We start from the raw sequence: 67,613 nt of genomic DNA on the forward strand, positions 1-67,613 counted from the left end.
TGAGCTGTGATTGCACCACTGCACTCCAGCCTGGGGGACAGAGTGACACCCCATCTCAAAACAAGTAAAAAATAAAAGGCAGACAAGTGGGATTTTCACTAATCTTTTATGTTCAGGCAAAACTAGATGCTTTCTTAATTGACTTCCTCAGTAAAAATTATAAAATCATATGGTAGGAAGGAGAGAAAGATGAAAACAAGTCCAGGTTTCTCTACATGGATTTAGCCTCCTAGAAATAAAGACAGATAGCACATTATGGTCAAGTCAAAAGGCAGGAGATTGCTTATAATTTTTTTAACTTGTACGAATAAGTATTGTAGAAACCATTAGGCAGATATACTGTAGAAGTATTTATACAGTAGATAAGCACACCACTATGTACAATAGTTGCATTAGTTAGGGCTATTTGTAAGCAATAGATAGCACTCTTTAACTATCTTAAAATAAATGTATCAGAAGGATGTGAGGTTCACAGAGGCAATGAAAGGCTAGAAACAGGAACAACAACAATGGCTTGTAGCAAGAACAGTATGATCAAGGAGCCCTGCTAGGATGGGATGGGAATCCAATTATTTTCAACATCATTGTTCTTCTGCTCAATATTTGAATTCCAAGGAGGGAACAGCAGATTGGCTTAGCTTGTATCATTTCCAACCACTGGGGAGGAGTAAACAGGACCCCTGATTATAGTCCCAACTGACAATACCCAGTGGGAAAGAGAAAATTCCTTAAAAGGAAGTCAGATAAGAAGGAAGGAAGGAAGGAAGGAAGGAAGGAAGGAAGGAAGGAAGGAAGGAAGGAAGGAAGGAAGGAAGGGAGGGAAGTGGGGAGGGAGGGAGGTGGGGAGGGAGGGAAGGAGATGGGGAGGGAGGGAGAGAGGGAGGAAGGGAGGAGGGAGGAAAAATGACTGTTGGACAGCCAAATAACTTCAGCTATTTAATAGCTTAGGTTACATTTCCCAGTTTTTTTTTTTTTTTTTGAGATGGAGTCTTGCTCTGTCACCCAGGCTGGAGTGCAGTGTCGCAATCTCAGCTCATTGCAACCTCCACCTCCTGGGTTCAAGCGATTCTTCTGCCTTAGCCTTCCACATAGCTGGGACTACAGGCGTGTGCCACCACATCTGGCTAATTTTTGTATTTTTAGTAGAGACTGGGTTTCACAATGTTGGCCAGGCTAGTCTTGAACTCCTGACCTCAGGTGATCTGCCCACCTCAGCCTCCCAAAGTGCTGGGATTACAGGGGTGAGCCACCATGCCTGGCCTCCCAATTATTACTAGTAAGCAAATTCAGTAAGATGCATATGATTTCTCCATGTGCCTCTCTCTCTCTGCCCCTCTCAAGGCTAATCAGCCTTTGACAGAAGGCATACAACGGGAATAAAAACTTTCTTAGTACTATTGAATCAGTTCTTCGAAAGAGATATAGATAAACCAGAGTAACTTTTGAAGAGGGGACCAGTATGGTGAGAGAATCTAAACATCATAATATCTAAAGAAGAGCTTAAGAAACTAAGAATATGTAATCAGAAGGAAAAAGTCTCAGAAGGCATAGAAAGTATAGATTAGCTGTTGTCACATGTTTGTCATGTTTTGATGACCTTAGAGTTACCATCTTCCCAAATTGTTGATTTGGAACCTATGGGATTCGGAACCAATGGACAGATTCAGAAAAAAAATGAGAGAGGGTTGGCTTTGTCTTCACTGGGTATCAAATGCTGAATTGATTCCTGTTGGAAAGAAATAAAACAATATGGGAAAACTAAGAGGCAGTGTTAGCAAATTGTATCAAAAGAGAATTGAGCTAGATATGACAATGGCAACAATAATGGCTTTATTTTGAACACATAATACTAGGCACTATGTCATACTTTTAAAATATCACTGCCTCTCAAACCTTCTCACTCTAGGATCCTTAATGACAGAAGAAAAAGAATTATTACTTCCAGATCCCTGGAGACAAAAGAATTCATGGCAATAGTAAGATTGTTGGGAGTTCTTAGATTTTACATTAAAAAATCATGACACTTTTAAATTCTGCTTCATAAGACAGTAGTGTTTATTTTAGGTTTTATATTTATCTGCCTTTTGAGATAGACAGATATAGATAGGATATAGATATAGATTCTTAAAAAATATAGATAGGGTCTCGCTCTGTTGCCCAGGCTTGAGTGCAGTGGCACAATCATGATTTGCTGAAGCCTCAAACTCCTGGGCTCAAGTGATCCTCCCACCTCAGCTTCCTGAGTAGCTGGGAGGGTGGGTGGCGCATGCCACCACACCTGGCTAATTTTTTAATTTTTTTGTGTTTTGAGACAGTTTCTTGCTTTGTTCCCCAAGCTGGTCTCAAACTCCTGGCTTTAAGCAATCCTCCGGCCTCAGCCTCTCAAAGTTCTGGGATTACAGGCATTGAGTATCATTTCCGACCCTTGAGGAGGTGTAAACATGACCCCTGATTATAGTCAGGTGTGGTGGCATGCACCTGTAGTCCCAGCTACTAAGGAAGCTGAGGTGGGAGGATCACTTGAGCCCAGGAGTTTGAGGCTTCAGTGAACCATGATTGTGCCATGGCATTCCATAAGTAAATACAAATATATATGTATATATATTTTTTATTATATATCATATTTTGTAATATATAAATATACATTTATATTTACATAAAATTTTTTGAAACTCTGGGACCTGCCCTTCAAGAGCTGTATTTATCATATAACTTGTTTGAGGGGGCCTCTTGAAGTACCATTGCATAACTCTGTGGGCATACATACTCCAGTTCCTGAATGACAGCCAAATATTTAGGAAGAGGGTGTTTTTAATATAGTACTCTTCAAATAATATAGAACTCTTTGAAGATGGAAACTTGTACACAGAGTGACTACTAGGTTCCCAAGGATGATTTCAAACCAAGGATGATTTCAAAATCAATTGGATTTAAGTCTACTCCTTCAATTTCCCCAGCAGAGGCAATCTCCACCTCTATCCCTCAGAATTATCCCAACTCCTAGGATGTGAGGAGTGAACACTCAACTGCTATAGGGTAGGGCAAAAGGTAGCAAAAGGTCAAGGACAGGTAGATGCTTTAAATAGACAACCATTTAAATGTCTATCCAAATGGACAACCCAACAGATAGAAGAAATTAACTAGTTTGCTGCTGAATTAAATAAGCTCTAAGTCCTAAGCTCTAAGTCTCCTATTCTTACAGTAGACACTAATATATTCAATGTACTTTTGTCAGTGAGCCTGGCAAAAATATGGCACTTATTAAATTATTCAGTTTTGAGCTGGAAGAAATCTTAAGGCTAATTTAGTGCAGCCTCCCTCATTCTACAGTTGAAAGAACTGAATCTCTATAAAGGTAAGTTGCTTGCTGAAGATAACATGGATTTAGAACTGGGCTGGACCCTTTTATTCCCAATTGAATGTTCTTTTTACAGTGACAAGGCAAGCTGTCATGGAAAGAGAAGCTTTAAAATGGTACACACAAGTGCATCACTTTCCTGGCCTTGTGACCTTGGGCAAGTTTCTAATCCCTTTTGAGCACCAGTTGCCTCATCTGTAGAGTGCGAATGATCATAATCTTCAATGGATTCTTCCAGGGACTTAAAGAAGTAATGCTTGCAAAGGAACTAGCACAATGCCCAGCATATGGAATTTGCCTGTGAAAATACTTTTGTTCTCCAATTTCCAGCCCTTCTTGTTGGGTTGTTTGCCAAGTCCTCCCGCTGATACTGCACCCATGGTATTAGGAACAAGAGTGGACTTTCCCCTCCTCTTTATAAATTTTACAACAGAGAAAGGGGGAGGGGAATGCAGTGAAATATTAACAGTTGAGGAACTGGATGAGAGGAGCCTGGGAGATCTTTGTACTTGCAAATGTTCTGTTTAAGCTTGAAACCATTTCAAAATGAATTATTTTTCCATGGAAAAATAAAATGGACACCTCCACATGTTGCTTTCTTCCATTCCAAAACCCAATTGCATAGCAACTGGACTGAGGTTTTTAACCCCAACGTGTAATGTAAACTACATATTAGTAAGCTCACCCTTCCAATCCTCTGTTCTAGAGGAAGTCGAGCTTGTGATTCCCCTTTCATTTGTTGAACACATAACACAAAGAGGAACTGTTCTCAGGCTCAAGTCACGGGCTGGAACTCAGAAGTGCTTTGGTTTAAATGATGAATGCATGGTCACCCATGTTTAACCACCGATTGAGAGGAGGTCACATGCTAAATCAGAAAAGTCCCAATGAAGGGGAAAGTAATTGAGAGTCTTTTGTACCCAAAATAGTACAAATAGGTTCCAGCTGAGAAGGAACTCAAATTAGTTTTCCTTTCACAGAGCCTTAATGCTGTATTTTTCAACATGATTTGGAAGACACCTATACCAACAAGTGTTATCATATACACATTCTTCTTTATCTGATAAAGCACCAAGATCCTGGTCAAACCATAAGTTTGGTAAGCAGAAATGGCCCCTACCTACATTGTCTTTAACTACACGGAAAGCCCTTCATGTTTTGAGGTGTAAATAATCTGTAGACAGTTTCTACAAGGAAAAGAGGAATAATAATAATATTGTCTTAACAAGGATCTTTTCAGATCAGAGTAGAAATGCTAGCATAAATCCAAAGCAACTTCCCCTCACCTAAATCTCAGCATAAAACTCATTCATTCACTCGCTTATTTAGTATTTCTTGAATTCCTCTTCATTGCCATTTACGCTAGGTGGTGATTAGGGGATATTATGGAGAGTAAACCAGATGTGGTCTCTGCTCTCACTGACCACAACCTAGTGGGGAAGACAGGCATGAACAAGCAATCATAATGAGTGGTATGAGTTCTCAGGCAGATGATGTGGGGAAACACACAGGAGGGGCACTCAGCTCAGTCTAGTGGGGCAGGGGGGCTTCCCAGAGGTAGTTACATCAAAGCTGAGATCCAGCGTTCAAGTTAGAAGTAATCAGCCAAGAATGTTTCCCAAGCAGAAGAATGACATGTGTCATTATCTGAAGATTAGAAATTCCAAAAGGCTGAAGTGTGGAGTGCAGGAAGGTTGAGGTAAGGAGGAAAAATGAGACCAGGAGGAGGTTTCACATGGCACATGTTGAATGTTAAACAGCACATACTCCCTCCGAGGGAAGACCTTTACCATGGAGTTTGCAGGGCTGTTTCCCTGGCCTTCTTTCTGAGACCCAATTTTCCCTTGAGAGATAAGATGACCTGGGTAAAGTGGACTTTGGACAAACGTGTTCTGTAGGCATGTTTTCTTTTGTGTCTTCTCTCTCCCTTATTCCAGTCCCTTTCTTCAATTCTGGTGTTATAGCAGAAATAATTAACATTTATGGTATGTGCCTGGTACCACCAACTCTCAAAATAACCCTAAGGGATATTATTATTATTCCTATTTTACGATAAGGAAACTTGGGCTCATGTACTAACTTTCCCAAGGTCATAGTACTAACAAATGGCAGCACTGATATGAGAACCCAGTGTTACCTGAATTCAAAGCTCATCCTCCTAATTATCCTGGTACCCAACCTCAAGTCATGTAGTTGGCATCCCATTCCTTGCAAAGCCTTTCTCTCAGTTATCTATCAGCTAGTTAATTAAATGAAGTCATTATGGGCTGGGCACACAAAAGATATTCAAAGTGCTGATGACTGCAGTATCAACTGATAGAGTTAGCTACATTAACCATGGTGTTTAAATAGGGACCTCTCTAAGACTAAAAATACCTTTAGGGCTGAAAGCCATGAAACTCTTCCTATGAGAAGATGAGTGGCGTTGATAGATGGAGTTGTAACCATGGCAGCCCCTTAAGTCATACCATGGAAACAACTGAGTGCTTTCCTGCTTGTTGCTATACTACTTGCTCTTAGGTGATGCATCTGAGGTCTTAACAGAAACCCATCCCACACCACCCCTTTCTTCCCCTATCTCATGAATCAGAGTGTTACACAGAGGAGAAAAATTAGGCCCTTTCCTAAACTGCACCTATAATAGCAACTACAGAAGTAGGAATTTCCACCACGGTCAAAAGGGAAATTTAGAACACTCTCATGCCAAAAGCGTTCTTCCTACTCTCCAATCCATGGAACGTATATATTTTTTAAACCAACAACATGACTAGCTGTGTGTTCTTGGGAAAAAAAAAATTCACCTTTTGGAACCTATTATCTTTTTTCTATTTTTTTAAAGCTTCAGAAAAATTATCTCTAAAGATCACTCCAGGTAAACAACTCTAAGAAACAAGCTGCATCGAAGACTTTTCTCAGGTGGTATCTTAATGCATCTAGATACAGCGTGAAGTTGAAAGGGACTTGAGGGACCTTCTAAGCTAACCCTGCTAGACTGCTTCACTAATCTTTGCTTTCCTTATCTCTAGCATAAAAAAATACTCAAATGTTTGCTATTGTTGAGCGACCCCCTAATCTGATGTGAGAACCCCATATGATATTATCTCTCACACATGGCCACTGTCCATTGCGTGTTCATTATACACCTCGAAGGCTGAGAAGCTCACTAATTCTGGAGACAACTCATTTATTTTTCGGGCATCTATAACTGCTATTGACTTGTCTTTAGAGTGAGCCAAAATCCACTTCCTGTCATTGTACTCTTCAGAGAAAAACACTCTGGGCCACATGAGAGGTGGCCCAGACAAAGGACAAAGCTGCATGGGCTTTAATAAGCCATAAAGTTATGAGGGCCCTTAAAGGTCATCTTTGAGCTTCCTTTCCACTGGATGTGTAAAAAATAATCTATGCGAGGAGAAAAGACAAAAATACTGACCTTGTGAACAAAAGGAAATGGGGTGAAAGCGAACCAGGCCTCCCTGTGAACAGGGAGCGTGTTCATGCTTTTTTTATAAATAAAGGATGAGAGGGGCCCAATCCAAACTATAAATGACCCACAGGTTCTTCTAGTCATGAAAGAGAGAATGTGAGAAACTCAAATGAATCACTTTCTTAATTCAGGCTACTAGGCAGACATGACAGTGAAAAATGTGTCCCAGGAGAAAGGGTCGTGCCTATTAAGACAAGTGTAGTGTCGTTTCAAACACAACTTCCCTGCACTCTGATAAAAAGCCTTGCTGGGCTGCTCAGTCTCTAGAGAAAGCGCCCCATTCACTGCCTCACACCCTGGGAGAAGGAGTAGAGGCCATTTCTGAAAAGACAAGTTGTTAAGTAAAGTGCAATAGAGAGGGGCCACCTGCCAAAGGTCAAGGGTGGGATTTAGGGGCATTCTCTTGTGGATCCCTTTTTGTCCTGTGAGGGCATAAAATAGTTTGGGTTGTACAGAAGGAATGAAGTTTCATGGAGAGAAGAGAGTAAGGCTTCCCCTCTGATTAGCTGCAACCTTAAGCAAGATCCTTAACCTCTCTGTAGTTTAGTGTGCCAGTCTCTGACCAAAAGGTGGAAGAGTGCCACACAGGCCTTCTGTTGGGGTCTTGAATTTACTTATATTATTTCCTCTGTTATGGGTGCTCTGATTCCCAAATTCTAAGAAGGAAATATGTAAACTTCCCTACCCCAATCATTTCCCCTAGCAAATGGCCATGGGAATGGTCAACACTGCTGAGGAGCTGCTGGGAACCCCACATTTGTTGAAGTCCCGTTCTAGGTTCTTTCATTGTTCTGAGCCAAAACCTGATCCAGAGCTACCAAGGAGTGACTTTTTTTCCAGGATTATGAGTCACTCACAAAGTACCAACTCCCCCCTCCCCAGGACCCTTGGAGCTTCCTAAATAAGCCCAAAGCCATGGCTCACGTTCTCCATATTTTAGGGTAACCTTACCCAGAGTCTACACTGAACCTGACATGAAAACCTAACAAGAGTTCCCAGGAGCCTTAGAGGCAGACTGTAGATCAGTGTACTGTGGGGTCTAAACTTGGCCACTGAACAAGCCACTTAGCTTATTAGAGTGAGAGGGTGGGCAGACACTGCTGCTAACTATCCTAAATCTCAAATCAAAGACTTTTCATGATACCTTTCTTAATTTCAGTCATGCCAACAGGGACCAAAAGTAATATTTGGGTGAAACAAGACAACCGTTTAGTTTGTGGCCAATGATCCCATCTTTTCCCCACCCTCCTTCATGTGATTCACCAGGAAAACATCAAAAGGACTTCCCCTCTCACCAACAGCAACCTAAAGGGTCTATGAGTGGAACTTACAAGGACCTTGCTGCTGTCTGGATTGATGACACTAGGCAGACTGGATACATGGGTGTTCATCTGTCACTCAAAATTGGCTGGACTCTCAATGATAGTAGCAAGGTATTTTAGCTTTTATAAACCTGTTTTGATCATTGTCAAATCTTCCAACTATATAAGATCTTAGGATTTGCTTTTAGAGCCAGAGAATGAACAATGTTCATAAGAGACTTTCCAACTTTAAATGCTACAATGTTGTGAATGTGACTATGATAAATTTTTTAAAAATTCTTCCTGTAATACAGGCCTCAGAAAGAAACTACTTCTTTCCTTCCTGAATGTTGGTATTCACATTAGTTTTTGTAAGCCACATGGTCTATAGCTCTGTCTCATTGCTAGTAGAACTATCAATGACAACTCACTTGCCCTAAGCACCTACACGTTGTTAAGAATATATTAATTACAGTAACAGAAAACAACTCCTTCCTTGTGGCTTTCATGAATTACACAAACTGTGTTTTAATTTTTCTGATTTTTCAAATAAGTTCAACCATGTGCTACACCACTAAAGTTACTTAATAATGTTTTAAGTCTAATTCTGTAAAGACATTATTATTCAACATTCTTGGTCAAGTATTCCAAAGGCCCTGATGTATTGCAAAGTATACCCTTAAAAGAGTTATTATTTTTTCCACTTTTGTGTATAATTTTCCCACTAACCTGAACTTCACCTGTTTTTTTCTTTTCCATTCATTCTCTCGTCTTTGATTCGTGCTCTATTTTGTGCCTTTCTGTTCCTTTTACAATATTCTTATCTTTTCTTTGTTTCTGATAGTTTCAGCTCCATTCCATTCATCAGCATTTTCGTATTCTTCCTCACTGACATCTGCTGCTATGGGTTTCTGTTTTTGTTCTCTGGATTCAATGCACGGCTTCCCTTCCATTTTCCTCCCTCTCTGTCCTCCATGCCTGTGAGCTTCTTTGTCTTTTTGTGCTGCTGATCGGACTCTGGACAGGCTTTGAGAAGGCTGTAAGGAGTTGGCATTCTGGCCACAGCTAATGATGATCCAACAGCTATTTAAGCAGCAGGAAACTTACAATATTCAAGCAAGAAAGAAAAGCACAGAGAGCACACTCAGCCACATACTTTTCAGAAATGTCAGTGTTCTACAAACGCAATGGAGGCTGGCTCTATTTAGTGTTCAAATTGGCTTGCCTCATTCAACAAATAGATCTTATGCTCAGCCTCTGGGAGTGAGTGCTGAAGACCTTTTCCCTTCTAATGGAGATTGGATTCTGTTTGTGCTGTGGTGTTTTGTTCCTGTTTCCTTGCATGCATCTATTTACCAAGGAAGTAATTTCACTTCTTTGTGCTTTGCTTTGCCCACCTGACTTGCTGGGAGGTTTTCTGGTGCTTATTTCATCTCCCATAGTGGAGACAATGCTTTATGCCTGCCTAGGTGGCACCACCATGAAAGGGGGTGTGCCAGATATGGGGGTCACAAACACAGTGTGGCAAAATGGTCTCATGGGGCATTTCCCAAACTGCATTACCCTATCAATCAGCATGTGTTTCTGAGCACTTTATAGTTCTCTGTTAGATTTTGAAGGTGGTACAGAGATTTATTAAGCATGTTCACTGCCCTCCTGAAGGCAGCAAGCTAGCTGTGGAGACAAGACTAATACACACCAAAGAGATAAAGTCCCCAAGCAAAGCTCCATGTGTGATTAAATGCCACAGTGAGGGAGACAGATTGGAACAGCAGCTGGGATTGAGATAAAGACAAAATCAGTGTTGACTGGGACAAATAGAGAGAGCCCCTGCTTTGATGTGGACCAAGAATGTGGGTAGCATTAGAGAGCAAGCCCAGGAGGTGCAGAGGGTTCCAGGCCACGATTGTGACACATGTCACTCTACCTGTTGGGCTGCCCCAGGTCTCTGTCCTTGGACTTTTTTTTCTTCCCCATCCAAATTCTTTCCCATGGCTTTAATACTGTCTAATAGGCCAATGATTCTTAAATGTATGACTCAAGCCAGGATCTCTCTGAGTTCCAGACTTGCACATCTATTGTTTACTTGATCTTTCCAATTGGTCATGACATAAGCATTTTCAACTTAACATGACCAAAACAAAATTATTTTTTTCTTCTCCAAAACCCACTCCTCTTAAAGTCTTTCTCATCTAATTAAATGACACCGCAAGTTACCAGTTGCTTAGCCTGAGAATCTAGGAGTCATTCTTAATTCCATTTTTTTTTTTTTTTTCGAGACAGAGTCTCTGTCACCCACGCTGGAGTGCAGCGGCGCCATCTGAGCTCACTGCAACTTCCGCCTCCCGTGTTCAAGTGATTCTCCTGCCTCAGCCTCCCAAGTAGCTGAGATTACAGGCATGTTACAGGCACCACCCCTGGCTAATTTTTGTATTTTTAATAGAGACAAGTTTTCGCCATATTGGCCAGCCTGCTCTCAAAGTCCTGACCCCAAGTGGTCCACCCACCTTGGCCCCCCATAGTGCTGGGATTACAGGCCTGAGCCACTGTGCCCAGCCCATTCTTGATTCTTCTTGTTCCCTTACATCCACATTTAGTTAGGAAGTTCTGCTGTTCAACTCTAACATATTGCACACATCCTGCCAGTCCCTACTATCTCCATTGCTATAACTCTAACCCAGATGACCATTATCTCTCATAAACTACTATGACGACCTCCCACTAGTCGGCCCAACTCCACTGTTGTCCCTCTATGTGCCGTTACCCACACAGTAGTCAGAACCATCTTTCTAAAGTGAAAATCAGGGCATTTGCTCTCTGGGTGAAAGTTCTTCAGTGGCTTTTCATTCCAATAGAATAAAATCCAACTCCTTACCATGGCCCTGCATGATCTAACTCCTGCTTCCTTCTCTGACCTCATCTCTCCCCACGCAGCTCCAGTCACACAGGCCTTCTTTCACTCCTTCAAACATCCCAAGTTCACTCTAGCCCCGGCCTCTGCAACAGCTGTTGCCTCCGCCTGAAAAGCATGTGACTCCCATTTCTTTATTCTCCTCAGTTGGAATATCTCCTCTACAAAAATAAAAAAATCACTGTCTATCCAATGGCTGTGTTTTATTTTCCTCCCAAGATTTATCTAAAATTGGCCAGCATGGTGGCTTATGCATGTAATCCCAGCACTTTGGGAGGCCGAGGCGGGTGGATCACCTGAGGTCAGGAGTTCAAGACCAGCCTGGCAAACATGGTGAAATACAAAAATTAGCCAGGTGTGGTGGTGTGCACCTGCAATCCCAGCTACTTAGGAGGCTGAGCCAGGAGAATCGCTTGAACCCGGGAGGCAGAGGTTGCAGTGAGCCGGGATCGCACCACTGCACTCCACCCTGGGTGACAGAGCAAGACTCTATCTCAAAAAAAAAAAAAAGACTTATCTAAAATTACTCTAGATATTTACTTGTTTTTGAGTTTGCTCTCTGTCACTTCCCTGAGGATAAAATCCATGAGTACAAGTATTGTGTTCATTGCACTGTTTCTCCAGTGTGTAGAATAATGCTAACGAGTGCTCAATAAATGACTGTTTAATGAAACAAGCTGACGTGGAACGAGTCCCTATAGGGATGGGAGGAAAATACAGTCTGAATGGGAGTGTGCAAACTTGGCAGGAGGACAGAACTCAGGGATGAGGTGGAGATCACAGGATACATCTCATGCATAGACACTGCTCTCATCTCATCTAGGCAATTTGGGTTTTAGACTTTGGAGAAGCCCTCAGAGAGAAGAAATCAAATAACAACGTATATGCCAGTATTTCTGTGTACATACTGAGGGCACGAGGCAGACTATCCCATTGGCAGGAGAAGGTTACTGTTAACAGCAGTTTGACAGGAAGATGTTTGGAGCCTAAAGCAGAAGTGCCTCCTGTGTGCCAGGTCTTTTCCCTAAGCACTATGCATTCATTAGCTTATTTCATCCTTACAACAATTTCACTCTAAAATAGGTATTATTATTCTCATTTTATAGATGAGAAAAATCAAGGCTCAGAAAGGAGGTTATGGAGTGATATTATGGCAGCATGTAAATAACCAATTCCTTTCACCTCATGCAATGGTTTGTAACCTGGCCGCTCATTAGAAATCACTGGGAGCTCCTGAGTATCTTGATGCCCAGAAACCATTTCAGACCAATTTCATCAGACTCTCTGGTGGTAGGATATAGGTGTCAATAGTTTGCAAAGCTTCTCAGTAATTGCAGTGAGCAGCCAACCTTCACAACCACTGATCTAATGGGTTTTGTGACCACTGATGATTCTGCTTGATCCATGCCTCCATTTTTTAAATTAGGGGTTGAAAATTAGTGATATGCTAACCCTGTAATTATTTCTGCCTGTATTAAAAAAAAAAAAAAAGAGCTTTCCCTCATCAGTTGGGTTACCTGACTGTTCTGAAATACAATTCTACTGAAAAGGCGGGACAAATTCTTAATTCTTTTCTCATATTTTTTTTTTTTTTTGAGATGGAGTTTTCATCTTGTTGCCCAAGCTGGAGTAAAATGGCATGATCTTGGCTCACTGCAACCTCCGCCTCCCAGGTTCAAGGGATTCTCTTGCCTCAGCCTCCTGAGTAGCTGGGATTACAGGTGCATACCACCACGCCTGGCTAATTTTTTGTATTTTTAGTAGAGATGGGGTTTCACCATATTGGCCAGGCTGGTCTCGAACTCCTGACCTCAGGTGATCCACCCACCTCAGCCACCCAAAGTGCTGGGATTACAGGTGTAAGCCACCGCACCTGGCCTCTCATATACTTCTTATTCCATGCGGGAAACCCACATGGTTACACTAGTCAGATGTCAAAGAGGCTAATAGAAGGGGAGCCCACCAGGATCCTGACTCTCAAAACCCTCATTCAAAAATTATCTTGTGTATAATCTTTGATACCCTCGCTGTGTGATTATCTGGGCTGATTTTCTGTTTGGTCTCCGTATTAGTTTCCCATGGCCACTGGAACAAATTAACACAAAACTTGGAGGCTTAAAACAACAGAAAATTTCTCTTCTCACAGTTCTGGAGGCAGGATGCCTGAAATCAGTTTCAGTGGATTGAAATCAAGGTGTCAGCAGGGCCATGCTTCCTCCAAGTTCTAGCAGAGATATTCCAGCATCTGGTGCTTGCTGGCATTCCTTGACTTGTGGTTGTGCCCATCCAGTCTCTGTCTCTGTGGTCACATTGCCTCTTCTGGGTGTGTCAAATCTCCTTCGGCCTCTCTCTTATAAAACACCTGTGATTGCATTTAGGGCAAATCTGGGATAATTTAGGATCATCTCCTCATCTCAAAATATTTAGCTCAATCACATCTGCAAAAGGCATTCCCCCCCACCCCCCACCCTCTGTTAGTTAGGAGGTTCTAGAGATAAGGAGGTGGATCTCCTTGGGAAGCCATTTTTCAACCTACCATAGTGTGACGGTTAATTTTATGCTGACACACTTCCCTGGGCCACAGGGGGCTTAGAGATTTGGTCAAACGTGATTCTGGGTATTTCTGTGAGGGAGGTTTTGGATGAGATTAACATTTAAGTCGGTGGACTGGGTAAAGCAGATTGCCCTACATAATGTGGGTGGGGTTTATGCAATCAGTTGAAGGTCTGAGTAGAACAAACAACTGACCCTCTTCCTAAGAGCATTTTCCTGCCTGATGGCCTTCAAACTGGAACATCTTCCTGCCACCTACCAGCCTTCAGACTCCAACTGGGACATCAGCTCCAAAGATTTTGAACTTGCCAGCCTCCATAATCATATTAGCCAATTCCTTAAAATAAATCTCTTTCTCTGTATGTACACATCCTATTGGTTCTTTTCTCTGGAGAACCCTGACTAGTATAACAGTCTCAGGAGAAGACAAGCCTTATGAGGAATCAGTCAAGATGTGGTTTTCCTCTTTTCACTCCCTCCCTCCTCCTAAATCCTATCAATATTACCTCTTCTCCTAAATCCTATCAGAGGAGGAAAATATATATGTATAGAGGTTGAGTATCCCTTATCCAAAATGCATTTCAGTAGTGTTTCACGTTTTGGATTTTTTTAGATTTGGGAATATTTGCATATATATAATGAGAAATCCTGGGGATGGAACCCAAATCACAAAATTCACTCATGTTTCATATATACCTTATACACGTAGACTGAAGGTAGTTTTATACAAGATTTTAAATAATTTTGTGCATGAAACAAAGTTTGTGTACATTGAAACATCAGAAAGCAAAGGTGTTACTATCTCATGCCAGTGTTCAAAAGGTTTTAGATTTTGGAGCATTGTGAATTTCAGATTTTTAGATTAGGGAAGCTCAATCTGTGTGTGTGTGTGTGTGTGTGTGTGTGTGCGCGCGCGCACGTGTGTGTGTGTGCGCGTGCGTGCAACCTAGCAATCACCTAATATGAGAAATGCCCATCTCCCTGCAAGTATTAACAACTCAGTCTCCTCTCCCTCTCCTTCTCTGTAATTTCACTTCCTTTGTATTACAAAAACCTAAAAATTATCTTTGTTCTTGCTCTTCTCGTTCTGTCTCCTTTTAATTTATATATATTAACTTCTATTCCTCAACTTTATGATAGTTAAACATTTTTCATCTTCTTTCAAGATTTGCTCCACAGTTAATCTCAGAATGTGTTTCCATAGCTTCCTGTGCTTCTTAATAAAGTTAGGCAATGCTAGATTTCAACAGAAAAGAAGGATGTAAATCTCTCAGATAATATCCCACTTCATTCCAGACCTGTGGTTTTGTTGTTGTTGTTGCTGTTTTTGTTTTGTTTTGTTTTGTTTTGTTTTTTGCAGGACAGTTTAACCTTGTCTTTCTACAGTTTGGTGAGGCTCATCAGATCTCAATTGGTTCCACACTCTTTTCCCCTACTTGAGTTCTCAAATAGCTCTATTTAACATCAATATTTCTTTCTGTGTTCATGGCAGGTGGTAATTCATTTGTAAGTGTTCACTTGGCCTTGAATGTCTTTCACAGTATTCTGTCACCAACCGAGGGAAGGAAAGTGCAGTGCAGAGGCACCAACCAGCATGCCAAAAAACAATTATATCCTTATGCTGGGCATCCTATCCAAGAAACTTCACACCGGGTTTTTTTTTTTTAATCCCTTGCTTTCCAATTTCTCAGGGAGGTACATAAGTGTCCTCACATTTTACAGGGAAACAAGATAGTACTTGATATTAAATTATGACAATCAAGGCACTGCATTACAGGAACATGACTTTTTTAGTTCTGTTTATTTGTAATAGCTAAAATACTTCCTACCATGTCAAATAAAGTGTATTTTCTATTAACTCGCATATACTTCTCATCAAGCCGATACTCCTACTATGTGACTCTGTTGCTAGACCTCAATTATTCAGAAAAGTTTAAAAATTGGGTGTGTGGATAATTTACTTTTCTGGTAACTCAAAAGAAAATCATTTTTATTCTCAATCTTTATTACTAAGTAACCTTTCTTGGCCAGGCATGGTGGCTGACACCTGTAATCCCAGCACTTTGGGAGGCCAAGGCAGGCAGATCACCTGAGGTCAGGAGTTCAAGACCAGCCTGGCCAACATGGTGAAACCACATCTCTACTAAAAATACAAAAATGAGTTGGGTGTGATGGCGGACACCTGTAGTCCCAGCTACTTGGGAGGCTGAGGCAGGAGAATTGCTTAAACCTGGGAGGCGGAGGTTGCAGTGAGCCGATATCACGCCACAGCATTCCAGCCTGGGTAACATAGTGAGACTCTGTCTCAAATAAATAAATAAATAAATAACCTTTCTAAAATGTGAGTCCATTCCTCAGTCTCAGTAAGCATGGAATAATAGACATAATTGACTTAGTTCTAGATGACTAGGGACCTTGCAATATGGTGGGATGAATATTCTAAAAAAAAGAAATTATAACCAGAGCAAATGTTCTTCATCTGGGGCTCAGATAGAGCTCCATGGTTTATGAACAGCCTGAAGTTATATACAAAATATAGTACATTTTTCTGTGAGAAAATTGATAATTTTTATGAAATTTTTAAAGGAGCTGAGATGAAAATAGACCACCTTTTTAGAATATGCAATGTATGTAGAACATGATACTAATTATAAAAGTTTTTTTTAACTACAAAAAAAAAACACCTACATATTCCTGTTCACGGCTCTACATAAATATAGTAAAGTATAAATCCTCCTTGGAGTTGATAAACACCAAATTCAGAATAGGGCTGACCTCTGTGCCTTAGTTTGCTCAGGCTGCCATAAGAAAATACTACAGACTTGGTGGTTTAAGCAGCACAAATATATTTCCTTATAGTTCTGGAAGCTGGAAAGTTCAAGATCAAGGTTTCTGCTGATACAGTTCCTGGTGAGGGCTCTCTCCCTGGCTTGCAGACAGTCACCTTCTCACTGTATTCTCACATGGCAAAGAGAGCTCTGGTGTTTCTTCCTCTTCTTATAGGACAACCAGCCGTATCACATTAGGGACCCATTCTTATGACCTCATTTAACCTGAATTTCCTCCTTAGAGGCCTCATCTCCAAATACAGTCACATTGGTGGTTAGGCTTCCACCTATGAATTTTCCAGGGGAAACACTATGCAGACCATAGCACTCTGAGAAAGGGAAATGAAAAAGGAATGGGATTGGAAGATACATGGAGAGTTTTGAGACTATATACAATGTTTTTCTTTTAAATAAATAAATAAATAAATACTTGAAGCCAGTGTGGCAAAATTTGAAATCTAACAGGGTAAGATATATATGAGTTCTCGTTATATAATTCTCTATGATCAAAATATTTTTAAAAACAAGAAAAAACCAGGCACGAACTTGTTTAGATTTTACTAGAGTGTAAGCTCCACATGGGCAAGGATTTGTTCCCTACTATACCCACATTCCTTAAAGCAATGCCTGGTCCAGAATTGGCATTCATTATACATTTGTTGAACTGAATGAAAAGCAATGGATAGGAAATTAACTTGTATCATTCCCGAGCCAAAAATGTTCAACAACCTTAAGGTAATGTTGTATTCATTGTCTAGGATTTATTTCCATAAATGAATATTAAAAATAACCTTAACATACAGGAAATAAGGGCCTAAGTATCAAACTGATAATAGTAGTGAACCCAGGTGTGAATGCAATATCTTAATTTATCATAGAATTGATGTGTCAGAGGTTTGGGATTAAACTTGACTTTTAAAATATTATTCATGCCAATTACATTCCCTTCTAAGGAAATACGACTTCCCCCCAGCGCTGCTAAGGGATGGCAGCAACGATATCTAATGTAGTGCCTGTCTCTCCCTGACTGTAACTGATGGAATCAATGTGGGCACCTGAGCTTGGAGTGCCTCATCTTTTAGCTCGCCAGCAAGCTATGAACTGGGTGAACTGTTTCAAAAGGATAAGCTGAGCCAATCAGATTCCTCTCCAGTAAAAGAGTTCATGGAAACTGACAGATGGAGCAATTGACAGCAAAGGCAGAAACTGAAAATTAAGAACTGTCATAAAGTAGAGGAAGTTGAGGCAATCATGGTGGACCAGGTAAAGGCCAAAGTTATAAGAAAAATGAAAAGTTTGCATATAAAAATGCAGATGAAGGCAAATGGTAAGGGGAGGAGCATAGAACAGACAGAAAAAGAGATGTTGAGAGAGACGGAAAGAAAAAGGAAGGCTGAGATCATTCCTAAATCAACCTAAGTAAAAATCATCTCATCAACCTCCTTATTTTATAAGCCTAAAAATTGATAAGTTGGTGACTTGCCCAAGGTCAAGAGTGATGGGGAAAGGACCCTTGCTTCAGTCTTTTAATCTTACTTCGTGCTTCTCAAATTCTATAATGACTCGAGTGATGAGGGCTCAGAAGGCACAATCTAAATATGAAATTCCTCTGAAGTTGCAGCCTATTCCATGGCACCTCTGCTTTAATATATGATGATATTTAAATGCATGGTATATGAAAGTGTATCACATTTGATCTTGTGGTTCTCTACTCTACTCAGCACACTGCATATCCTCCCAGTTTGAGAAGAAGGCTCTATCACAATCCAGGACTCTCTTCATTCCCACATCTGGCAGTTTCAGGTGGAATTCTTTGAATGTGAACTCTCTCCGAGAGTGTAATAGACATTCATTTGGACAAGATCAGATAGATGGACTTCAGGTGGACTCTTGCATGCAGAGTTATCACCTATACTTATGAGTCCCTAAAGCCTCCAGCCTTCTGGAGTCAATCTTCCCTTTAACAGCTTGTTTCAGCAGCCTGACCATCATCATTTCATATGCTGTGAGATGGCCAGTGTCCTCCCCAGGAGGCGGTGCCTATGTTGTCATTGGCTCCCTTCACCTCAGTGAGCTCTTCCTACCAAATTCTGAATCTGCAAGTCGAACACTAAGTGCACCCCTAGAAGACAGCTGCATTGCTACAATGTCCAGCAAATAACTGGAGCACCAGACACCTTTGTTCTTAAATGTTCCCAGATCACCTCTGGAATCCTGTTTATATCTTATCCTGCTACTTGCCCCCAGAGGCCTCACCCCTTCCCTGGGGAGGTTTCTAAGCAAACTTTAAACTCCCCTCTCTTTCTTGAACAGAGCAGCTCAGATCTCTTTTGGTTCTGCTCTTCCTTTTAGGCCCATGTCCTGTGGGCATCAGTTCCCATTGCCAAACAGGTCCATTTATGCATTTTGCAGAAAGAAAAAAATATTTACCCAAGTTAAGGGAAGTTTACAATATTACATTGTAAGGTCAGGGTAGGCCTCACGGAAAATATGAGATTTCAACAAAGACCTTAAGGGCATGGAGCAGCTGGCTAAGTCATTTTCTGGAGATAGAACATTCACAGGGGGAAGAGCAAAAGTCCTCTGGCAGGAGGGGAGCTGGTGTGGGCAAGGAGAGAGAGTAGAGAAGGAGATGGGAAAGGCAAAGAGGGTATGATCCGGTCACAATATGCTTGCAGCATATTGCGTGGACTAATGGGAACCATTCTGAGGTTTTGAGCCAGAGAAGTGACATGATCTGACTTTGGTTCAAAGGACTCTGCCTGAGCAGCTTGAGAAGGCATCTTTGTGTGGGGTCAGCCTGGCACGGGATGTCAAAGCCCATGCAAGGAAAGGGTATCATCCTAGGCAGTAACAACCTGGTGAAGATAATCAGAACCCTGAGAGAAATGATGTCTGTGTAGGGGAGGGGTTGCAATGAAAAAGAACCAGCATGCCTTGGAGAAATGCCTGATTCCAAGGCTCAGACAGGGAAAGTATAGGATGGGCCTGGAACATCTCACTGTGCCAGAAGCCAGAAAGTGTTCAAAGAATGATGGGGACAGGGCAAAAGGACACAGATGCCAGCTTTAAATAGTTTCCTCTAGCCAAATTAAGATCCATTCAAACATCAAAATAATGATAGCAATTAGTAAAGTAGGAATAAAATAATAAAATGAATAACATTAGATAACATTAAATGAAAAGTGGAATAAAATAAACCTTGAGTCCATACAAATTTAAATAAATACAAGGATAAATTAACATATGATGAGAAATGAAATAGTTACATAGTTTCCAAGTAACTTCATGCAAAATATTCATTAATTACAAAGAAGAAAATAGTAACTTTATAGTGGAGAAAATAGGCAGAAACCAAGATATCAAATTGAACCTCATCAGGAATAGAACAAATTAAAGTTTTGTGCCACCTTATAGGATAGAACAAGAAAAACATGGCTAACTTATGTAATGTTTCTGCCACTGAAGCATAATCTGGATCTATTTATGAGGAAACGTGAGACAGATCCACATTGGGAAACATTTTACAAAATAACTGGTCTGTGATATTCAAAAGTATCAAGGTCTTAAGAGTCAAGGAAAGATTGGTCTAAAAAGACATGACAACTAAGTGCAACCCACGATGTAGAACTGATCCTGTTGTTATAAAAGGCATTATTGGGACCAAATTGGTGAAACTTGAATGTGGTTTGAGGATTAAGTAATGGAGATGCATCGTTGTTAGTTTCCTGATTTCAGTGTTGTATGGTGGTTACACAGGACAATGTCCTTGTTTGTAGGAAATATACACTAAAATATTCAGGAGGAGAGGAGTGATGAGAATTGGGTCAGCAATTTATGCTTAAATGGTTCCAGAAACATAAGTTATTTGTACTGAACTTGCAACTTTTTCTGTAACTTTGCATTTATTTCAAAGTAAAATGATAATAAAAGGAAACTTTAAGCTGCAGTATTGAGACTACCAATAGGGGTAGAGAGGGACTATTTAAGAGGCAATGACAGCCTCCCAAAGGTGGGAGATGAGGGTGGTTTGAAACAGACGGTAGCTCTGGCAGGGGCAGGAAGGGAATCCGATTATGGATATACAGCATACCGAAGATGCTGCATGATTTTCTGATGGATTAGATGACAGATATGAAGGAAGGAAAGAAAGAAAAAAAGGAAGGAAGGAAGGAAGGAAGGAAGGAAGGAAGGAAGGAAGGAAGGAAGGAAGGAAGAAAGAAAGAAAAGAAAGAAAGAAAGGAAAGAAAGAAAGAAAGAAAGAAAGAAAGAAAGAAAGAAAGAAAGAAAGAAAGAAAGAAAGAAAGAAAGAAAGGCAGATATTCAAGGATTCCAGTGTTTGGGGCCTGAGCAACTAGAAAGATGGAGTTAACATCAATGACCCAGAAAAGGTTATAGTTCCACCCTCTGCCTCCTTCCATTCCTCCCCCCTTGCTTTCTTTCTGTGTCCTGACTGAAAATCACAGAGTGCCTTGACCATTCTGTGACCCAGCCAGCTGCAGGTTTTTCCCAGCAGATGTGAGCCCAATCCAAGGCATTAAACATTCCCAGGCGCTGATAAAGGTATCTAGGCTGTTCCCCAAAACACTGAAAGAAACTGGCCTCAGCTGAGTCAAATTCCTTAAACCCTCATATAAAGCCCATGCTCTGAGCCCCTTGCAGCAGACACACCTACGTAGAACACCCGTCTCCCCTTGCTCTCCGCACCAAGGATTGCTGCAGCACTCTGTATAAGTTTCCTTAGTAAATGCTTTGAACTGGTCACCTGGCCTTCAGTGCTTCTTTCTTTAGAAACCTAACCAGTTCCATCTCCAGATGGGTTGAGAGACTCCCTTGTGGGAATTCCCCTGCCTCTACTTCCGGGATGATTCTAGCAACAGATTTGGCAGTATGAAACAGTACGGCGGACTGAAAGCAGGGTATGGATGGGAAGATCAAGAGTTCAGCTTTTAACTAGTGAGTTCAATATGTCTATTGGATATCCAAGTAGATCAATTAGACTTTGGAATATATGAGTACAGAGTTCAGAAGAGAGGAGTTTGGGATGAGATATAAATTTGAGAGTAGTCACCATATGTAAGTTGGAAAACTAGATGAAATCATTAAGGATATGACTATACATAGAAGAGAGAAGAAGACCATATCCAAGGATCCAGATATATATATATATATATATAAAATCTCCAAACATTTATTACTTTAAAAGAAATATATCAGCCGGGCACAGTGGCTCACACCTATAATCCCATACTTTGGGAAGCCAAGGCAGGCAGATCATTTGAGGTCAGGAGTTTGAAACCAGCCTGGCCAACATGGTGAAACCTCATCTCTACCAAAAATATAAAAACTTAGCTGGTGTGGTGGCACGTGCCTGTAATCCTACCTACTCGGGAGGCTAAGGCAGGAGAATCACTTGAACCCAGGAGGCAAAGGTTACAGGGAACCAAGATCGTGCCACTGCACTTCAGCCTGGGTGACAAAGTGAGACTCCATCTCAAGAAAAAAAAAAAAAAAAAAAAAGAAAAGAAAAAGAAAAAAAAAAAGAAAAGGAAAAGAAATATATCAGCTTTATTCATAATTGCCAAAACTTGGAAGCAACCAAGATGTCCTTCATTGGATAACTGGATAAATCAACTATAGTGCATCCATACGATGAAATACCATTCAGCACTAAAAAGAATTGAGCTATCATATAATGTAAAGACATGGAAGAGACTTAAATACATGTTGCTGAGAGAAAGAAGGCAATCTGAAAAAGCTATATACTATATGATTCCAACTACATGACATTCTGGAAAAGGCAAAACTATGGAGACAGTAAAAAGTTCAGCGCTTGCCAGAGGTTAATGGAGACAGACAGATGAATAGGTGGAACATAGAGGATCTTTAGAGTCAAATACTCTGTATGGCACTGTAACAGTGGATACATGTCATTATACATTTGCCCAACCCATAGGATATACAATACCAAGAGAAACCCTGGTTATAACTAAGGCAGCTGGGTGATGATAATGTGTCAATGTAGGTTCATAAGTTGTAACAAAGGTAACTCTGGTGGGGGATGTTGGAGTGTGAAGTATATGGGAACTCTCTGTATTTCTATTTTCAATTTTGCTGGGAACCTAAAATTACTCTTAAAAATAGACTTTTTAAAAAGAGATACTTATAATAACATTTAAAAATTTGTCTCTTTGATTTGCCACATCAAACTTATAGTTCTGATAAGCTGAACAATCTTATACAAAATTAAAAATATATATACTTGTCTCCTAAAGATATCTAGAGAAAAAGAGAGGAAGATTAGTTATGCTGAATATAGCTTTTGCTTTAAAATTAAATTCATCTTTTTAAAATGCCACTTGTTTATAATAAAATGACCAGTGACTTGTATTGGCCTGAACAGTTCTGTATTCTACCTTCTTGTCTCAGTGGCTCTCTGTCTTAGATTCTATACCAGATCATTGTCTTAAGGGCCCTGCCAAAGGCTACCTAACTCTAGGACACAAATGTCAGTCTCATCTCATGAGTGGGGATCTGAAGTCAGAAACAGACAGAAAGGAAGGGAATGATTTTGCAGATTTTCATGTAGTAGACACAGTAGATTATAGTAGACAAGTAATCAATATTTGCTAAGAGAATATAGACATATAATTGATACTAATTGATGATAGAAAGAATGAATGTGTTTATTAATTTGCAAAGTGATTGCAATGCTCAGCTTATACTCAGGACTTTTTTCTCATTAAATTTTAGACTTGGAGGTTGTACCCCTCTGGGCTTATTTAATTTCCTACATAAAATAACATTTTGCCTTGAATATTTATCAAAAATTTAAAATATCTTAAACATCCTTAAACCAATTCTGCTTTTCCATTTCCCCATTATTGTCAATAATGTCATCCTTTTGTTCTCATGGCATAATATGCATGGAGCTGCTCTATGTGCCCTGACAGTGCAGCGACTCCACTCCATGTTAAGCTCAAGAGACACTTGAGCCATAAAGGACAAAGTTGTGGCCTTAGCCAACAGAGCCCTTGCTCCCCAAACAGTACAATCTATGACATAATCCACCAGGAAGTCCCAAGCCATTAGTTAAAATGTGGAACTTCAGAGAAAGGGAGTGTTTGTTTTCACAAAGAAATCTTGATGATTCTTCCTGACTTCAGCCTGTCCTCTGTCCCTTTACTTTCTCAGTACCTCCACTCTGGCCAGAGTTTGCCCCCATCTGCCTGCCTGCCTCCTGCTTCTTTCAGCTGCCACAATTCCATACCGTACTTTGCCCACTGGGACTTTCCACACTGGTAAGGAAGCAAAGTAGAACCCAAAGCAAAATGTGCTGAACAGACCAAACACACATTTCATATGGATAAGGGTATAATCCAAGCTATAAAACTCTTAGAAGAAAACAGGGGAAAAAGCTTCATGACATTAAATTTAGCAATGATTTCTTGGAGATGATACCAACAGTATAGACCAAAAAAAAAAAAAAAAGAAAAGAAAAATAGATAACTGGACTTCATCAAAATTAAAAACTTTAGGCCGGGCATGGTGGCTTATGCCTGTAATTCCAACACTTTGGGAGGCCGAGGCGTACAGATCACTTGAGGCCAGGAGTTTGAGACCAGCCTGGGCAACATGGTAAAACCCTGTCGCCACTAAAAATGCAAAAATTAGCCAGATGTAGTGGTGCATGCCTATGGTCCCAGCTACTCAGGAGGCCGAGGGAGGAGAATTGCCTTAACCTGGGAGGCGGAGGTTGCAGTGAGCCAAGATTGCACCACTGCATTCCAACCTGGGAGACAAGAGTGAAAAACTCAATCTCAAAAATATAAATAAATAAATAAAAACTTTTGTGCATCAAAGGACACTATCAACAGAGTGAAAAGGCAACACACAGAATGGGAGAAAATCATACCTGATAAAGGATTAATATCCAGGATACATTTAAAATCCTACAACTCAAGAAAAACAACAACAACAAAAAAAATCTGATGAAAAAATGGGTCAAGGACATGAACAGACATTTATCGAAGGATATACAAATGACCAAATAAGCACATGAAGAAGTGCTCAACATCACTACGCATTGGGGAAATGCAAATCAAACCACAGTGAGATACCACTTCATACCCTTAGGATGGCTAGTATAAAAACAAAACTAAACAAAAATTAACCAGTGTTGGCAAGGATGTGGAGAAATTGCTGTATGTTGCTGGTAGGAATGTAAAATGGTGCAGCCACTGTGGAAAGTGGAATGGAAGTTCCCCGAAAATTACATATAAAATTACATAATCCAGCAATTCCATTTCTTGGGTATATACCCAAAGGAAAGAGATATTTGTTCACCAGTGTTCATAGCAGCATTATTTACAATAACTAAAAGACAGAAACAACACAAGTGTCCATCAATAAGTGAATGGATAAACAAAATGTACTATATACATTTAATGGAATTACGCAGCCTTTTGGAACAAAATTCTGTGACATGCTACAACATGGGTGAACCTTAAAGGCATTATGTTTAAATGAAAGAAGCCAGTCACAAAAGGACAAATATTGTATAATTCTACTTATTTGAGGAACCTAGAGTAGTCAAATTCCTAGAGACAGAAAGTAAAATACTGACTCCCTTGGGCTGGATGAGGGGTGAAATGAGGAGTTAGTGTTTATCAGGTGCAGGGTTTCAGCTGGGGAAGGTGAAAAGGCTTTGGAGATGGATGGTGGTAACAGTTGCACAGTAATGTGAATGTAGTTAATGCCACAAAACTATACACTTAAAAGTGGTTAAACTAATACATTTTGTTATATATATTTGCCACAATATAAAATATAATCTGGCTGGGCGCAGTGGCTCATGCCTGTAATCCCAGCACTTTGGAAGTCCAAGGCAGGGTGCATCACTTGAGGTCAGGAGTTTGAGACCATCCTGGCCAACACAGTGAAACCCCGTCTCTACTAAAAACACAAAAATTGGCCAGGCATGGTGGCACATGCCTATAATCCCAGCTACTTAGGAGGCTGAGGAGGGGAAATGCTTGAACCCAGGAGACGGAGGTTGCAGCGAGTCAAGATGGTGCACTGCACTACAGCCTGGGTGACAGAGCGAGACTCAGTCTCAAAAAGAAAAAGAAAAGGCAAAGAAAAATATAATCTAACTTTAAGACATAATATAAGACACACCAGTCTTGAATTGTATTAATCTCAAAACATAAAATAAAATAGAAAAAAAGTTATAAAAAAATAAAAGAAAGGGAAGTCCTAGCCAATGTAATAAAGCAAGAACATAAGATAAAATGCGTAAGTATTGGAAAGGAAGAAGCAAAACTATTGTTATTTATAGACAGTATGATTATTAAAATCCTATTGAATCTACCCAAAACAAACACTAGAATTAATAAGTGACATTAGAATTCTTGGAGCATATAAAAAGTCTAATTGTTGTCTTATTTGCCACCAGCAAACAACTGGAAAATAAAGCTTTTTAAAAATGCCATTAAAAAATATCAAATCCCTAAAAAGGCATCCAGTGAAAAATATGCAAGATTTTAGGGCGGCCGTGGACGACAAGGAGGAGATGTACCGGCTCTGGAAAATCCGCAAGACCATCATGCAGCTGTGCCATGACTGTGGCTACCTAGTGACCTAGGACGAGCTTAACCAGACACTGAAGGAGTTCAAAGCCCAGTTTGGGGACAAGCCAAGTGAGGGGCAGCGGCGGCGCACGGACCTCACCACGCTGGTGGCCCACAACGATGACCCCACCGACAAGATGTTTGTGTTCTTTCCAGAGGAGCCCAAGGTGGGCATCAAGACCCTCAACGTGTACTGCCGGCGCATGCAGCAGGAGAACATCACGCGGGTCCTCATCATGGTGCAGCAGGAGAACATCACGCGGGTCCTCATCATGGTGCAGCAGGGCATGACGCCCTCCGCCAAGTAGTGCCTGGTCGACATGGCTCCCAAGTACATCCTGGAGCAGTTTCTGCAGCAGAAATTGCTCATCAACATCACAGAGCACGAGCTAGTCCCTAAGTACGTTGTCATGACCAAGGAGGAGGTGACAGTGCTGTTGGCCCGATATAAGCTCCGAGAGAACCAGCTGCCCAGGATCCAGGTGGGGGACGCTGTGGTGCGCTACTTTGGGATAAAGCATGGGCAGGTAGTGAAGATCATCCGGCCCAGCGAGATGGCAGGCAGGTACCTCACCTACCGGCTCATGCAGTAGCGACCTCCCTGACAGCCCCTAGAGGCAGACACACGGACAATGACCCCCGTCACCTGCAGGATGGATGCCCCTGCCCTGCCGGAGTCTAGCCCCCAGCTCTCTCCCGGCTGCTCCTCCTCTGGGCTCCCCAAGGCAGGCAGCCTCCACTCAAGAGCTCCCATCCTGGGATGAGTCTTCCCATGGCCCAGCCCGTCCCATTCACCTGTGTATTTATGCGAGATCCGGCCTTAGGAGGTACAAGACCCCCACAGGGAGGTCACCTGGGGGCAGCTGGTGCCTGGCGTCCTCGCCCAGACTGCACTGGGTCCCCTGTGTTGGGGGTTTGGGGCCCGTGTCTCCCACCAGCCACTGCTTCCTCCCGGGCTCTCAGCCTCCCACCCCTCATCTTCCCTCCCTCAGTGGCCCTGATGCGTGGTGGCCCCCACTCAGTCTTGGCTCCTTACTCCATTCACAACTGCGCAGGCTCTCAAGCCACCACGGTGCGAGATTCCAACTCAGCAGAGTTTTCGGTTGTTGTAGGAGGTTGGGTGTTTTCAAACATTAAAGACATTTTGAGTAAATAAATTTGCTTGATATAAACACCAAAATATATATATATGTAAGATTTTATCCAGGCACAGTGGTGCATACCTGAAATCCCAACCTCCTAGAGGACTACTTGAGCACAGGAGTTTGAGGTCAGCCTTGACAACACAGTGAGTGCCTCTCTCTCTCTCTGTGCTCCCTCCCTGCTCCCTCTCTATCTCTCCTGCTCTCTCTCTGATTTCTAACTGAAAGCTGCAAAATATTGCTAAAGGAAATTAATGAAGAACAAATAAATGTTTATGGACAATTCTCTGAAAGCTGGAATGTTAAGATGTCCATTATTTTAAAATTGATATATAAATTCAATACAATCCCTATTAAAATTACAGTCAATTTTTTTTTTAAATTGACAAGATGAGTCTAAAATTTATATAGAAATGCAAAGGAACTACAAACAACTTTGAGAAATTACTTAATTTTAAGATTTACTAAAAAGCTACAATAGGCAGGGTGCTGTGGCTCATGCCTATAATCCCAGCAGTTTGGGAGGCCCAGGCGGGCGGATCACTTGGGGTCAGGAGTTTGAGACCAGTCAGGCCAACATGGTAAAACTCCATCTCTACCAAAAATACAAAAAAAATTAGCTGGATATGGTGGCATGCACCTGTAATCTCAGCTACTCAGGAGGCTGAGGCAGGAGAATCGCTTGAATGCAAAAGGTAGAGGTTGCAGTGAGCCCAGATAGCACCACTGCACTCCAGCCTGGGCAATATAGTGAGACTCCATCTCAATAAAAAAGCTACAATAATTAAGAGTTTGGTATAGGCATAAGCACAGATAAATAAATCAGTAGAACAGAAAAGAGAGTTCAGTAATAGATATGCTGAATTGATTTTTGAATGAGGCACCAAGTCAATTCAATGGGTCATTTGGGGTTTTTTTTCAACGGGTCATTTTTTTTTTTAAACAAATGCTTCTGGAACAGTAGAATATTTGTACAGGAAAAAAATGAACCTTGATCTCATGTCACTCAATATACAAAAATTAATTTAAGATGGATCATAAACCTAACCATAAAAACCAGGACTATAAAGTTTCTAGAAGAAAACATAGAAAAATATCTTTGTGACCTTAGGAGTCCGCCAACATTTCTTGAATAGGACACAAAATGCATTAATAAAATATTAATAGACTGGATTTCATCAAAATTTTAAATTTTCACTCTTTAAAAGACATCATTTATAGTATAAACAGAGAAGTCACACATAGGAAAAAAATATATTCACCGTATATGTATGACAAAGAATATATTTGTATTCAGAACATAAAAATATCTCCTAAAACTCAATAATAGAAAGCCAACCAATTTTAGAAATGGGCAAAAGATTTAAACAGTCACTTCGTGAAAGAAGATACATGAATGGTCAATAAACTCACAAAAATTTGTTGAATGACATCAGGGAAATGCTGATTAAAACTACAATGAGACAGTATTTCATTCACACTGAAATGGCTTAATCCATTTGGATGGCTGACTAAACCAAATACTGATGAGGATGAAGAGAAACTAGAACTCACATACACTGTTTGTGGGCATATAACAAGGTACAACCTCATTGGAAAACTCTCTGGCAGTTATGTATAAAGGTAAACATATATTTACATATGAACCAGTAATTCCACCCCTACATATTTACCAAAGAGAAGTGAACATATATTCACAAAAAAAGAAAAACTTATGTAAGAATACTTATGAAAACTGGCCAGGCACAGTGGCTCATGCCTGTAATCCCAGCACTTCGGGAGGCCGAGGCAGGCAGATCAATTCAGGTCAGAAGTTTTAGATCAGCCTGGCCAACATGGTGAAACCAGTCTGTACTAAAAATACAAAAACCAGCCAGGCATGGTGGTGCTCACCTGTAGTCCCAGCTACCTGGGAGGCAGAGGTTGCTGTGAGCCAAGATCACACCACTGCACTCCAGCCTGGCCAACAGAGTGAGACTCTGTCTCAAAAAAAAAAAAAAAAAAGAATACTTACAAAAACTTTATTTATAATAGGCAAATACTAGAAACAATCTCAAATGTCAATCAACGGGAAAATGTATAAACAAATTGCAGTATATTTATACAATGGAATATTACTCAGAAATGAAAAGAAACAACTGCTGATATACACAACATGTATGAATCTTGCAGATATCATGCTGAGTGAAAAAGAAAAACAGACATAACAAATATATACTATGTGGTTCCACATAAATGAAATCCAAGGACAGGGAAACTTAATTAATGGGGATGGAAATCAAAGAGTGGTTGCCTCTGGAAAGAGGAGGAATTGATTGGAAAAGGGTATGGGAGAATTTGTTTTATTTTATTTTATTTTATTTTATTTATTTGAGACAGGGTCTGGCTCTGTTGCCTAGCCCAGGCTGGAGTGCAGTGGCGCAATCATGGCTCACTGTAGCCTCAACCTGGAGTATGAAAGAATTTTCTAAGCTCATGTTAATATTCTATATCTTATTTGGGGGGTGGTAAAATTGAGTCAATCCAATTGTCAAAATTCAATAAATCAAACATTTGATAAAGGATTAATATCCAAAATATATGAAGAACTCAAATAACTCAATAGCAAGAAAACAAATAATCTGATTAAAAAATGGGCATCAAGTTCAACAGAACTGAAAAGGAAAAAAAAAACACAAGAATCTGAATTGACATTTCTCAAAAGATGACATACGAATGGCCAAAAGGCATATGAGAAAATGCTCAGCATCACTAATCATCAGGGAAATACAGATTAAACCCACATTGGGGCCAGTTCTGGTGTATCAGGGGAACCATCCCCAATATTTCAACGTAGGTTCTTTTCTATTTTCCCTAAGTGTCAGCCAGTCTGAGAAATGAAGGGAAAGAGTACAAAAGAGAGAAATTTTAAAGCTGGGTGTCTGGGGAATACATCACGTGTCGGCAGGTTCCACAATGCCCCCCAAGTCCCAAAACCAGCAAGTTTTTATTAGCGATTTTCAAAGGGGAGGCAGTGTACGAATAGGGTGTGGGTCACAGAGATCACATGCTTCACAAGGCAGTAAAATATCACAAGGCAAATGGGGGCAGAGGAGATCACAGGACTGGGGTGAAATTAAAATTGCTAATGAAGTTTTGGGCACACATTGTCATTGATAACATCTTATCAGGAGATGGGGTTTGAGAGCAGACAACCGGTCTGACTAAAATTTACTAGGCGGGAATTTCCTCATCCTAATAGGCCCAGGAGCCCTACGGGAGACCGGGGCTTATTTCATCCCTTATCTTCAACCTTCTAAGACAGACATTCCTAGAGCGGCCATTTTAGAGACCTCCCCCTAGGAACGCATTCTCTTTCTCAGGGCTGTTCCTTGCTGAGAAAAAGAATTCAGCGATATTTCTCCTATCCGCTTTTGTAAGAGGAGAAATATGGCTCTGTTCCACCCAGCTTTCAGGCAGTCAGACTTGATGGTTATCTCCCTTGTTCCCTGAGCATCGCTGTTATCCTGTTCTTTTATCAAGGTGCCCAGATTTCATATTGTTTAAACACACATGCTATACGAACAATTTGTGCAGTTAATGCAATCATCACAGGGCCCTGAGGCGACATACATCCTCAGCTTATGAAGATGACAGAATTAAGAGATTAAAGTAAAGACAGGCATAGGAAATCACAAGAGTATTGACTGGGGAAGTGATAGATATCCATGAAATCTTCACAATTTATGTTCAGAGATTGCAGTAAAGACAGGCATAAGAAATTATAGAAGTGTTAATTTGGGGAACTAATAAATGTCCATGAAATCTTCACAATTTATGTTCTTCTGCCATGGCTTCAGCTGGTCCCTCCGTTCAGGGTCCCTGACTTCCTGCAACAGTGATGTCTCATGCCCATAATCCCAGCACTTTAGGAGGCCAAGGCAGGAGGATTGCTTGAGCCCAAGAGTTCGAGACCAGCCTTGGCAACATGGCAAAACCCCATCTCTACCAAAATATACAGAAGATTAGCTGGGCATGGTGGCATGCACCTAGTCCAAGCTACTTGGGAAGCTGAGGTGGGAGGATCACCTGAACCCAGGAAATCAAGGCTGCAGTGAGCTATGACTGCACCACTGCACTCCAGCTTTGGTGACAAAGCAAGATGCTATCTCGAAAAAAGTAAAATAAAATAACAATACTTTGAAACTATATTAATTACATTAGTGTGATATGGATGTAGAAATATGTAGATAAATAAAATATTTTTAAAATCCAGAAACAGGCCCATACATAAATAAGAATTTAGTTTTCTCAATAAAGGTGGCATTTATAACCAGTTAGGAAAAAACATACTTATTTAACAAATAGTATTAGCATAAATAGCTACTTGAAAAAATAAAACCAGACCTTTACTTCACATTATATACAAAAAAATAATGGCAAATGTGCTGAAGAGCTAAAAGTGAAAAACAAATTTAAAAATCAGAATAAAATACAAAAAGAATTTATAATATTAAGAATGTAAAGCCCTTTTTAAATTATGAAATTCCAGAATTCAAAATTGAAAAGACTGATTTAATTAAATAAAAATAAAAATAAAAGTGTGATGATTAAATATACTGTAAATTAATTTAAAAGACAATACTGGTATAAAATATTAAAACATAAAACAATTAATATTCAATCTGTATACAAATCAAAGGTTATAAAAAGGTAACTGACAGGAGACATATAACTGGACAAAAAAGCCTATCAAAAGTTGTCTTACTTCACTGATAATCAAGGGGGAAAAAGTATCTTGATATTATATTTCTCCCACCAGGTTAATAAGAGTTTAAAAGGTTTATAATACCTAAAATAAGCAAAGATGCAGGAAAATAAGCACTGTTAATTAATAAATGGGTAAACTCTTTGTAAAAGGGAATTTGATAGTACTTAAAATTTCAAATCCATATACCTCTGGCCCAGGTATGCCATTTCTGGGAATCTGTTTTATAGAAATTTTGTCTACATGCACAAATAAATATATATTAGAATCTTCATTATAGTATTGGCTAAAGCCTTTAAAAATAGAACAACATAATAGGGGAATTAATAAGCAAATTGTTAAATAAACCATGAAACAATCATATGGAAAGTCATGGAACTATTACCAGAAGAAAACAGACCAAATTTTCTGACATAACAAAAATTTTACATTCATAGTACAATTTGAAAAACAATGCATACACAATAAGCTTATTTACACATTTTGAATATATGTGGATATTGTGTAAATGTTCAGAAAAAGACTGGAAGGATACACTTCAAACATTTCACAGGGGTTACCTCTGGGAAGGGTAGTAGGAGTAAGCAAAAATTAAGACACCATTTAACATTTTGTTCCATATATCTTCTATTGTTTGAACTTTAGCTTGTGCCTCATTTATCTGATTGGACTATGTGGAATTACTGCTGTAAAACAAAAAATATCTGAGACAAGTCTTAATCAATTTAGAAGTTTATTTTGCCAAGGTTAAGGACATGCTTATGACACAGGCTTGGGAGGTCCTGATGACATGTGCCCAAGGTTGTTGGGCTACAACTTGGTTTAATACATTTAGGGAAACATAAGACATCAATCAATACATGTAAGATGCACATTGATTTGGTCCAGAAAGACAGTACAACTGGACACGGGGGCATCCAGATCATAGGCAGATTCAAAGATTTTCTGACTGGCAATTGGTTGAGTTATTATCTAAATACCTGGAATCAATAGAAAGGAATGTCTGGGTTATGATAAGGGGTTGTGGAGACCAAAATTTTATCATGCAGATGAAGCCTCTGGGTAGCAGGCTTAAGAGAAAATAGATTGCAAATATTTCTTATCAGACTTAAAGAGTCTGTTCTATCAGTCTTGAGATCTCTGTATTGATATTAATGCTGATCAGCTGGGTCTGAATTCCAAAAGGGAGGAGGGTAAATTGAGGCATGTCTGACTCTCCCTTTTCATTACACAGCCTGAACAAGTTTTTTAGGTTAACTTTGGAATGCCCTTGGCCAAGAAGACAGGGTCCATTCAGATGGTTGGGGGGCTTAGAATTTCATTTTTAGTTTACACTGCTTGTTCAACTATTTTAACCTACAAAAACAGCAATTTCATAAGACTCAATAGAGTAAGAAATTTATGTGTACTGGCGTTGTAATTTAAATAAATAAGAAAAAAGAATCTATACACTGCCTTGGGATGGAGTTAAAATGAGCAGGATTATCAGGACTCTAAGGGTTAATGAGAGGCTGTCCAAAAGGAGGGCAGCACGCAGTCATTTCTCATCTAAAACAGCTGCCCATCCAGCATGTCGTCCTTTCTGCTTTCTGTTGTTCAGGAGTTGGATAATCCTTTCAGCATAGGAAGACAGAGGCCCCTGCCTTCTCCTCAACCCTCAGACCCTGGCTATTGACTGTGACAGAGGTCTCATAGCTCTTTGTACACATCATGACATTTTTACATGCTAGAAATACAAATTTCACTTTTTTTTTTTTTTTTTTTTGAGACGGAGTCTCGCTCTGTCGCCCAGGCTGGAGTGCAGTGGCGCGATCTCGGCTCACTGCAAGCTCCGCCTCCTGGGTTCACGCCATTCTCCTGCCTCAGCCTCCCGAGTAGCTGGGACTACAGGCGCCCGCCACCACGCCCGGCTAATTTTTAGTATTTTTAGTAGAGACGGGGTTTCACCGTGTTAGCCAGGATGGTCTCGATCTCCTGACCTCGTGATCCGCCCGCCTCGGCCTCCCAAAGTGCTGGGATTACAGGCGTGAGCCACCGCGCCCGGCCCAAATTTCACATTTTACAAGAGTGATGAGAAATGTGATTGCGCTATTTCTACACCTCCATTAGTAATTTTCTAAAAGTAATCCTGAATTATAACAAATTACAATAAAAACAATGACCCAGGCATCTTTTTTTTTTGCCATTACCAAAAACCCCATTAGCAATCTTATTTAAATAGACTGAGCCATTTCCTATAACCACTGCAAATGATTTTAAATCAATCCACATCTTTTCTCTAGTTGAACATACAGTTGATAAAAATTTCATTTATTTTTTTAAAAATAAGCTATGCTTTCTTATGACCTTTGCACTGACTTACTAAGAATACCAGTGCAATAGTCTTAGTTTAAAAAAAAAACAGGCTCTTCCAATCTATTGAAAGATGGCAGGTATAATAATTTGCTTTTAAAAATTTCAACAAAGTAAATTTGAACAAGGTCTGTAGGTTAGGAAATAGTATTATATTGATGTTAGTTTCCTGATTTTGACAATTTCTCTGTGTAAGAATATGTTCTTGTTTTCAGAAAATACACACTGAAATATTTAGAAGTAAAGGGTCATTATATGGCAACCCTCAAACATCAGAAAAAAATGATTTGCATACATATATAGAAAGAGAATTATGAAATGAGTGATAAAGTAAGTATTGTAATATGTTAATATCTGGTAAATGTGGGTGACAGGTCAACAGAAATTGTTATTCTGCTTTGCAACTTTAAGTCTGAAATTATTTAGAATGAAAATTTAAAAAAAAAATTCCCCCAGCTACTCAGAAGGCCAAGGTAGAGGATCACTTGAGGCCACAGTTTGAGACCAGCCTGGACAATACAGCAAGACCCCCATCTCTACAAAAACAAACTTTTTAAAAAATTAAGCAGGTGTGGTGGTGTGCACCTGTATTCCCAGCTACTCAGAAGGATGAAGTGGGAGAATCACTTGAGACTAGGAATTCAAAGCTGCAGTGACCCACAATCATGTCACTGTACTCCAGCCTAGACAACAGAGCAAGACCCTGTCTCTCGAAAAATATATGTATTTTCCCCTAAAATGATTCATAAATTCAATAACAGTAACAAATGCTACTGCCCCTAAGTGCCCCTGTAGCAGGTGGCAGGCCAGGCCTTCACAAGGACCCTTTCTAATTCCAGTTCCTCGAAGCGATATTATTGTCCCTGTGCTACTGAGTATGTGAGGGCCTCAGCCAGCAGTTCAGCAGTGGTCCCCTGTGCCTACATCCAGCCCCATCTATTGGCTTCAGGGAATATTTTAAGTCTTCACCTTCTCTTCAAGCCTCCTTCCTCCCTCATGCCCCCAACACCCTTATTCCCTCAGCACATTAATTCATGCCTTTGTTCATTATTTAATTATTTACTTTCTCTTCTACATATTCTGAATCTTTTCCTCTCAACTGACTTGCCTCAGGCCATACCACGGTGAAGGCACTCACATCCTTTTTTTCTTTTTTTTTTTTTTTTTTTTGAGACAGAGTCTTACTCTTGTTGCCCAGGCTGTAGTGCAATGGCACGATCTCGGCTCACCACAACCTCTGACTCCCGGGTTCAAGCGATTCTCCTGCCTCAGTCTCCTGAGTAGCTGGGATTACAGGTGCCTGCCACCAAGCTTGGCTAATTTTGTATTTTTAGTAGAGACAGGGTTTCTCCATGTTGGTCAGGATGGTCTTGAACACCTGACCTCAGGTGATTCATCCACCTCATCCTCCCAAAGTGCTGGGATTACAGGCATGAGCCACCACGCCCGGCCCACATCCTATTTTAAAAGTCCCCCTTAACTCTATTCCATGCTTTTGTCTTCCTTTCATAAGCAGGTTTTTGAAAAAAAAGAAAAACCTATATCTCCAGCTCATTTCCCATTCAAACCAGTGAAGAGAAAGGATGTATGTCTGTATCCTACTATGTGATATATATTTTTTTGCCAATTTTTTTGTATAGGCTTCTAGTGAGCAGAGAAAAATCAAAATAAGAAAAAGATAGGGATGGTATCTATAGGAAAGAAAATATAGACTTTCTCCCTGGTATACAAAAACACACAGTGAATAAAATAAATCATTGCTGAACATCTATGTACAAAGCACTCTGTTCTGTATTAGCTACTGGATTTTTGAGAGAAGTTTCTTGTCCATAATATATTTCTGGCCAAAAATATAAATCCCACCACCAGAAACAAAACAAATTCTAAGGACAAACATTCTTAAAGTAGAACAATGTCAAACAATCTTCTAGTTTTTTAGCTGAGATAAGATGCTGGCAACAAAGAATTAGGAATAAAAACTGCTGCCAGGTGAATCCAAGATCTAATTATTTTATCATCAAAGGATAGTCAAGTAACATCTCCAATTCGAAGAAGGCTTAAAACACAGGATAGTTTGGGGCTTATTCCTTTGGGCTCATAGTGTCCTGTGGATCAGGTAGGACACCCAGCGGAACCACAATTTCCAGTTGAATGAACCTGTCCCAGTTGCCACCTCCCTTCAGGAGGGGATTGTAATTCACTTCCTCTCCATTTTCTGGGGCCAAGGTACCACCCCCTGCATCTGAACACTTAGCCACTGTGTGAAGACAACTTGGAGCTGCATGAACAGGGGGGAACATTCAGCATTGTTAAATGGAAGGATAAATGGGCGAATTGTATCTCTAGTGTCCAGCACATAGATGAAATTTTATGAATATTTCTTGAATGAATAAGTAAACTCACAACCCAATAGTCAGAATTCAGGGCAGTATTCCTGGCCCTACAATTGTAACTCTAACCCTTCCCCACTCTAGACTCACATTCCCTTTCTTTCCCAGGCTCACCCCATCTTTTGGAAATATTTGAGGACTTGGCTGAAGGTGAAGACCATAAATTCATCTAGGATCGTTTCAGAGCCAAAAACAGGTAAAAGCAAAGAACTTGGATTGCCAACTCAGAGGTGTTGGTGGGAGATGGCTGGCTCAGGGCCATGAAATGGTGCTGAACAGTTTCTCTTAGTTTTCAGTTTCTATCATGATTCATCCAACAAGTCATTATTGAAAAATTATTGTGAGCCAGACAGTATCCTAGTCATTGGGTATAGAGCAATAAACATGTCAACAAAGGCCCCTGAATTTAGGGGTTTCCATGTTCTTTCATTCAGATGACAAGTATTAACTGAGAAGCCAGGCCCTTTACTGAGCACTGGGTGTATATTCCTGCCTCCATGAAATTTACATTCTAGTGGAGGAAAGCAAGAAAATAATTAAATAAATAAATAACATATATAATATATTGGAAGGTGATCAATCTTGGAGGGGGTAAGAGGGGACTGAAGCAAGGAAAGGGGATAGGGAGTACAGATAGGGGATGCAATTTTAAATAGTGTGGTCAAGGTAGACCTCACTGAGAAAGTGGTATTGAAGCAAAGTTCTGCAGGAAGGTGAGGGAGTAGGAAAATGGGAAAGAGCATTCCAGACAGAAAAAAGCAAATGTAATATCCTGAGTTGGGAACACCCCTGGCATGTTCAAGAGGCAGCGAAGAGTCCAGTCTGGCTGATGCAGAGCAAATGAGGAAGAGAGGAAATCATGTTGGGCCTTCTTGGCCATTGTTAAGACTTTGCCCTTTGCTCTGACTGAGATAGGAAGGCACCATAAGGTTGCTAACAGAAGAATAACATGATGTGATCCGGTTTTTAACAGAACCACTCTGGCTGCTGGGAAAACAAACAGCAACAAATAAAACAGAGTATAGAATGGCAGAAAAGTGGTACGGTTGGTGTGGGGGGATAAATATCAGCATGCTTGTATGCTGATGGTTATGCTTGAGTGAAAAGGGAAAAATTGATGATACAAAAAAAATAAAGGAAGATTGTTGGAGACATGTTCTTGAGTAAGCAAGAGGGGAATGGCTCTAGTATCCAAGTGGTGGAGCTAAGAACACAGAGTGTTAACCAGTAGTCCCGGAGGAAGGCAGAATTTATGGGAACAGATGAACATAAGTGGGTAAATGTGACGGTGGGAGCTTGTGCTATTTCTTTCACATTTGCCTCAATATTGCAGTGAAGCAGAAAGCAAGACCATCAGCGGAAAGTGAAGATGGAGCAGTAGGTACCACAAATTTGAGGAGAAAACAATCACTCATACATGAATGCATCTTTAAGTAATCTCTTGAAAAATTCATAAAACTGTACATGTATTACTAAACTCTTGGCTATAGATTTGGTTCCAGAAAAAAAAAAAAAGACCAGAAAACATTTTTACACATACAGCATATGGAAAGCCATCTGAATACAACAACATGTACAAACGAAGTGATGTGATTTGGCATGTTTCCATGAAGCAATAAAAGCTGTAAGTAATTTCCCTAAATTCTATTGAGATTTGAATCAGGCAAATACCTCTTTATTACTGGAAGTCATCTGAACCTAGGTCATTGCATTAGGAGTGAAATACTGGAGTGTAAAACATGTGTCCAGTTGACATGTGTCAACCAATGTGAAACACTGGTGAAGGGAACATTATCGTAGGGTCTATCTCACACCCACACCGAATCCAGTCACCAACTGCCTTTCTAACTGATTTATGTGTTCCCAAATGTTGGGAATCTGGAATTCTCAGGTTATATTTAACCCTCTCTTCTCCAGTAACAGCTCAGCTAACAGTTCTACTACTGGAAAACATGCTTAGATTACACTCATTTCCACTACAAGATTTCACTAACTGAGTAAGACAATTTGAGGGTACAATATATAAAGAGTTGAGATGCCAGCCTGGCCAACATGGTGAAATCCTGTCTCTACTAAAAATACAAAAATTAGCTGGATGTGGTGACACACACCTGTAGTCTCAGCTACTGAGGAGGCTGAGGCAGGAGAATCACTCGAACCCCGAAGGCAGAGGTTGCAGTGAGCCAAGATCACACCACTGCCCTCCAGCCTGGGCGACAGAGCAAGACTCTGCCCCCCCCCCCAAAAAAAGAGTTAAGGTGAATTAAAACCCAAAACATGTCATTCTATTCACTGTTTTAAACTTGCAATATTTTAAAGCATTACACCCTTCCTTGGTGTCTCGGAAGGCTGTCCTCTAGTCCAAGCTTTGATAACACTGTCCAGCATCCTATGGATGGTTGTTGATGTGCCGGTCCAGGCTTTGGAGAGCTAGTAACAAGGATAAGTAGACACTGCAGACCTCCACACACAGAGCACTTAACCAAGCAGGGGATGGGGGGAAGCCAGCAGTGCAAGGAGCTCGAAGAGGCCACAGTTCTTGTTCTCAGCCTTCAGCTCTCTGTGGACTTACCCGTGGCCTCATCTTGGAAGCCTAGGAGGTTTGTCCCCAGATAGAGATGCTAAGCTTTAGAATATTTATCTGTTACCCATTTTCACCTTCCCTTTTAACTCAGGGAATTTTCACTTTTTTAATATTTTGAGAAAATAAATGGCTTAATTGCATTATTTTTATTATGTTGTTTTATACATATAGTTAAATATCTTATTTAGGTATGATGGTTTTATTTTATCTTAATGATATTTAACCTATCTTGTCCTTCCTGTTTGTAACATTTTACCACGTTTAGTCATATTTAAAAGCCTGTATTTTTTATTTAATTTTGTAATGACTTTTACTTCTCTTAACTACTTTCTATAACAGCTATATTTATTTGTTTTGTCTTTTTTTCCTTACCTAGTTGTAGTATTGCTTCTGCTTTGTTAGCATTGCCTAGTAGCTCCCCTATTTCTTCCAGTTTTAACAGCCACTCCCCATTCCCCTCCACACTCTCAAACTCCCAGCTAAACCCCTCAAGCCAGACAATTCATGAGATTTAACATCCACAATTCCTTCCTTGGACAATACATTTCCTATTCTAGCTGCACGTGCTTGCCCATAGGGAATGATATTTGTGTCTCACACCGTGCTCAGTAGCATCCTTCTGCTAGAAGTTCTGTGATCTAGAATCCATGGTCTCTCCTGTATAAAATCAACGCATGGAAACAAGATCTGTGGAGAATCACTGTACAACAGGAGGAAGAGGGCAACACGAGGTTTCTTTCACATTGTTGCCAAGCTTATTCTAGCAGGGGGGATCCCAATGTAACATCTCTCCAAAAAATGAACTACCTTAAAGACACCACAAAACCTGAAGGTGTTTTGTTGTTGTTTTTGAGACAGAGTCTTGCTTGTCGTCCAGGCTGGAGTGCGATGGCGCGATCTTGGCTTGCTGCAGCCTCCGCCTACCGAGTTCAAGCAATTCTCGTGCCTCAGCCACCGAAGTAGCTGGGACTACAGGCACTCACCACCATGCCCGGCTAATTTTTGTATTTTTAGTAGAGACTGGGTTTCACCATGTTGGCCAGGCTGGTCTCAATCTCCCGGCCTCAGGTGATCTACCCAACTCGGCCTCCAAAAGTGCTAGGATTACAGGTGTGAGCCACCAGGACTGGCCAAAACCTGAAGGTTTTTAAAAAACATAAACTCCCTCAACTTGCCTATAACTAATATGATTAATCTGCTTTCCAAGTTCGCTATAAAAAATTCTGTTCTTAAGTAGGTAACCCACACGCCTTTCTGAGTTTCAAGCTTCAAGGAGAAGTGAGCTATGCCAGGAATTATCCCTAATAAGAGTGTGGGTTTGGTTTGGTTTCAGTTTGGTTTTTTTTCAGATAGATAGATGATTGATAAATAAAAAGACAGATAATAGACTGATTGATGTATAGATGATTGATAGATGGTAGGTAAATAGATAGATGATCAACAGATAGATGATCTATTGATTACATTCAGCTGTACTTTTGCTGGATCCCTTGAAGACCAGAATCTTATTAAGCAGCTGGAGTGTGCTGTGAACCTCAAAGCCTCACAAGAATGTATAAGCTGCCTCAATCCAACTAAAAAGATCACTCTTTCACGAGGGAGGCCACTCAGTTCGGAGAAGGGGCTGAGGCCAGACACCTGCACTCCTCTACTTCATTCCTTCAAAGAAAGCAGGATGCCATTTTGGTTAAAGCTGAGTTTCTAAAAACAACCCGATAAATGATCAGGGCCTAGCCCATGTCCATGATTTTCCTAAACTTAGAGATATTTCACAAGTTAATTTTTCTACTTACATTTCCTGAACAATGTGCTTAAATAAGAATCAATCTCCTTCAGCCAGGCATGGTGGCTCACACCTGTGATCCCAGCACTTTGAGAGGCCAAGTCGGGTGGATTGCTTGAGCTCAGGAGGTTGACACCAGACTGGTCAACACGGCAAGACCCTAGCTCTACAAAAAATTTTTTAATTAGCTCAGTGTGGTGATGTGTGCCTGTAGTCCCAGCTACTTTGGAGGCTGAGGTGGGAGGATCACTTGAGCCCTGGAAGTCAAGGCTGCAGTGAGCTGTGATGGTGCCACTGCCCTCCAGCCTGGGTGAAAACCTCTCTCTCTCTCTCTCTTTCTCCCTGCTTCCTATTCATCAATTCCTTAACATTATCAATGTTCTTTCCTTTCCTGGGAAAACATTTTGGGGCTTAGATCTCAGCCTGCTTCTTACCAAAATGTATTTAATAACTCCAACCTTTTGTACTTCCCTACTGCCATGGTTGTGCATCCTTCTCAGCTGGCTGGCTCGAGGCATAGAGGCTCTTACGTGCCTGCTGAACTGCTTGTCATAAAGGCCCACAGGGTCTTCATCTTAAAGTGTTATGCCATGCCCTGCCTTACGTACCTCAGCACAGATGAACCACAGCTAGCCGGTTCTGATTCCCATCCTCAACCAGCAGTGAAAGACAAATTCAGCACTGGGCTTCATAAGGCTTACACTCAGGCCCAGGAGCACCCTCCAGGGAGCATGGCTCCTCACAGGCCCAGGAGGTTCTCAGGAGCATTCCATCAAGAAACAGATATTTTTCTCCTAGAATGTGATAGGACAGCATCCTACTACCAAATATATTTTTGCATGCTTTAAGATATTATGCTACTGAGAAATCCATATTAAGAAAACAAGTTATCTTGTTTCCAATCATTGAAGCCTTTTTGATTTTCTTAGAGACAAAAATGAGAGAAAAGAGGGAATTAGCCTACCTAATTTACAGCCATGTGGAAGGGACTGTAACTCAGCTCCCAGGATCAGACGGCTGCTGCCACCCCCACAACCACCTCCTGGGAGGTTACTCTTGGGCCTGCAGCTGCCACTCCGTTACCTTGCAGTTGCTGTTTGGGATTGTTTTGCTCTCCTGAGGCTATGTCATCTATGAATCAACAAACAGTAGCTGCAAGATGACAGCTGAGGAAGGAATGCCCAGACAAAATCTTCAGGATGAATGAAAATGTATAACTCCTCTGGATTTAATTATCTGTAAACATGGTTCTTTTCCTCATGCTTATCTAATATCTATGTGGATTTTAAAATAAAATTCATAACACAAGTTCCCCCCACCCTCAAAAACAAAATGTCCCAGGATCATATTGTGATAACACCTGTTTACACCCACCTGATTCATATTTGTAATAAGGTCAGCATGATATGCCTCTCCTGCAAGGATGCACACTGATTGTTCAGGTGCTTAGCCTCTGGTAAATGTGGTATTTATCTCTGAAGATTGCAATGTCAAGACTGGCAACAGTCTTGACAAAGTTTTTCCTGAGACAGTGAGATAAGTTGGACCAAAAGGATTGTTCCCACGTGGTGTAGGCCACTTTTCTACAGAGTTATTTGGAGCTAAATGAAAAACCTCCTGTCAAATCTATACATTTCACCAAATATTGCTGAGTGAAAGCCTAGCCTCTGGAATGAGGCTAGTGTAAATTTCACTTATTTCTCAATTTTACAGATTAATGTTTTGGACTTTCTAGTAGCTAGCCCTGGCTTACTTATTACTATTCTTGGGATGAATATTTTAGTCCATGTTGAAAACCACCATTTAAATTTCCTGTAATATATAAAGAGTACTTTCAAACAAGTGGGTTGGATAAGTAAAAATAAAAACTAGTAGAAAAAATAAGCAAAAGATATGAATAGATAGCTCAAAGAAAAACCAAATCTAAATGCCCAAGAACTATGTAAAATATGTTCAAATTCATTCATAATCAGGAAAATTAAAAGTAGCATAACCATGAGGTATCACTTTACACCCATAAAACTGCAGAACCTAAAAAAAAACTAACATTTGCATTCAGGGAGATATAAGGGACAATACTAAAATATATGGAGGGTGAATTTTGAAATTGATTACAGCATTTATTGAAAGCAATCTGGCAACATCTATGAAAATTAAAATATATATACTTATCAACTTCCCAATCCCACTCCCAGAAACCTACCCTATGTTAGGCAAACATAACACTACACTACGAAAACCTGCAGAACTCTACCATATGGAATAAAAGTGCCAAAATATTAGGACACATGTGAAAGGCAGGGACTGCAAACAAAGTGAATGTCCATCAGTTGGGCTGAATTAATTGTGGTATGCTCACAGAATACCGCGCAGTCATTCCAAAGGATGAACTAGAGCAATAGAAGATCTGGAGGAACTTCAGGAGCTACTGTTGAAGGAGAAAAGTCAGATGCCAGAAAAAGCATTTATAATATAATCTGTTCTCATTTTAAAAAATAATTTTAAAAAATATTTGTATGATGGATAGATAGAAATAATATACCTAGGCCAGGCGTGGTGGCTCACATCTGTAATCCCAACACTTTTGGAGGCTGAGGCGGGCAGATCACCTGAAGTAAGGAGTTCAAGACAAGCCTGGCCAACATGGTGAAACCCCATCTCTACTAAAAATACAAAAATTAGCCAGACATGGTGGTAGGTGCCTGTAATCCCAGCTACTCGGGAGGCTGAAGCAGGAGAATCACTTGAACCTGGGAGGCGGGGGTTGCAGCGAGCTGAGATGGCGCCACTGCACTCCAGCCTGGGGGATACAGCAAGACTCTGTCTCCAAAACAAAACAAAGCAAAACAAACAAAAACAGAAATAATAGGCCTCTATAGAATTATATAAATGTGGATAAAAACATTAAAAAAGGACTCACTAGGCTGGATGCAGTGGCTCACACCTGTAATCCTAGCACTTTGGGAGGCCGAGTCAGGTGGATCACTTGAGGTCAGGGGTTCAAGACCAGCCCAACCAACATGGTGAAACCCCATCTCTACTAAAAATACACAAAATTAGCTATGTGTGGTGGCGTGTGCCTGTAATCTCAGCTACTTGGGAGGCTGAGGCAGGAGAATCGCTTGAACCTGGGAGGTGGATGTTGCAGGGAGCCGAGATCATGCCACTGCACTCCAGTCTGGGGGACAGAGTGAGACTCCATCTCAAAAAGAAAACCAAAATAAAATAAAAAAGGACTCACTAGACATTAATATGGGTCATTTGAAATGGTCAAGGAACTGAAATGGGATATGAAAGTCTGGGATGGGTGGGATGACAGGTCTCCATGATAAAAACAGAATATATGATGTGATCTGGTTCATGAAAAATTTTTATATAAATTAATATATGTGTTTAATATATAAACATATATTTAATGTATATATATTATTTTTTAAATTGGTGTGCATATGTATATTTTTATATGTACTCCTAAAAAGATACATGAAAATAATGATCAACAAAAGGTGAATGATGGTTATCTCAGGATAGTGGAATTTTACATGAACTTGACTTTCTTTTTTTATTTTTATATGCAGCTTTAATTCTTTAAGATAACCATATGCTACTTACATTTTATATACATTTACTTACATATTATAGGTAAATAAATTTAGATGTATTGAGAAATACATTTTGTATTATCTAATTTATATTTTATATAAAATAAAGTTATTTAATTCTGAAAAAAACAGCAAAATAAATAGGTCAATGAATGTTGTAAAGGAAAAAATTCCCCTCTTCATAGCCCTTATAGTAAGGATTCTGCACTTATACTTACAGATAATTGCACTACTAAAACTAAGAGATTATTAAACTAAAATGTGGAAAATGTCCCTGTTTTTTATTTATTTATTTTTATTTTTATTTTTTTTGAGACAGAGTTTCACTCTTGTCGCTCAGGCTGGAGTGCAACACACGATCTTGGCTCACTCCAACCTCCTCCTCCCAGGCTTAAGAGATTCTCCTGCCTCAGCCTCCTGAGTAGCTGGGATTAGAGGCACCTGCCACCACACCTGGCTAATTTTGTATTTTTAGTAGAGATGGAGTCTTTGCCATGTTGGTCAGAACATGAACTCCTGACCTCAGGTGATCCACCCAACTCGGCCTCCTGAAGTGCTGGGATTATAGTTGTGAGCCACCTTGCCTGGCCTGTTTTTTGTTTGTTTGTTTGTTTGTTTGTTGTTGTTTGTTTGTTTGCCCAGGCTGGTCTTGAACCCCTGGGATCAAGTAATTCATCTGCCTCAGCCTCCCAAAATGCTGGGATTACAGGCGCGAACTCTTGTGCCTGGCCAGTTCCTGTTTCTGTAAGAATTTTTTTTTTAACTGGAAGAGCTGTTCCAATTGCTCTGCCTAGCTCCTACTAATAGATGTTAACCGTCTCAGCCTGAACCAGTCTTGTAATTCATCTGAATACACTTCATACACGAATAAAGTATACAGTGACTATCCTTTGTCAGAGACCATTTAGTTTCTACCGCTGACTGTGTTACTCCTTTCATTAAAAAATTAGAAAAGAAAAATATAAGACTGAGAAGTGAGCACTTGCTTGAGAACCGTGTTGTATTGTTTACCTTCTTGTTTTCCCTGAAGATGCCCTCACGAAGGTGTGGGTAGCAACTTAGAGGGCAGGATGACAAGAATTCTAGCTGAGCAGCATGGAAGGGAAATAGAATAAATTACTGTAGCTACCCATATTACCCTGCATCATCAGGGTGTCCACCTTTAGAAGGGAGGTCAGCACCCCATTATCTGGAAAAGAGTGACGGGAACCAAGAGATGAGGTCAGTGGGTACTAGGAGAAGGACAGAGGACAAAGGCAACTGTGTTTGGGGATTAAATGCCTGGCCCTTATTCCCAAGGGTCCTAATTCAGCACAAGGAAGGGAACAACTGTGTGGGGCAGCACAATGTGTGCAGAAGCTACTGCAGGCTGTTTCCTGCAAAAGAGGAACATTATACCTCAGCCAGCCATTGCCAGGACATTGCAGGAGAGGGATCTCTGCCTGGCTAGTGCTTGGAGTCCTCACACACCAAGACATTTGGTCACATTCAGACAATCATGAGTCTCACTTCACGACACGTGTGAACCAACCACTGGGCAGAGAAGGAGATGCTCTCATGCCTAGATTTTGGAACCAGACAATGCTTCACTGGAGCAACTCCAGCAGGGAGAGAGTAGTGCGGGCATCTTGTTACAACTGTTTATGACTTGTAATGCCCTGTCATTTCCCTTTCCTTCTGGAGGCAGGAAGTGGCTCTGGGCCAAGCTGCTGGAGCTCAATATAGCCTCTGGTTATTTATGTTCACACGAAACCAGGATAGACACAAGTGGTCTCCTGACAAGTCAGATGACAACCTCCAGTGGTATGCGTTCCCGCCCTACTTCTTTCTAATTTATATGTTCATAATTTGAAATTAGTGTAGCTGACCTGGAGGATATCTCCTGCCACAGACAGTAAGGAGATAAGTATTATCCTACATTATATTCATATGGTTTTCTTATGAACCAGGGCATGGAGTCCATAAAAAATTGATTCTTGAGTCTATTACCAGAGAGTTTCCATAAGTTTTTATGGAGTTTTATGTTAAAGCTAAAAGTATATGTCTTTGATAGTCTCCAAAACTAAACTCCAAAGTTTAACATAAAGTATCTACTTACTGTAAATTAATTTGATTTGTTATCTAGAAGTACATTTTTCTCTTAATTTGTCCTGGAAAATATCCCAGAAAAGCAACCCCAAAATTCTGAAACCCGTCTCTTCCTCTTCATCAACTCTGTCACCTTCTGATTTTTAATGTTTCTTGATTGGACAATTTCAACAGCATTTACGAGTCTCTGTGCCTCTGATCTGTCTCCTCCTGGCTACTTCCAGGAACCCCATTCAGCTCACACACATGTGTGAGAATATGCAGCTGTACACCAGGAACACAGAACAGACTACCACGGGGGCTGGCTTTCAGCCCTGGAATTTACTCAGGCCACCTTGTGTGCCCATATATTCCAATCTGATATGCTTTGTTCTTGTCTCTTCTGGGTCACTGACTCTAGTGCTGATGGTTCTCTGTGGACATCCTACCCCAGTTCAACCTCATTATCTCTCCCAGCCACAATCCTGATAGTCACCTAGTTCTAGCATTCTACTCCTATCACTTGGGTCTAGGAGACTGGTCCCACACCAGCGCTTCATTACCCAGTTGTTGGCTAGGGGAAGACCACTAATCTATCTGTCTAATCTATTCTCTAAATTGAAGCTAGATTCTAATCTAGTTTCATATCTAATCCAGCCTCTAAATTGAAGCTAGGTTCTTCTTTCTTAAATTAAATGCTTATACTGTCTTTCCCCTGCTTAAGCTTTTTGAGTGGCTCCTATGGTCTGCAAGGTAAAGTTCAAACTCCCTATTGGCAAATACGGCAGTTCAAGTCCTTCCTGATGTTGCTCCAAACACCCCCTCCAGCTGACTTACAACTCCCCCATTACCAGAATGCATGACTTTTGTCTTCACCATTACGATATACTGGCATTTTCTCTGATGTACCACGAATTCCTACCTCTGATATTCCCCCTTTCTGGAATGCTCTTTCTTGTATTATTTACCAAGTAAATTCTAACTCAGTCTTCAAAATTAAATATAAATGTTTTCTTCTCCAGAAAACTTTTCTTTTTTCTCTTTTGAGACAAGGTCTTGCTCTGTTGCCCAGGCTGGAGTGCAGTGGTATGAACACGACCCACTGCAGCCTTAACCTTCCTGGCTCAAGCAATCCTCCCACCTCAGCTTTCTGAGTAGAGCTGGGACCACAGATGCACACTACTATGCCTGGTTAATTTTTAAATTTTTTGTGGAGACGGGGTGTCCCTTCACTCCCAGGCTGGGCTTGAACTCCTAGGCTCAAGTGATCCTCCCACCTTGGCCTCCCAAAGTGCTGGGATTACAGGTATGAGCCACCTCGCCTGGCCTTTTCTTGATTTCTCTCAGCAGAACCTACCAGTTCATTCTTGATGGTCCTACAGGGCCTTCTGACCTTGTTGTATATCACAGTCATCATTTGTTGTTAATGTTTGTCTTCTCACTAAACCACAGACTCTAAGGAAAGGACTGTCCTTTGTTAATCTTTAATTCTGAGTTCCTAACATAATATCTTGCCCAGCATAATTGTTGAATGAAGGAAACTAACAACTGAATGAATGAAAGTTAGAGTAGATCTAAAATACATTCCTGGGAAAATTTTAATGTTACCTTTGGATTAATAACTTTTCAGAGTTGGGCAATATCATTGATTTCTTAATAGTGAAAGAGAAGGTGAAGCATGTATTCTACAGTCTGTGACCAACAATGTGAGAGAGGTCACAATTGTTTCTCTGGGACACATTCTCCAGGAATTCTGAAATAGAAGAGGTTGTGATGGGAAAGAAGGGAAGAAAAAGCAAGAATTTCAAAAAGTCAGTGACTTATGGTTTTGCTAGATAAAAAAGGAAAATGTTTTCTTTGATATCATTTTCAAATATATGAACTACTAGCCAGGTGCGGTGGCTCATGGCTATAATTCTAGTGCTTTGGAAGGCCAAGGTGGGAGGATCACTTGAGCCCAGGAGCTCAAGGCTGCAGTGAGCTATGACTGCACCACTGAGCTCCAGCCTGGGTGACAAAGTGAGATCCTGTCTCAAAAAAAAAAAAACCCATATATATATATATATATATATATGTATATATATATAAAATACATATATATTATACATATATATAAATAAAATACATATATATTATACATATATATAAATAAAATACATATATATTATACATATATATATATATATATATATGTTACCAGAAAAGGAACCATAACTAACAAATATTGTACAAGTTAGGAGAGAAGGAGTATTTGTGTCTGGTAATATAAAGCTGTGTAAGTGATACTATGAAGGCACATCATTCTGGCAGGCAGGCAGGACATTGGCTAAGAAGAGATGATGCTCTATTAATAATTGTCATTATTGATAGAGTTCTACCGAAGTGTTCATAATTTTTCGTGGTCATTGTTTCCTTCTTAATGACGGGAAAAATAATATTTTTTGTGTGCGGCATCAGAGTATAGAATCTCGAGATCTGTTTACAACTTACTTAACTGATGTGTGTGCTTTTGATGGTTCTACTTCTTTATTTATTTGTTTTTATTCTGAAAAGTTAGATGGGGAAGAATAGTCCCCCAAACCCCACCTTCCACATCTCATAGATGCTGTACTTATGATTCTCTGATCCATTTCTATGTAGAGGTAGAATTAATCATCCAAGATGTACTGAAAGATTTTATATATTAATAATAGGATGACAATCTGACCTCTACTGTTTTTATTTTCAAAGCATGGTTCGATCTCAACCAGTCACAGAGACCACTGATGAATCAGTCCCTGGATGGTGCAGGCAACCTCAACATTACCCACCTCCTACCCAGCTTCTATCAGCCTTCCTGAGAGTGGTATTATTTAGAAATTCTCTTTTATGACATGCAATCCCTCTCTTCTTCTAGGTCCTATATTATAGCCTTGAATCAAATCAAACTGTCAAATGAGATGTCTATCAACAAAATCTGCAAGAAATAGTCATAGAAAATTTACCATTTAACTTCCTATTAAAAAATCACTGGGCTCATTAATGACTACTCCTTACATAAAGTTTCAAGTGTAACATTTCTTTAAAACAAAAAGAGAGAGAAAAAGAATACAGGACTAGGAAAGTCTTCACTACCCTAAAAGAAATTGTGTTTGCTTCCTGTTTCTTAATAAGGGTAAGTCAAAATTGCAGCCCAGAAGCCTGCTGACTTCTCTGGGTTCTCCCAGCCCTATTCACAGTAAAAGTTCTACCTCACCATTATCAGGCAACATGGCTACTCCAGCCCTTACTTGCTGCCTCTTAAGTTCACATCTCCATCTCTTCCTGCTTTTCTTCTATTTTTCTTAAGCCTTTAAGTCTTGCTCTTTGATTCATTCATGCAATAAATGTATTGAAATATATTGAGAGTCCACTACGTATTAAATATTATGCTATGTACCAGAGATTATGAATAAGACAGAAACAGTCATGGAGTTTGCAATTTAAGTGAGGTTTAGCTGTTTTACAAACCCATGATTTTTCTGTTGAAATTCCAGGCTTTGTACAGCTCAGTTAGTCCCCAGTATTGGTCCTCCTGATCCAGAGGCCCCTGCAGACGTTACGTGCCCATCAGGGAGCTGAACAGCAAGGTGATGAAAATCGAAGTTCTACTCATTTGCAACCTCCTGCTAAGGGGCAGATTCTGCCAAAGGCTACTGACTTTTGAGGATGTTCTAATTCCCCTGACATGATCTTTGTCTACCTCTTCACCCACTCTGTTCCTTGCATGCTCTACTTAGTACTTAATTATCCCATTTCCCTGATCACACTGTCTTTCAATTTTTTATGTCTTTGCAAATGCTTTTCCTTCTTACCCTTCCTTTGCCAACTCATCCATCTGGCATACTCCCATTTATCATTCAAATTACTGCTTAGGACACCTTCTCCTAGATGCCTGCTGGCATCTCCTCTATTCTTTTCCTCTTTCCCCAAAGTACTCCCTCCCTCTTCTGTACTGGAGTGGTAGAGTGCAACAGTTTCTAGCTTGGTTTCCAAAGTCAAATTCATCTGAGTTCATCTCCTGGGTGTACCACTTAGTCACTATGTGGTCTTGAACAATGTATATAATCTTTCTGGGTCTCAGTTTTGTGATATGCAAACTTTCCTGATAGATAGTAATACTATCTATCCCATAGGATTGTTCAAATTAAATTATATAAAGAATACGCAGTACTTAGAACAGATTCAGACGCATAGGAAGCAATTTTACCATTGGTCATATGACATTAGGTTGTAGTTATTTATTTAGGTTCACTCTATCCCACTAGAATGGCAGCTCCTTAAGAGTAAGAACGATGTTTTATTCATTACAGGGCCCAGCGTACAGTAAATGTGGGTTCTGAACTGAACCTAATAATGGTATAAAATATGTATATCATAATTCATTGCAATTCAAATGCAAGGAATTTTAAATAACAACTCATAGGGACAGCTGTGCTAACTGCAATTAGAGATCACCCTGTTCCCACGGCCTTTTAAAAACTTCCTGTTCCTATATGGCTTAACATCCATCATTCTACAGTTATCTATCAAATGCCTGCTAGGTGCCAAAGGAGTGGAGATACCTCAGTGAATGTTGGCAGCCCACGCCTCCAGAAAAGAAATGAACAAGTAAACCAGCTCTATTAGTCCATTCTCGCATTTCTATAAAGAAATGTCTGAGACTGGGTAATTTATAAAGAAAAGAGGTTTAATTCGCCCACAGTTCCACAGGCTGTACAGGAAGCATGGCAGCATCTCCTTCTGAGGAGGCCTCAGGGAGTTTTCACTCATGGCAGAAGGCAAGGAGGGAGCAGATATCTTACATGGCAAGAGCAGGACTGAGAAGGAGTGGGGAGGTACTACACACTTTTTTTTTTTTGAGATGGAGTCTCGTTCCGTCGCCAGGCTGGAGTGTAGTGGCGCGATCTCGGCTCACTGCAACCTCCACCTCCCAGGTTCAAGGATTCTCCTGCCTCAGCCTCCCGAGTAGCTAGGACTACAGGCACGCTCCACAACACCCAGCTAATTTTTGTATTTTTAGTAGAGACGGGGTTTCACCATGTTGGCCAGGATGGTCTCAATCTCTTGACCTTGTGATCTGCTCACCTCGGCCCCCCAAACTGCTGGACTACAGGAGTGAGCCACCGCGCCCACCCTACACACTTGAACAACCAGATCTAACAGTAACTCACTCACTATCATGAGAACAGCGCCAAGGGAACGGTGCTAAACTATTCATGAGGAACCACCCCCGTGATCCAATCACCTCCCACCAGGCCCCACCTCCAACAGTGAGGATTACAATTGAACATGAGATTGGGGTGGGGACACAGATCCAAACTATAGCTACTGTAACTGCCCAATGGGTCTACCTGGCCCGCTGCCTAGACAGAGCCGATTTACCAAGACAGGGGAACTGTAATGTTGAAAGAGTAATTACACAGAGCCAGCTGTGCAAGAGACCAAATTTTATTATTACTCAAATCAGTCTCCCCGAGCATTCAGGGATCAGAGTTTTTAAAAATAATTTGGCGAGTATGGGCTCGGATAGTGAGGAGTGCTGATTGGCTGGGTTGAAGATGAAATTATAGGGGGTCGAAGTGAGTTCTTTCTTGCTGACTTCTGCTCCTGGGTGGGATTGCAGAACTGGTTGAGCCAGATTATTTGTAGGTCTGGGTGGTGTCATCATCTGCTGCATAGGAATGCAGGGTCTGCAAAATATCTCAAGCCCTGATCTTAGGTTTTGCAACAGCGATGTTATTCCCAGGAGCAATTTGGGGAAGTTCAGACTCTTGCAGCCAGAGGCTGTATGGCATGGCATAATTTCTAATTTTGTAGCTAATTTGTTAGTCTTACAAAGGCAGACTGGTCCCCAGGCAAGAAGGGGTTTTTCGGGAAAGGGCTATTATCAATTTTGTTTCAGAGTTTAAACTATAAACTAAATTCCTTTCCAAGGCTAGTTTGGCCTATGCCCAGGAATGAACAAGGACAGCTTAGAGGTCAGAAGCAAGATGGAGTCGGTTAAGTCTGATCTCTTACACTGTCATAATTTCCTCAGTTATGATTTTTACAAACATTACCAGCTTATACCATAAAGTCCTGCTGGGAGTCACAGTGGGATACCATGCAAAATGCTGTGAGAAAACTTCAGAGAAGCAACTAACCAATTTTTGGAGTCCAAGAAAGGAAATCCTGCTGGAATTAGGAGACCATAGTCTTTTCGAAGTGTACCCTTTACCCACTTACCCACTAAGTGATCAACCTGATGCCCAGAGGTGCCCCTTGTCCAGAGACATCCTGTGCTAACTTGTTCTTGCATTGCTATAAAGAAATCACCTCAGACTAGGTGATTTATAAAGAAAACGGGTTTAATTGGCTCAGGCTTCTGCAGGATGTAGAGGAAGGATGCATCTGCTCAGCTTCTGGGGAGGCCTAAGGGAACTTTTACTCAAGATAAAGGTGCAGCGGGAGGAAGCATGTCACAGGCAAAGACAGGAGCAAGAGAGAAAGTGGGGGGGAGGTGCAAAACACTTTTGAAGGACCAGATCGCTCAAGAACTCATGCACTACTGAGAGGACAGCACCAAGTCATCAGGGATCCACCCACATGACTCAAACACCTCCCTCCAGGCCCCACCTCCAACACTAGGGATTACATTTTAACAGGAGATTTGGTGGGGGACGCATATTCAAACTACATCACACACTTCTGTTACTATTAAGGACAGATTCTGAACAGCAGTGCCTTAGGGTCTTGGACAACGCTAACTTCCTTACAGCATTACTCCTGGAAGGATATCCAGCCCTTAGAAGCTGATATAGTTAAAGGCAAATAGATTGTAAAAACCATAAAATGCCTGGGGCCATGCTAACTAGAGCTCTGAGGCCTCCAAGAATTGACTGCAGTAAATCTTCCTGTCTTATGCAACCACATGTCTCTTCTTAGAAGGATCCAGGTTTTTTCAAATCACCCGTTAAAATTATTCATCCATAAATTATTTTTATTATGATCTAAAAGGCTTTAATTCTGTTTGATGTAATCCGTGCTTTACATACAAAACATTCTGAGATAATCTCTAAGTTATTTCATCAATTTATTAGACATCTACTGAGGTGCCATGATCATGATCACAAACTGAAGGGTTTTCATATCTTGACTTTTTAAATTCTTTGTCTCCAATCTTAATTATCACACACTCAATTTTCCCACACCTGTAGGTTTATTTATATAGTGAAGTAATTTGGGGAAGGGTATAAATACACTGAAGAATGCAAAAGTCAACAGAATCCCTCATCAGACTTTCAAATGGCTTCTGGACATAGCTCAACTGACTCCTTTCTGGAACTTCCAAACTGTATAGCAGGGGCTCCTTCCTTTATCTGAGCATCACACTAGGGCATGCTCAGGACAGTTCTCTTTAATTCATACTTTTTTTTCTTTCCATGTCAACTACAGTACTTTGCCCCTGCTATCACTAACAGAATATAATTCCAGGTGTTGAATTTGAGTTCATTGGTAAAGGTTAAGGGCTCTGATTGTCTGGAAGAACTGAGTTTGAATTTTAACTCAGCCACTGACTAGCTGTGTGACCTTGGGAAATTTACGTCACATCTCTAGACCTAGTTTCCTTATCTGAATAGAGTGGTTATAAAGATTGCATGAGATAACATATGTGAAAAGCTTAGATCATTTTAATAACCAAGAATCTTTCTGCTTTACACGTATTAACTCATTTATCCCTTACAAGATGACCATCCCATGGGACACTTAGGGATATATGTCATGTCACTATTTTACAGGGAGTTCATATCTCCCCTACATGGTACATTCTGTACCTCCCAGTCACAAAGATGAAGGCCAGCTTTCTTACCAAGGCCAGCCTTGAGGTGCTAGTTGCTCCAGGCATACAAGCCCTCAAACCCTTCTAAATAGCGCTTTTAACGTGCTCCACGCAGCTGTTTCCCTGAGATAGGCAGCCTGCAACTCTTTGCACTAGCTGCAAACATGTCTCTGCATTTTAGTCCGACAGAGCTGGCTTTGCTGACATCAAGGACGTGGTGCAAAGCACAGCTCTTTAGTTTCCAAATGAATGAAAATGACATATTGAAAGCGGGGCTGGCCACAGTATCTAGCTAGAAAACAATAATGACTCACAGGAAAGACAAAGACTGAGTAAGCACCAACGAAAGGCCACTCATCCCTTCATTAACATCACTGGGGAAAATATGGTCTCACTATGGAACAACCGAAAACATACGGACAAAAATCTCCTGGGCTTTTGAGCATAGTCTAATTCCCATCTGGCTTATAAATTTCCTAACTTCTAAATTAATTACACTAGGAGTTGGAAGAGAATAAACAGTGGCCATAGATATTAGAAATTTTTACATGTGGCATGTATCTGCATCACGACTAGCATTGCTAATCAATTGTGAAATGACAATTAGGTAGCTTTGATAAGAGAGTTTCTTATCAGTCTTAGATATTGGACTACAAAAATAGTCCACCAGCAACAAAAAGAGATTGAATCTTCTTTACTACATCTGTATATTGTCAGAGGTCCAGACAGAAATCTAAAAAATATATAAGAATAAATAAAATATTTATTGTGATACTCCTTTCTTGTTTAATATATTATCATGATAATACATGTCTTAATGCTATGTAATTTTGGCATATCTTAAATATAAAAGTGTCCAATTGATTCATTATTTTTATAGCTAATTATTCAATATATTAACAATTATATTTGTGCAACAAAAACATATCTTGATTTTTAATGCTGGTAAATGTTAAGATTTTGAAGTAAAAATACTATTTACATAATATTCCTGAGAAAAATTATTTAGGTAAAAGGCTCTTGTGAATCACTTTCTTGGGGACCTTGCAGGAATTACCAACAAAAATTGAGAGCCATAAAGGAAATGTCTAAAATATTAGAGGTTGTGTATCAAAGTATCTTGTATTAACTAAATCAAGGGCTTATTAACAGAAGACAAACCTTGTATATATTTTTAATGTTTTTGGCTCCCCAGCATCTAAGCCCCTTCGCTATGCATGAGAAACCTCATGAGGCAGAGCCTACCTCCCACTCTAGAAGCTGAACATTCTAAGTACTAGCTTGCCTGGCCTCTCTTGCAGCTAGGATGCTGGCATGTGGCTTTGAGTCATCTGATTGGATGCATTCCCCTCACATTTTGAACCCAGAGCTCATGACCAAAGAAGGAGGAACCTCAAGGAGTCCATTCTGGCAAGGGTAATAGCAGGGACAGAAGCTATATTCATTTTGCAGAAGCAGCAAGCATAACAATTCTAGTGGCCACCTCCAGTGCCAGCATCAGGCTGGAGGTAAGACAAGCTGTGGTGTCAGTGCCTATTGGCAGAGGCGTTGATATCTTCCTGGAATACTTCTGTTGCATAATGTTGGTCATAGTGCCAGGCTCCACAGCCTCCAAGCTCAGTTCTCCAGCACTTCTAGAGACTGTCAGGCATACCAATACTCTTTAATAAATTCTATCACATGAGACCAGAATCCTGATTATTTCATTGTTTTTACTTTAGAAAATATTGGACTTTTTTTAAAATAAAAAATGAACAAAGTTTTCAATATTTATTTTTAAAAATATTTACTCCAGCTATATATTATAGCTTGGGGAATGAGGTAGTTTCTCAAGCAAGCCAAGGTAATGCACAGGCTAATTAGTTAAGAGAGAAAAGGACACAGAAACACAAGTTTTGTGATGGCAAGGCAATTGTCAGCCTTGAGATTGCAAAAACATGTGCTGTGAGTTTGGGGTATTCTCACTTTCAATCCCAGAATGTAGTTTCCAGGAGGCAATGACTGTGTATTAACATGCAATGTGCATCAGCATTTAACTGTTTTCTCTTACCTCTGCAGTCCTCATACCATACTGTGGCTTCCAGCCTGTTCTCTCTCCTCAGCTGACTGGCCCACTGAGGGGGCGTGGCTTTGGGAGAAATTCCCAACCACTGAGAACATCTTGGAAATCCTAGGTTGGGCTAGGGGCAGTGGCTCACGCCTGTAATCCCAGCACCCTGGGAGGCTGAGATGGGCAGATCACCTGAGGTCAGGAGTTCAAGACCAGCATGGTCAACATGGTGAAACCCCGTCTCTACCAAAAATACAAAAATTAGCTGGGTGTGGTGACACACACCTGTAATCCCAGCTGCTTGGGAGGCTGAGGCGGGAGAATCTCTTGAACTTGGGAGGTGGAGGTTGCAGTGAGCCGAGATCGCACCACTGCACTCCAGCCTAGGCAACAGAGCAAGACTGTCTCAAAAAAAAAAAAAGAATAAAAGGAAAGACTCCTAGGTCAACCTTCTGGCCCCATTGAACTTGCTCTCATTTTATTAATTCTCTTTCCACTTTCTTGTCAGAGTTCCTTAATACAATTTTGCTTCTTTAAAGAAGATCCTTAACAATGTATTGAACACAGTACTTGAAAATTGCTAAGAGAGTAGATTTTAAATGTCTCACCACAAAAAAATAAGGCGAGATAATGCATATGCTAAGTAGTTTGATATAGTCATGCCACAATATATACAAATATCAAAATATCACATTGTACACCATAAGTATATATAATGATTGCCAATAAAAATAATTAATTTCTTAAAAAAGGAGAGTCTTGGCTAGTCTACTGCATTTCAACCTAATTCTTAGGAAATAAAATCATAGCAGTGACTTGTGCATGTGTAGACCGTTCTGGCTTGAGATGGCCAAATATTATCTCTCACTAGCATTAAGGAATTTCTTCTTCCTGTAATTCTGAAAGAACAGAAAACCATCTGAGAAAATTATATCCATCCTATTCCCAGAGAGTAGTGCCACTTTAGCAAAGTATCTTAACAAAGGGTTTTTAACAATTAACTTAATAATTCCATTTAAAAATGTTTGTCTTAGTAAGTCAAAAGGTTATTCAGGACATGGGTGATTCAGGGTGGTTGTGTTTTATAAAGTGCTTTCCAAAGCAAACATCTATGACATTTTGAACATATCTTTTTTTTGGAGATGGATCTTTTTTCTCGCTCTGTCAGCCAGGCTAGGAGTGTAGTGGCATAATCTCAGCTCACTGCAACCTCCGCCTCCCAGGTTCAAGCAATTTTCCTACCTCAGCCTCCCAAGTAGCTGGGATTACAGGCGCCTACCACCACACCCTGCTAATTTTTGTATTTTTAGTAGAGATGGGAGTTTCACCATGTTGGCCAGGCTGGTATTGAACTCTCAACCTCAGGTGATCTGCCCACCTTGTCCTACCGAACTGCTGGGAGCCACCGCACCCGGCTGCATTTAGAACATATCTACTTATTAAAGGAGAAGCCAAGCAGTAGCGAAATTCACTAACTTATTCACAGTACACAGCTCGTCCCAACTGGAACTGCATAGTTGGGACTCAAAACCAGGCATTAGACTTCAAACCTCATTCTTTTCCTCACCATAACTACGCCTGCCACATCCAGAGCCAAGAGCCATTTCTAAGGGAAACTGTTCCATCTGGAGCCCCAAGGGCAGCCTTAGCCGACCGTGGTGGTTTTGTTTTACCCCTCTCTGGTCTCCACGGATTGAACAGGATTGGGTAACTGACCCAAAAAAAAAGCCGATCCACAGATTGGTCAGCAGCCTGTAGGATGGCCTGGCACAAAAACTTTTGACTCAACAGAGGTGATCTGAGTCAACCAGATTCTAGCTGACTCTTGTTGCTTCTAATCAAGAGACTCCAGTTGACTCAATCTTTCTGGAGATAATTGTATACATTATTCTGATTAACTGATTGCGTAGAATAACCTTGTTCAACTTTCTATTTCACCACTCTTAGGAAAACATGTCCTAACAGAACAAGATATTACATGTTTGGAAGTTCCCAATCTTCTTAACTTCTGATAAACAGTTTTTCTTTTAGAAATACTTGCTCCTTTGATTCCTTGGCTCCACACAGTCTTGGTCCTCTATTTCTTGGTGCCTCCTTCCTCTATGTTCTAGATAATATGCTGAGTGTTTTACATAAATTATTTTATTGAAGGCTCATGACAATCCCATAAAGTAAACACTATCCCCATTTTACAGATGGAGAAAGCGAGGCACAGGGAGATACTGTTGGTTTGGATCAGGGTTGTGGTAGAGAAGGGAAGAGGACAGATTACAGATATATTTTGAAAGCAGAACCAACAAGGCCCAGTTGCTGAATTAGATGTGGAAGTGAGGGAAGGGAAGAATCAAGGGTGAATTGTGCTGCCATTTGTCCAGCCAACGGCTCATCTCTAATTGGATATTCCAGAAGTATCTCAAGGTCAACATGTCCAAAACTGAATTCATCATTTTTTTTCCACAAGACCTTCTCTTTTTCAAATATTTTCTTCTTCAAAGAATTTCATCATCACTGTTATTCGTGGCAAGTGCTTTATAGAAAGGGATACAAATGAGAGAAACAATAAAAACTATAATAAACATTTTTCTAGAATTTCAAATTGTTTTCTCCCAACTTTTTCATTTGTTTACTAGGCTTTTAGCTCCCTCATTTAACCATAAGCTTCTCAGGAACAGAGCTTGTGTCTGTAATTAGACCTAACATTGATTGAGTATTTTCTAAATGTCATGGCTTGTGCTAAGCCTTGGCTGCATCACCCACGTAACTCTCCTAACAACCACGCCTCATGAGGCTGTTAAGAATAAGGTTAGACTGCCTGAGTTCAAATCCTGTCTCCGTCGTGTGATTTGGGACAAGTTATTCAACTTTTCTGTGTCTTGGTTATCACATGGTACTCTGAGAGTATAGAGGAAAGACATGTAACCCAGATAGATGAGATCAAAGAAGGCTTTCTAGAATAGAATGAAATGCCGAGTTAAATCTTCATTTGCAGAGCTATTAGGGGAAAGGTGTCGCAGGCAGAGAGAGCAGCTGATGTGAAGGCCAGGAAGTAAAGTGAAACATGGAGGTTTGATAACTGCCAGTGCAATTTATCAAGAGCAGGAAAGGGACATGAACGTAAATGTTTACAAGCACCAGGCAAGTAAGGAAAATAAGTGAGGCTGGCCGGGGGTAAGACAATGGGAAGATGTGGGTTCCTGAGGCAAACTGCTGAGCCCAGGACTCACCTGAAGGGGCCACCTCTACTGAGGTCACACTCCCCTCCCTCACCAAGTTCCAGTACACTGCTTATACTGTCTGGAGGCTCCTTCACTTGCTATATGCTCCACCTGCAAATTGCTTTGCAAGGCTGGCTCCTGAACATCATTTCAGCTCAAATGGCATTTGAAAGATGCCTTCTCTGATTACCACCCACATGCCAGCTCCAGACCTGTCAGTACTCCACTCTAGTTTATTTCTTCTGAGCACTTACTATTAGGTGAAATTATTTTGTTCATTTGTTTATGTGTACATTTTGTGTCTTTAATTGTATGTTGGGTATATAATATAAACTGTATTGGAGCAGGAAACTTTTCCAACACCTACAACAATAGCTGACACACAGTAGAAGCTCAACAAAGCCCATTTATTAATTTTGAATAATCAAGTGATGGTTTTATTGTACACTTACTCCGTGCCAGGTACAATGGACTACAGTGATAGATTTGGCAATCATCAGAACATAGGTAGTAGCTAAAAACACAGGAATGTGTGAGAAAAGCCAGGGCATGTGGGTGGAGCCAAAAGATAACGGATCAAGAGAAATTTATTGTAGGCCTCAACATACAAAGAAAAACCCCAAAGAGACTGATCAGGATAGCAAGGGGAGGATCCAGGAAAGAAGTGGTATCACAGAAGCCAAAAGAAAACAGAATCCACAGTGTAAGTCATGACTTTATGAGATATTCTGCTTCTGGCTGATTACAATGTACAACAGATTCCTAGATATCTAAAGACTTCACTCATTGCTGTTTCTCACTGTGCCCATTTAGAGATCTCTCTGCAGAAAGTCTCACCTGTATATTTACCATCTGTCTGCATTTCCTGTGATATATCCCAATAGTGATGCCATGTCTGTTCTCTTTTTACCTTATTCAAATAAACTTTCCTACATTTTCACCTTTGGCAAACAAATTTCCATTCATATACCATACCACTACTCTGCCTCTCCTATAAAATTATTTATTTATTAACAAGACAGAATCTACCATACTTATATTCTGATCCTGATCTGCTCCCCAGCCATCAAAATCTTGATAGTATCATAAGTCTATAGTTTTCAGCCTGTGTTAAGTGAAGGTTGAAGCCATAAGCATCCTATCTGGCCCCCTTTTCAGCAAATATATATGTGTATGTATATATATATGTGTGTATATATGTATATATATGTATATATGTATGTATATATGTGTGTGTGTGTGTGTGTGTATATATATATATATATATATATGTATATAGGCACTTACAATCACCTAATATATGTGATTTAAAAAAACTGAGTTCAGGAGATGGGTAGTGACCAGAATGCAGATAGAGGAAAGATACGTGTGATATTCTGATAGGTTGTTGAGGGAAAGTTTCTCTAATAAGGTGACATTTGAGCAGAAATCCAAAGGACGTTAGAGAATAAGCCTTGTAGATTTCTGGGGAGGTGGGGGGGATGCTTCAGAGAGAGAGACAAAAAGGACAATAAGGTCAGTGTTTCTAGTGGAGAATAAGCAAAGGAGAGAGCCATAAAAGATGAGGGGTTGGCAGGATACACTGAAGAAAGCAGCACCTGCCTTCAACTTAGGAATTCTCCAAGTCTGACTTAGGAAGTAGTAGTGCATCCAAATAGTGCCCAGAACACAGCAGGTGCTCAGTAAACATGCATTCAATGAAAAAATCCACAAAATGGACAGAGAATTATTTTGAGAACAGGCCCTCGGGATACCAGGTGACTGAGTTATTAAATTTATTTAAGATATGGGCCATGTCCTTTATTTTTATGATTCTGAGTCCAGTGCCAGCACTCAACAAACAGTTGGTTGATTGAATAAAATAAAAAAAATAGTAGAATATAGGCATAGCATGAAGACAATGAAAGAAGAGGTGGTTGATTATCTCTGGGTGATGGCATTAGAGATCATTTACATTTTTGAAACTTTATGTTCCTTAAAAAATTTCTATAATGAGCATGTTTTTCTGCTACAATTTAAAATAATATATTGAAATACTAAAATGAACCAGATGTTAAAGGCAGTAAAATCCATCTCCATTAACACTTCTTCAAGGTCCATACAGATGAAGCATTTGAGCCTCAATTTAACTGTTGGTTGGCTATATATATAAAAAAAAGTCTTAAAAAAAGCCAGTTCCCGTTTCTGTACATAGAGAACTGACCACTAAGATAATACAAGTAATTATATAGACACTATCCTACCAACACTCTAAAATGCTCTTGCAAACATATGTTTTAGCAAAGTAAGCCACAAAAAGCAGTGGTAGTACATTTCATCAGAACAGTGTCTTCTCGTAAACAAGTTGTCCTTGCCAAAGCTTACTGAACATTTAACTGCCTCTTGAAGTTATCCAAAATAAAATGACAAGTTTCTGTATTTCTCTAGCAAAATCTCCATTAGAAAGTAGGGACTGCCAAAGACAGACAATGCTCACTTTTAAAAACAGATGCTTGTAAGAATGAATCAGAAGGCCTAGCCCTTCTCAATGAATCTTCAGAGGTCTTTGTATAAGACTCAGGCACTAGAGGAAGTCACATGACCAGTGAAGAGCTGGAGAAACATTTCAGGGGACTACTGATACTGTTTCAAATAAGGTAAGCCTTTTAACTAAAATGAAGGACCATGAGACACAGGAATAGGTGAATGGCTCTAATGTATCCCAAAGTATAGCCAGACTTACCTCTGTCTGTAAGTTTAAACCTGTGTGCTCTAGAGTGACCACAGAACAGAATGGGCAGAAGACAAATCACTCCTCTAAGGTCAGAGCTCACCTCCACCAAATCCCTGAATGTGATCTGTGACCCACCGAAACCATTAAAAACTATTGGATGGCTCTAGCCTGTTTATCTCTCCAGCCTTAATCGCTGCCCACCAAGACCAATGGCATTTGCTTGTAGGACTCATAGAGATGTGCTTAACATTTCCTTTCTGGCTAGATTCCCTATTTCTGACTCCTTCTGGATATTCTTGGGCTGAAAATCTCCTAGAATTCGGTGTTCAATCAAAATTGCTGTAAGTATACTTTTTCCGTTGACTTCTACCCTAAGTTGAAAGTGAGTACTTGGGACTAGATTGCTTGTTTCCCCTCTGTGCCTCTGTCCTTAGTCACTAAGCTCACTTACCTGCCCCCATCCTAGACTCTGAAGACGATATAGACCCTAAGTCAAGTGACCTGATCTATCCCAATTACTCAAGTCTCCGGTGGTTCAGTGACTTGGCAGCAAGCCTGCCCTGCTGATAATCCTGCTGTTCCTGTAAACTGCAGCCCTAATTATGGACTCTCTCTCCTATTTTATCGCTGTGCTAGTTGCTGTTTGTTTGGAGAATTGTTTTGTTTTAATATGTTTGCTGGTCCGTTGCTCATCTTTTTTTTTCTTTTTTAACCGAATCCCTGCCTTCTTCTGCTAGTTCAGTAGTTGGCTCCTTCCTTGTTCCCTCATGCTTGAATATTTTTCTAATTCCCCAGTTCCTCTGAGATTTGAATCCTAACTTTCAGAGACTGGAGTCCTGAATCCTAGTTCCCATAGCCATGTCTTTACTACCTTCTAACAAATTAATGCTTAAACAAGCAGCCACGGGTTGGAGAGTCATCAGGGTTCCCACTGTCCATCGCCAACCTGCGTGTCTTCCACATGCCAGGCACAGAAAAACTAAGGGCACCACAAGGAGCAAGACAGACAGAGCTCCTGGCTTCAGGGAGCTTACATTCTCATGTGGGAAGACCAATAATATATCAAATAAGCAAATACAATTCTAGGTGATGAGTGTTATGAACAAACATGCATGCTCCCTTGACCCTATGCCTACAGCTGATCCACTGTGATACCTCCAGCTTCTGTGCACTTCCTCCTGTGTCTGCCCACAAGAACATCCCTGGATATTCCCCTTGGGTAAAGCAGTTCCCAACAAAAATCTTCATATAATCTGGGTTTACAGCTTTTGACAATTAAATTGTAGAAACAATGACTAACACCGTTTAATGCCGGCTGGGAATCCTTGAGCAATAATGGGATCTCCCCTTTCATATGATCATAGGAATCTTTCCCTTGCCTGGGAAGCCCCAGCCTTCACACGTGCAACTCACAGGACTCCTATAACTTCCTCTTCCTTGTGACTGGGCTACTATTTGAAAAAAACAGTGGCTGCTTATTCACAGAATGCAAAAGAAAGGCATGGACAGAGCACACATCACCAATAAATGCAGCCTTTTAAAAAATATTTTTGATAGCGAATTCAAGTACCCAATTTAAAATTCAAAAGCTATGAAAGGGTATAGAGTAAAAAGTGAGACTCTTCTCCACCCTTTCTTCCCAATTATCCAGTTCTTCTACTCAGAGACAACCAGCTTTACCAGTTTCTTGTGTGTTCATCAGAGATATCATATGCATATATAAGCAAACACAGAGTTTTTTTACACAAATGGTAGTAGACATTGGTCTTTACCTTCCCTTTTCACCAAACAACGTATCTTAAAGTTTATTCCATACACATAAAGCCACACCACCCTCTTTTAACAGGTGAATGGTATTTCAATGTATGGAGATACTGCAGTTTATTTAAAGTCTCCTATTAATGGACATCTAGACTGATTCTAATACTTTTTGCCTTTGCAAATAATGTTACAATTAACATTTCTGCAATACAGTCTTCTAAGAAGATGTACTCTAACCTGCAAATTCTATAACTCTGTTTTTAACTATCTAAATTTTGTACATTTGTAATTCTACTTACCAGTTTCCTTTTAAAACAACAGATGCTTGTATAGGTGAAGAGGATGCTGTAGTACACTTGAAATCCCAGGCTGAAGGAAAAATTTTAAAACTTCTGGGCAAGGCGAACTACAATGGAATGGCAGGTATGGTCCTTGTCAGGGTGGCAAAATGCCATCTGAGTATTAAGTGTTCACTGTTCTCAAAAATCCTACACTGGCCAAACATGGCTATAGCAGGGCAGTCACACTATCTGTTTCAGGTAGAAAATCCGTGACTTCATGACACTAGCATATTTAAAACCTTGCAATCCTGTCTCTCTGGTGGCCTCCTACAAATACTGGGGAAAAAACAGAGTCATGCTGCTGGTAAGGAATCTTGTGGTTACCCACCAAAAGAAAGAAGCCCTGAGATTGGTCAGCAGCACATTTCTTGTGTCCTCTAGTTTCCTTTCCCTAAGAACTCAGTACTAAAAAGGAACTCTAGCCAGTCACTGAAGCTTATAAGGAAGGATATATTTCAGCCCTCAGTGTCTGCCTTACACACAGCAGGTGCTTAGTAAATGGTTGTAATGTGGTAATGCTTGACGTTTCATGGGTTGTTGGAATTAACCAGAACTTCTCTAAAAGACATAAAAGAAACTGTGAATGAAACATCACAATAGTCACCTGGTTACGCGTGTGAAGCTCTTCAACTACAGGAAATCAGGTGCTGGCCAAAGGGACAGAGGTGAAGGTGCCCCCGGGGGACTGCTGATATTGCTTCAACTAAGGTAAGTGTTTTGGCAGAAATGGCAGAAGCCTGAGACATGAAAGCAGGAGACAGAACTCTCCTGCAACACCAAGTGTAGCCATGGGGTCCACACGTTTTCAATGAGAAAACTCCTAAGGACACCACCGGGAAACCTCTAAATAGAACTAAAAGCAGTTGCCAGGAGGTGTGCCACCTGAGGGTGACCACCTGAAGCCCTGGGAGGTCTTAGATAAGGTGACAAGGTAATTGGAAGTTCTGGACTAAGGTAGCCAAGGTGAGATGTGAGGAGGATCTGAAACTCTACCTTTTAAGGCTCAAACGTGAATCTACGTGTGTGGAAGTCTATCTAAGAGCCATATTTTGGAAGGTAGGACTGCTGCCTTTGTGACCATCCTCCCTCTAGCTGCTCTTTCCAAAGCATTTGCTTTTTACTAGTGAGTCTATTCCAAGATTTTGCCTACTCTGAAGCCACAGCCACTAGAGTTCTTTAATTATGTGCAATTCCAAGTCTCAATCCAAGGTCCAGACTTAACTTTGTAACCAAAAAAGATTCAGCTATCCAGAATCAATAATGGCTAAAGTGCCATATTTGCCTAATGCCTGTTTTGAAGTCTACTATCAGATGTTCAGAATTTGATCCTCAATTTTGCAATGATCTCTAAGTTTCTTTTCATTATCCTAACATCCTCTGAACCCATGAAAATTCTTCCCAATATATTCATTCTCTCTCTCTCTCTCTCTCTCTCTCTCTCTAAGTAAATATAATTTGGGGGTAAAAAGAGAATATGAGTGGAATTCCCTAATGCCTATTTAATACTGAGTCATATAAACATTTTATGTTTATTTGAAATTTTCTTTTCACTCTGGTTTATTAAAGATGAACAGCCATGCCTGGTTATTGTTATCATAGTGAAAATTTTAAATTTTCATACTGATGCTCTCAATAGTAGATAATGAATACTCTCATTTACTGAACTATCTGCCTTTTTGAGATAGGACTATAAAATATTTCCACATGCATATCCTGCTGTTATCTCAAATACATGCCTAAAACCAAACTATTCTGAACGTTTTTAAAAGTAGTTTCTGTACTCATACACTGCCCCTTTTTTCCACTAGTAATGCTACAGGTTTCACATTCACACCCATGAAGTCATTTTAGACTTCTTCCTTTTCTTAAGTCCCTCTCCACTAAGTGCACTCAATCGTTCACAAAGCCTCTATGATTTGTATACCACAGTGTCTCACTAGCCCATTTCTTCTTTTCCCTCTCTCACTGTCCACTTCGTGATTTCAGGTCAATTCTCCCATATTAGCCTGCAAACTTGTTTCCCTCCATTTTTCAAACCATCCGGTGACCATCACAATATTCGTATTCCTCTAATGGGACATTATCACTTTCTGACCAAAATCCTTCCAGGTTCCCTACTGGTACACAGACTACATGGAGCCAAATTCTCTCTTTCTCTCTCTTGCTCTCTCACTCTGTGCATGAGTGAGAGTGTATTCCTTGCTTGTTTTGCAAATCTCTGTAATTTTGTCCTACTTTTCCTTTCCAGCTGTTTGTTATCCTGTTCCCCAAATTTCCCTGGCACTCTTCGTGTATGTTATCAATTCTATGAATATGTGCTTCCTTATCCTCTCCACTTATCAAAATACTACTCATTCATCACAATCCAGCTCAAATCTCCCCTTTTTGAAACCCCGACTCATCTTCTATGTAAGTGTTCCTAACCACCCCAACCTCTGTCTTCTGATACCTCATGGCATTTATTACCTATACTCACATTTGACACCTATAAATTATCTTCTCTTCTTAGTTTTAATTTTTCATGTGTTTTTATTTCTCCAAATAAATAGTAAAGTAATAAGGGCAGTTACTGTATCTTATTCACATAATGGGTCCTGATTCTAGAGTCAAACTGACTGCATTTTAGCCCCTGCACTGTTATTTACTGACTATAATCTTGGTCTTAGTCGTCTCGTCTGTGAAATGGAAATAGTGATAGGTATTTCCTTATAGGGGTTTTGTGGGCATTATATGAGACAACGCATGCAAAGTGCTTAGAATAGTATCTGGAACATGGTAAGCATTCATTAAATGTTAGTTATTATAACTATTACTCATCTCTTTTACCTTGATTTTTAACCAAGCTTAATCAATGGAGTTCAGCTGAGTCAACTGTGGGATACAAGGTAAGAGGTAGACTGTGTGGGCAGTATACTGCGGAGTGGAGGAACTTCCTGGCATCACTAAAGCCGTGCCA

General features: G+C 40.3%; 1 long non-coding RNA gene and 1 pseudogene across 1 annotated transcript; both read left to right on the forward strand.

Moving 5' to 3' along the window:
* The first annotated feature begins 25,973 nt into the window (after nucleotides 1-25,973).
* On the forward strand, nucleotides 25,974-26,663 carry LOC101127449 (DNA-directed RNA polymerases I, II, and III subunit RPABC1-like; annotated as a pseudogene).
* A 21,827-nt stretch (nucleotides 26,664-48,490) lies between these two features.
* On the forward strand, nucleotides 48,491-59,002 carry LOC109028772 (uncharacterized). Its single transcript, XR_002007746.2, has 3 exons — nucleotides 48,491-48,548; nucleotides 49,468-49,582; nucleotides 58,823-59,002. It is a non-coding gene; the product is annotated as an uncharacterized lncRNA (long non-coding RNA).
* Nucleotides 59,003-67,613: the final 8,611 nt, after the last annotated feature.

This window comes from Gorilla gorilla, chromosome 9, assembly GCF_029281585.2.
Source record: "Gorilla gorilla gorilla isolate KB3781 chromosome 9, NHGRI_mGorGor1-v2.1_pri, whole genome shotgun sequence".
NCBI lineage: Eukaryota > Metazoa > Chordata > Mammalia > Primates > Hominidae > Gorilla > Gorilla gorilla.